A 72,089-nucleotide genomic window follows, 5' to 3' on the forward strand; every position below is an offset into this window, starting at 1 on the left:
ACTTTCCTGTTTATGATGATCTCATTTTTAGCAAGGCCGTCTTTCCTGCTGGTTTTTCGAATACAGAAAAAGGGAATAGTGAAAATGTGTGTTTGACCTGTCCAGAGCAAACCCCTGGATTCCGTAGTTTTTGTTGTACTTATTTATATACATGAATTCTCATCTGTACTAGGCTGTAAGATCCCTAAGGACAGCATTCAGTTTTGATAATAGGTGAATAGACTACAGTACCTAAAAAATAAGTGAAATTATCTAAAAAGTAGCAGCATGGTGTATCTCGGCCTTCCATAAATACATGCTCAGTGAATGGCAACAGAGATAAAGAACATGTTGAAGTAGGGCTGGGCACAGTGACTCACACCTGTAGTCTCAGCACTTTGAGAGGCTGAGGCAGGTGGATCACATGAGGTCTGGTATTCAAGACCAGCCTGGCCAACATGGAGAAACCCTGTTTCTACTAAAAATGCAAAAATTAACTGGGCATGGTGGTGGGAGCCTGTAATCCCAGCTACTTGGGAGGCTGAGGTGGGAGAATCTCTTGAACCCGGGAGGCAGAGGTTTCAGTGACTACACTGAGCTGAGATCATGCAACTGCATTACAGCCTGTGCAACAAGAGGGGGACTCCATCTAAAAAACAAACAAACAAAAAACAAAACAAAACGAAATGTTGAAAATAAAAAAGTATACTAAAATAATACACAACTGTACCTAGTTAAATTAAAATAATTTTTAAAAGTTGAACAGAAGGTAGGGAATTTCTAGTCATTGACTCATTACTTACCCTGTACACACCCCAAGGTGAATATGTAGCCAGGATTTAAACTGTGCTTTTTGTGCAGAATGTTCTAATGAGTGTCATGAAGGAATTTCAAAGAACAAAACTAGCATGGCTGCCTTGCCTTCATGAATCATATTACACAGAGATAGTGGGAAATGTCACAAATGGGCTTTCCCCATCAGTGAATCACTTCTGTCTCACAAAGCCAACTGGGTGGTCTCCCCACGGTGTTATGGGGCCAATCCCTCTCATTATAGTGCTGGCACAGCAGCTTGACCTGGAAGACACTGAGGTGGGGAACAAGGGAATCCTTTGGATGGGTTCCTTGGTATTCTGCTACTGAGCCATGCTGGGAGGTGACACATCAGCATAGGGAGAGAAGCACTTCTCAGCATTCCAACCAGCCTCCAAATCAGTCATGAAAAGGACTCTGTCCACTTTATACAACGATAAAAGCAGAATCAAGTGTCACATTTTCTCCATGTTAAACTTTTTCCACGCCTTGCATTACATTTGAGAGCTGCTCTTCCATATTGTTAGTGATATGAGAAATAAAGCCATGGATAGAAGAGCCCTTCGTCTGGGACGTGGGGAAGCAGAGCAGTCTACGAGCTATACTATACAGGTGGCCTCTCAGGCATTGAGAGCATGGGCTCTCCAGAGGGGCCTGAGGGATTTCGTGGAGCCATCAGTCCCATTAAAGTGGGGAGCAGGAGGCTGTGTCCGTTGAGCCAACCAATGGTGCTGGAGAGTCAGACGCCATGTTCCTTTGCTGGGGCTGCCATAACAAAGGACCACAGACTGGGTGGCCTAAACAAAAGCAGGTTATGTCAGCACAGTTCTGGATGGTGGAAGTCCAAGATCAAGGTGTCAGCAAGGTTGGTTTCTTCTGAGGCCCCTCTCCTTGGCCTGAAGATGTCCACCCTCCCTCTGTCTCTTTACAAGATCTTTTCTCTGTGCAAGGACATTTCTGGTGTACAAATTTCTTCTTCTTATAAAGACACCAGTCAGATTGGATTAAAGCCCATCCTAAAAACTTGAATTAAACTTTATTGCACAATTTAAGGCTGTATCTCCAAAAAAGGTTATATTCTGGAGTACTAGGGGTTAGAACTTCAACATCTGAACTTTGGGGGGAAAGTGAGCCCATCACAGATGCCACACAGCCAGTAAATGGGAAGAGTGGAATGCCACCCTGAGTCTTTCTCGCAGACGCCACACAGCCAGTAATGGGAAGAGTGGAATATGCTACCCTGAGTCTTTCTCACAGATGCCACACAGCCGGTAAATGGGAAGAGTGGAATATGCCACCCTGAGTCTTTGCTGTGTGACAGGTTGATCAACTGCACGTGCTGGGAAACATTCATTCAAACAAACAAGAATCTACTCCAAGTTTGGAGCCCAATTTTCATGCCACAGACAATGCATATACCCTCATTTATCTGTAGGAATTCCGTGAGAGACTATGAAGTGACTTGCTAAGATAAAGTTTTACTCTCTAGAGAGAACATAGTTCTTTGGGATTGTTGTATAATTTTGCAAATACTAAAAAGTAATCTTAATGAGCCACTACATACAGAGGTTTAATATTAAATCTGCACAAACTTCTAATTTTAGCATCAAACAACAGCGTTTTATGCTCCAGGTAAGAATTTTGGTGAAAAAGCATAGCTGGATTTACACGACAGATATTTATTGAGTACTGCTTTACATGCAGTACCCTAAAAGGTGCAATATAAGCTGAGAAACTTTAAAATTTAATGTGGCTCCAATAGAAACTTTTCACCACTGAAAGATAAAATTAAACATGGGACAACTTCACAAAATGAATTTGAAACCCTTATAAATTTGGAAAAATTCACTCTGAGATAAACGATTTAAAATGAGAGGATTTTAGGAATATATTTTATGTGGAAGATAACATTTTGTTCTATATTTTCAATGAGTTACTTTTTATAAATTGGCAAGTCTTTATGATTTAATTTTAATTTAATATAATTTTGTAGTTTTGGTCATTTTCTGAATAACATAAAACACTTATCTAACTCTAAAGAAATATAAAAAGTTAAGCTCAGTCATGAAAAAGTTTTGTCTACATGAATGAATATACTTTTCCTCAGGGTCTAAGAAATATTGAAAGCCTACCTTTGGATGACACAAGGAAGATTTGTTTCTAGATCTAGTCATGAACCATTTCAAAAACCAAAGTCACATAATTCAGTTCTTTATACAGAAGAGAAAAAAAATTACAAGAAATAATGTCACAAATAATTATTATTAACTCCAGTAAAATGAAGTATGCTCTCTCTCTATATATATACATGTATATATAGAGAGATTTTTTTTTTGAGACAGAATCTCACTCTGTTGCCCAGGCTGGAGTGCAGTGGCACGATCTCGGCTCACTGCAAACTCTGCCTCCCAGGTTCAAGCAATTCTGCCTCAGTCTCCCGAGTAGCTGGGACTACAGACATGCACCAGTATGCTCAACTAATTTTTGTATTTTTAGTAGAGGGTTTCACTGTGTTGGCCAGGCTGGTCTTGAAGTCCTGACCTCATGATCCACCCGCCTCGGCCTCCCAAAGTGCTGGGATTACAAGCGTGAGCCACTGCATCTGGGCGATCTATGTATTTTTACTAAATATGTACTACAACCCCAACCAAAACAAGCTACTATGGAAACAGTAATACATAAGGTGAAATCTATAGTTCTCAAAGAGGCTACAATTTTGCCTACAAGTTGACAAATTTCATACATTAGTATAAAACACCAGTAAAAGAAAACACAGGTGAAGTAGTGATGTAAAACTTATAATCAAATTTAAGAGAGATAGAGAACTCATTCTTGTTTGCTCATGTTGGAGAAGTCATATGAAAAAAGAATTATGTATCTAGAATTCAAGGAGATGCTTAAAAATTAAAATTAATTTCATGTGAACAAAAATAGAAATAGGAGATGAAAGAGTAAATTCTAGGTAGAGGAAACAATATAATCCTGGGTAATAAATAGTTAAATTATGAAATAATGAGTCAATCAGTTTGACTGAATGACTCTAAGTTATGCCTCAGGGAGTGCAGAGGAATGAGTTGGCTTTTGGAAATATGATCTGGGTTATCTAAGAGAGTCTTGAATGACGCAGTATGGCAATGGGGAACCTTTGTAAGTTTTTGAGTAGGTTAGTAGAATCAAAAAGAGTTGAGCTTGATATAAGATGCATTCCGAAATCATCTTCAAAGAGCTGTGAGTTAAAGCAATGGGCGTATTTAGGATGCCTAAAACAAGGACTGAAGGTGGCATGACCTTACAACCTGATCTGCCCAGGACACTGCAGGTCTATTATGTATTGCTGCAATGTCTCCTTTGATTAGTGCCCCTGTCTGTTTCAGAAATGTCACAGTCTGGATCATAATTTATATGGTCACCCAAAACAGAGAAAGCACAAATGGCCGGGTGCGGTGGCTCACAACTGTAATCTCAGCACTGTGGGAGGCCAAGGCAGGCGAATCACGAGGTCAGTAGATTGAGATTGAAAGGAGCTGGGCACATTCCTCAGCCCCGGGCTCAAGACTCCCTGAGCCTAGTACAAACACATCCCATCCTCCCATCCCACCACATATCGCCATATATCTCTCAAACTCCCTGAGCCCAGTATAAACACCACCTGGAAAGCCTCCGATAAGGAGACAGCCGTTCAAGGTTTTACTGAAAGCACGGGAGCCAAAAGAATTTCTTTGTTCCCCTGTAACTTTCCGGCTATAGAAAGCAAACGCTCGCATTGTTCGGGGCCCTCTTGTATGCTGTAGAATGGAGGGACCAGGTTCGAACTTGTAGTAAAGATCCTTGCCACTTGGCTTTGACACTGGACTCTGGTGGTCTTCTTTGAGGAACAAACGGTCTGGGCATAACAAGATCATCCTGGCCAACATGGTGAAACCCCGTGTCTACTAAAAATACAAAAATTAGCCGGGCGTGGTGGTGGGCGCCTGTAATCCCAGCTACTCATGAGGCTGAGGCACGAGAATTGCTTGAACCAGGGAGTTGGAGGTTGCAGTGAGCAGAGATCACGCCACTGCACTCCAGCCTGGCAACAGAGCAAAACCCTGTCAAAAAAGGAAGGAAGGAAGGAAGGAAGGAAGGAAGGAAGGAAGGAAGGAAGGAAGGAAGGGAGGAAGGGAGGGAGGGAGGGAGGGAGGGAGGGAGGGAGGAAGGACTCACTTAATGATTATATTTAATAAATGGAAAACAAGTCCAGAAGGTGGAAGGAAGGAAGGAAGGAAGGAGGGAGGGAGGGAAGGAAGGAAGGAAGGAAAGAAGGAAGGAAGGAAGGAAGGCAGGCAGGAAGGAAGGACTCACTTAATGATTATATTTAATAAATGGAAAACAAGTCCAGAAGGTGGAAGGAAGGAAGGAAGGAAGGAAGGAGGGAGGGAGGGAGGGAGGGAGGGAGGGAGGGAAGGAAGGAAGGAAGGAAGGAAGGAAGGAAGGAAGGAAGGAAGGAAGGAACTCACTTAATGATTATCTTTAATAAATGGAAAACAAGTCCAGAAGGTAGAAGGAAGGAAGGAAGGAAGGAAGGAAGGAAGGAAGGAAGGAAGGAAGGAAGGAAGGAGGGAGGGAGGGAGGGAGGGAGGGAGGGAGGGAGGGAGGGAGGGAGGGAAGGAAGGAAGGAAGGAAGGAAGGAACTCACTTAATGATTATCTTTAATAAATGGAAAACAAGTCCAGAAGGTAGAAGGAAGGAAGGAAGGAAGGAAGGAAGGAAGGAGGGAGGGAGGGAGGGAGGGAGGGAGGGAAGGAAGGAAGGAAGGAAGGAAGGAAGGAAGGAAGGAAGGAACTCACTTAATGATTATATTTAATAAATGGAAAACAAGTCCAGAAGGTAGAAGGAAGGAAGGAAGGAAGGAAGGAAGGAAGGAAGGAAGGAAGGAAGGAAGGAAGGAAGGAGGGAGGGAGGGAGGGAGGGAGGGAGGGAGGGAGGGAAGGAAGGAAGGAAGGAAGGAAGGAAGGAAGGAAGGAACTCACTTAATGATTATATTTAATAAATGGAAAACAAGTCCAGAAGGTGGAAGGAAGGAAGGAAGGAAGGAAGGAAGGAAGGAAGGAAGGAAGGAACTCACTTAATGATTATCTTTAATAAATGGAAAACAAGTCCAGAAGGTAGAAGGAAGGAAGGAAGGAAGGAAGGAAGGAAGAAAGGAAGGAAGGAAGGAAGGAAGGAGGGAGGGAGGGAGGGAGGGAGGGAGGGAGGGAGGGAAGGAAGGAAGGAAGGAAGGAAGGAAGGAACTCACTTAATGATTATATTTAATAAATGGAAAACAAGTCCAGAAGGTGGAAGGAAGGAAGGAAGGAAGGAAGGAAGGAAGGAAGGAAGGAAGGAAGGAAGAAGGGAGGGAGGGAGGGAGGGAGGGAGGGAAGGAAGGAAGGGAGGGAGGGAGGGAAGGAAGGAAGGAAGGAAGGAAGGAAGGAAGGAAGGAAGGAAGGAAGGAACTCACTTAATGATTATATTTAATAAATGGAAAACAAGTCCAGAAGGTGGAAGGAAGGAAGGAAGGAAGGAAGGAAGGAAGGAAGGAAGGAAGGAAGGAAGGAGGGAGGGAGGGAGGGAGGGAGGGAGGGAGGGAGGGAGGGAGGGAGGGAGGGAGGGAAGGAAGGAAGGAAGGAAGGAAGGAAGGAAGGAAGGAAGGAACTCACTTAATGATTATATTTAATAAATGGAAAACAAGTCCAGAAGGTGGAAGGAAGGAAGGAAGGAAGGAAGGAAGGAAGGAAGGAAGGAAGGAAGGAAGGAAGGAAGGAAGAAGGGAGGGAGGGAGGGAGGGAGGGAGGGAGGGAAGGGAGGGAGGGAGGGAGGGAGGGAAGGAAGGAAGGAAGGAAGGAAGGAAGGAAGGAAGGAAGGAAGGAAGGAACTCACTTAATGATTATATTTAATAAATGGAAAACAAGTCCAGAAGGTGGAAGGAAGGAAGGAAGGAAGGAAGGAAGGAAGGAAGGAAGGAAGGAAGGAAGGAAGGAAGGAGGGAGGGAGGGAGGGAGGGAGGGAGGGAGGGAGGGAGGGAAGGAAGGAAGGAAGGAAGGAAGGAAGGAAGGAAGGAAGGAAGGAACTCACTTAATGATTATATTTAATAAATGGAAAACAAGTCCAGAAGGTGGAAGGAAGGAAGGAAGGAAGGAAGGAAGGAAGGAAGAAGGGAGGGAGGGAGGGAAGGAAGGAAGGAAGGAAGGAAGGAAGGAAGGAAGGAAGGAAGGAAGGACTCACTTAATGATTATATTTAATAAATGGAAAACAAGTCCAGAAGGTGGTAATGGAAAAACGAGAGAGGAGAGCTCGGAAATCTCAACTGCATGCATTTGCCTCTAGCTCTAGCTGGGCCACGCATCACTCCAGCATTCTTCATGCCTGGCATATGGTTAGCTCAGTTCACAGTCAGAGGGAGGAACTGCCCATGATCGTCACATTAGTTGTATTTCACTTTGGAATTACATTTCATTCTTTAAACATGGTAACTTACTTTTCAAATTATTAATCTACCTTTAAAACAGTTCTTACTCGTTAAACTCCTACCAGATTAAACGAAACCAAGAGAGCCTGGTCATGGCGGTGATGAACACCACGGAATTGTGGCTGAAAGCATCTGTCAAGTGGATTGTTAATGTGTGTCTAAAAGAAAGTTCACTTGTGAGAAGATGACTTTGTACATGTTGCTTTCAATATAATTCAATCTATTTGCCTCCAATTCCTCCATTCAATTTCAAACTTCCTGCAGGCAGTAAGAGCCTCTTTTCTATTTTAGTAAAATGCCTGCAAACATCAGATAAAAAGCGAGGTTGGTTGATCGCTGACCAAGCAGCGCTCCATTAGGGAAGAATGCTGTCATGGTGTCCATATAGCATCCATTTAGAAGTTTCGCTGGCTTTGGTGTGGGCACATGAGCTTTAATAGCTTGACTTCTCTGATGCTAACCTAGCACTGAATTTCCTCCATCAACATTAGCTTCATGCCTCACACTTTTATTCTAGCATATTTTCTCTACAGAAGTCTAATCTCAATGGAGAACATTTAAAGAGGATAGCAAATGTTTTTTATAATAGCACTATATTTCTCTATTTAAATAGGAGTAGTCAGTTTTCAGCTATCCTAATGCCTATTTGCTTTTACTAAAACTTCCTCTTCATTGGAGAGCTGTGATAAAGACTTATCTGGCAGAGTATACATTAAGGAACATCAGTGTGTTAAAATCATCAATATTATCACAAACTGCCTACAAAAATATTGAATTTGCCCATTTCTTCCTGTTTCATTGCCTGCTCTATCTAAGAAGGTGGTGTATAGCACACGTATGTCCTTTTAACTAATGCAGATTGTGCAGTTTCTGTTGTTAGGAATTCGAGTTTTTAAGGCCTATCACAACAGTAGTCTTATGTTCGAAGTACTTTATTTTACCCTGGTCATTGTCACTTAGTAATGATTCACAAAGCTTTGGTGTGGCCTTCCAGAAAGAGTGGCTTCACCTTTAGTTTGTCGTGGAAATTAAAGAAACTCAGAGTAGTTTTACATTCATCATTTTTATTTTCTCAAATAAAAATTTTGAGAAAATAAAAATGATTTTAGCTTTTCAAATATTTTTGACTACACAATAAAACATACAGATAAAGGATAGAGTCCAGAGAATTTTAGACAAAAAGCACTCTATGAATTCCGTACTATGGTAAAATTTAAGTCTGAATTCCAGGTTTGACTTTTGCTTCTCAGTTTCTTTTCATCACTTTAGGTCTTCCTAAATAAGAGTAATTAATTTACTCTCATTGATAAATGGTTAGAATATAAAACACAGTATTAGTACCTTTTCCTTTGAAGATCTGTACTTGCAAAATAATGTACCCATTGCGAGTATACAGTTCAATGAGTTTTGATAAAATATATCCTTATGTAACTCCCAGTCAAGATAAAAGACATTTCAATCACCCCACTGAGTTTTATTTTGCCCCCAGGCAACTACCTGTTTCCTGTCACTATCATTCTACCTGTTCCAGTATTTCATATCCATGCAATCCTATGATAAGACTTTGTGTGTGTCTTAGTTGCATCAGTTAGAAATATGTCTTGAGATTCTTTCCTGTGGTTTTATATATCAGTTGTCAGTTCTATTCATTGGAAAGCAGTACAGTATTTCACTGTCTGAATGAACTTTTTTAAAAAATTCACCTATCTATGGATTGACAATTGAGTTTTGCAGTGCTCGGATATTACTCTGACAGAATAAAGCTCTGTCAATCCTTAAACATACACCTTTTTTGTGCATGTGTTTTCATATCTCTTGGGTAAATGCCTAGAAGTGGAACTGCTATGTCAAAGAATAGGTGCATGTTTAATTTTGTAAGGAATTGCCGGTTTTTCTGAGTGGTTGTGCATTGTACACTGCCATCAGCAGTGAATGGGAGTACCATCTGCTCCATATTCTTGACAACTTACTGGTATTTTTTACTACATGCAGATTCATCTTCGAGAGAAATGAGGTTTTGCAAACCAATGTACAATATCCTGTCTTCTGGAACCATTCTCTGGTCATCATCTGCTTTTTTTTTTTTAGCATAAACTATACCATCACCAGCTTTGGCTTTTTTAACAATCACCTTCAGCCATTTTATGAAGATTGCCTCTGCATGATTCAGCAACCTGACATTTTTAAGGATGCATTCCAGTTTTCCATTAAACACAACGTAAGTTAAAGAAAATTACGCCATCCAACAAAATGTTGTAAAACAGTTTCATCACGTTGACCTTAACTTCTTATATTAACAAATATATTTATGCTCATGCTTAAAGCATTTCACACGAATGACTGAATTTGAATTTTGCTATGATCTCATAAACAAATAACTAGTAAATATAAACCTCTTATTTCAATATAGACAAATGTTCTATATTAATTCTCAAATAATGAAATATCACTCAGTAATAATCCACAAACTTAAGTAACTTCTCTGACTCTGTTTTTCTGTAAGTTAAACGAGAATAACAACAACAATAATAATATATATTCCAGAGAACTCTTAAGATGGTGAAATTAGTTAATATTATTAAGAATTTAGCAAGCCTGCTTGCTTCTTAGGAAATGCTCTACACATTTAAACATGAATAGATACAGGTAACCCAAACCATATATAATGCTGCAACATTATCAGGCATGTGTCACCACATGGAAAAAGTTAATTTCTTGGATATCTTGTAAGCCACACTTTTCAAAATGTGCCATTTAATAAACTGCAAATATTCGGAGTTTTGTTGTCCTTTATTTTACCATCTTCCCCTTGAACTGCTGTATTTACTATGCTGTATCTGGTTAAGTGGCTCTAAAGAAAAATAGAACCTAGCAAAGGAAAAATGTTATTTTATTCCCATATAAGCTAGTGCTTTTGCTCAATTCTTCAGATCTGGTAGTGTTGCTAAACAGACAAAGAAGAACAGAGTTTGTCTCCGCTGTATTTGCTGGTCACCTTTGTTTGCTTGTTTTCTTAGTTCCCCTCCCAGTTCCCATAGAAGGCAATGACCCTGAAGATGTACATGCTTCTCATTACAGAAGATGGAGTCCACACTACCTCCTCTGATTTCCGTATCAGGTTCATTTTAGAATCTCCTGCAGTAAATGACCTCCTAAAGGCTGCAAAGGCATGACTATCCACATGGAAACCCACACAGTGGGCTCCTCCCCAGCTGAATTCGGCCATTCTCATGGCGCTTGCTTTGATTCATAGCAGAGGCATTCCAGGCAATGAATAACAACAAGCCCAACCCTGTTAAAACAAAGAATTTGAACACAGGGCATTCATTAGAAAAAAAATTTTACAGTGATTGCCTGTCTTTTAGACTCCGCTAAGTAGACATGTTACTTACAAAAGCACTTTTGGAAATGTGCTTTAACCATCAAGGTTAATCAGGCAGCATGTCCTCCCCAAAATTATTATGGTAAAAATGGAAAAAAAAAAAAAACTTCCTAACAGTTTGAGTTATTGAGATGACCTCATTGTGTTTCTGAATCCTATGCCCTTGGATGTTGTCATACAAGTTATTCACATTTAAACTTCAGATTCTCATTTTTAGCATAAAGAATTTAGTTCCAACTTTCCTAAAGTCATTTGTGGAAGCCCCAGCTTTTAGCAAAAACAGAATGAAACCCAACAAAATAAAAACCTTCAAAAATAATAATCAACACTATTCAGAGTTCTGCATTTCTCAGACCATTCCAGCAACTCCATTAATGTGCCATTGTCTAAATTTTCATATTTTTCCAGTTCACCACCTTTCCCACTTCATTGAATTTGTCAATGTAAATGAAAGAAAAATTGTTTTGTTTAACTCAAATCCAGTTAATGAGAAATACCATGTAAGAATGAAGGATATAAAATGTAGCTATAATATTAAAAATCCCAGAATCACATATCATCCTGCTTTGGCTCTTGTAAAATGTATTCTCAAAAATCACATTTTTAAAATTACTTTTAACTCAATTTAAAAACTAAAGTGTACCTCAGACAGACAGTTGGTGCTCAGAGCCTCTGCAGAATGGAATTTTGAGAGAATGGTTTACCATTTATCTTTCATTTTAAAGAGTTCATCTGTAAAATGAACTGGGTTTGGCTTTAGTGGGAAATTAGTCCATTTTGGAACTTTTAATAAAAAACAAAGAAAGAAAGCAAACGTCTAAACTGTGTCACCCATCTTTGCATAACCATGTTATTTCCTTAGTTGTGCTTTCTTATACGTTTGCATTTCAATTTGTGTAGCTTCCTATACTACAAATCCTACAATATTTTATGAGCATTTGTGTTTGAGAACCTTGAAATGAAGTGCTACTGACGTCTGTTCAGTATATGCTTTATCATATTGTAATTTTTCTACAGTGCAGATAATTGCCTGATTGTTGAGTGACTTACAAATTCACTAGAAATAATGTAAATGGCTTTCCACACTGATTTTTTGAAAATACATTTTACGAGAGCCAAGGCAGGATGATATGTGATTCGTAGATTTTTAATATTATAGCTAAATTTTATATCCTTCATTCTTACATGGTATTTCTCATTAACTGGATTTGAGTTAAACAAAACAATTTTTCTTTCATTTACATTGACAAATTCAAAGAAGTGGGAAAGGTGGTGAACTGGAAAAATATGAAAATTGAACACAAAAGGTTGTTTAATAAAGAATGGGGGTTTTATAGGTAAATGTCAATTTTATCTCCTAAAATAGGGGTATTGTCTATTTGGCCTATTCAGAACTCTTCCTTCTTTACCTTTCTGTTTTCAGTGTCAGGAGAAATTCATAACAATGGAGCGATGCTTTTAAAGACCAAGTTTGTGCAAGTACCACAGAAAATTTTCATTAGAGATCATGATTATCAAGAAACTACTAAGGCTTAGGAAGGTTAAGTATTTGTCACAAAGTCACACTCCTAGCCAGGGGTGGAGTCAGGCAGCTTCATTTGGATGATATCCTAGCTCTTGAAACTACTCATTATTCTTGTTTTTTCTGAAACAGGACCTTCCCTTTTCTTTCACAAGCTTCACCATTCTTGACTTTCCTGATATCTGATTCATCTATCACATATGCTGTTAAGCATGCTAGATTTTTTAAAAAGTTTATTATCCCTTTTCATCTTTCAGTAGTTCTTTATTTCTTTTAATATCGTCTTTTCCCACATACATATTTATAATCCCTCTATTTACTGCAAATCCCTATAGTTTAAAATAATATAAATATCTGCCTACAACAAAAGCCATTTCATTTCCTCCATAGGTACAGAGTCTGTGCAAAATTAAACAATAATCAAATCAATATAGAGACTAGATTTTATTACTCAATAATATCTTTTTTCTTTCAAATCTAATGATTATATGATATAAAGTTTCTCATAATAGTATTTACCCATAATTTGGAAACTAAAAGTGAAGTTACACACTTTTAAGACTCACTCTCTGATTCCGTCACTGAGAAAACTGAAGCCCACAGATCCCGGGTTCAAGTCACACACTTGAAGGTTCGGGAAAAGAAGTAACTCATTTGCCTTCCTCGTTTCAGAATTTGTTCTGCAATAGAGTATCTCAGTTTTCATTGGACTATGGGTAAAATGTTATATTTATTATCACTATATAGACATACCACCAAAACTTCTTATTAAAATAAATAAATAAGCTTAGCTCATTCAGACTAAAAGCTTTTTTACATCTAATAAGATTTTTAGTTTGTTTAGAATATTTGATAAGCACACAAAAATTGATATGTATCCGATTTATTAGTGAATAGATAAAAACAAACCATTTTCCCTCTATGTAAAAGCCAACTTTAGCGATATTAACACTTTTATGCCCAAAAGGCTAATTCCATGTTTCTAATACCTTAATACTCTAATACTTGTTTAATATCAGTTAGAATTTGAGTGGTCTATATATAAAAGAAAATCCATATACTGGCTTAAATACACAAAGTTATCCTCTCACGTAAAAGAATTCAGGCAGAATACAGCTCAAAGGTGACACAGAGGTTTCATGAATTCCAACAAAACAAGACCCTTCATTCCTACTTTTCCCCTCAACCCTCAGCATATGACTCTCATTCACGAGATTGTGCCATGGCCCAAGACAGCTGCCAGAAACACTGCTATCATTCTGCTTTCCAGGCAGCGAAAAGGAAGGACAGGAAAAGCACAGAACAGCTGCCCTCTTCCTGAGCCAGCACTGCCGCAGCCTTCAGAGATGGTTCACGCACTGCTTCTGCACATCGATCATTTGCCAGAACTCAGACACAGGGGTCACCCCTACCCACAAGAGTTTAGAATATGATTATGAAACGTTCTGTTTATATCAGATGCATAAAAAAGAAAAAGACAATGATATTGGGTTGACAAATAACAATCTATCTATCTAAAATCTAATTTGGAGAATAAGGCCAAGTGAAACTTTAATTTGCAGTCTTAAAAAATAAATCCACCACACCAGGAAACATAGTTTAAAAAAAAAGTTTAAAATTGTACTTCAGAAACTGTGGTATAATTTTAGAACACCTTCTAAAAAAGTCAATCAAAGTAAATCCTTGAAAATCTATGTGCCTTAATTGGCTTACTTGTAAAATACAGAAATTAAATCTGCCTTTGAGATCATATAAGATAATGCCAATGACAGACATACCAGATGTGAAAGGGCTTTGCAAAATTATATTTTTAATTGTGCATGGAGGAGTTTTAAAAGAAATCCCTGATGTTTACTCATTATTATTTTCCCAAGGATGTTTTAAAAACTGAATAAGCATCAGTACAATTTTCCCTGAATTAACATCTGTGGAAAGTCAGCAGATCTAAGGGGTAGGATGCTGTGGAGGTGGGGCCCTCATGCCCACGTTCCCTATTCAGCCACACTCTATGACCATCAGAAACCTCTTACAATGTTGTCTGTTTTTTCCAGTTTTGAGTCTAGATTTTCTTAGCAAATTACTTTCTTCTATCCAAAATCCTGTTCTACTGAAATCACATAAATGTGACACAAATAGATTGTGTTATCACCAAGCTAATCATAGACTGTTGCTTAATCAGTCTTTTTGAGCTAGAGTCAAATTAAATGGGAACACTTAGTCATGAAGTGAAATGAAAGGATTAATTGTGTCATGATGAGACTTTGGGTGTTTCCCTATAAAAACTGCACTGCCATATCGCGGCTCTGTGAATGTCAGCAGAAGATATCTGGCAACTGTGATTTAATCATTCAAGCAGTTCTATAGGATAAATTGGAAAACAATAAGGTTTTGGTACTGAATAACCATGGCCATCAATTGGTTAACACCTCCTTTCTTCACGTTATTCTATTTTAAAATATCCTGTTGTCTTCATTAATGACATATCCTGAGAATACTTCAGTTATGAAATATATAAATGTAAAACAAAATGTCTTAACATCTTCATTCAAATGAAGAACAAACAACCTACATAAGATAAAGGCAAACAGATTTTTGTTAACTATTAAATCTAAAACGTCTCAAATGAAAACTAAAGAAATGTAAATATCAAGGAAAAAAAAAATGGCTCCAGGATTGAACTATCCAGGACAGTTTCAAGAGAGTCAATCATGAATCCTAAATGTTCACTATGTAACTTATAACAATGAATTGTTATAAGTGTGATAATTGTGTTATAAGTTACTTAGTGAACATTTAGGATTCATGATATATAAGTTACTTAGTGAAGCTCTAAGATTAAAAAGCTCTAGATTATCAAACATTACAAATTAACTACTTCCATTAGCCACAAAATTGTCTTCAAAAATGAATCTTAGTCATTTCTATTTCTGTAAACATTCTATGAAAGTACATTAGAAAGTATTAGAATACCTGCCACTCACTGTGAGTGGGTGTTTATTCTGCTTTTAATTTCTCACATATCAGTTTAGGTAGACTTCCTTCATTTTCATTAACTCCAGTAGTTAATATAACCAGAATTGTGTGTGCCATGTTCAAATTTAGAACACAATTGAATAACAAATATTATTTTTATGTAATAAGTGCTTCAGTAAACATGGCAGCTCTGCACTTTCAGGTGCTCCATATTTACCGTGCTTCAGTTGTGAATCTGTAGGCTAGATGTAGAGTTGATGATCATTTGAAAGATTACAGAACTGCACATCACAGAAAATGAACAGCTTGGCCATTATCCGTCTAGAAAAGGGGGTTCTAATAAAATTCCCCTCCTGCTCTTAAGGGGTACACATGCGAAAAAAAAATCAGCTAATTTCTACACTTTGCTAACTGTTTGACACTGGTTCAGAGTAAGGTTCACTGTTGTGTTCTCCTTTCCCCTCAGAACATTGACTTTTCCCCAGTGTAAATGCATAGATCTACTTTGATTCCTGTCATTTTTTTTGTTCCATTCTTGTCTCTCCCACATTATCCTTTGTGACTGACCTTCTTAGCCCTTGACGCACCCAGTAGAATGAACAGCAGGGCCTTTGTCATTTTCCCACTGCTCTGTCTCAACCCCCGAGCCATACCTGAAACGTCAGGAGTCCTTGATACCTATTGGTAGACGGTAGGATCAATCAAAACATCGTCTTGAGCCCTGTGTCTTACCTGGAGTTGCTTCCAACCTGTTGTCTTCCAAGCAATAGGAACCACATGGCCGCCTGATGGCCATTTCCAAAGGCACTCGTGCTACTCTTCTGCATGAAATCTCTCAGACAGGTCATTGCAGATAAAAGAAAGGGCCAAGTTCACAGCATGGCCTCCGATGTCCCTCAGGATCAAGCGTTTGCTCTGCCTGCCTTGTCTCTGTCCTCTCTCTCTCCACTCACCTCAGCTCACATTCACCATCTTCCATCTTCCCCAGGGCTTCACATGGTCCCAACCCCCATCCTGGAAAAAGCTCTTCCCTTGGTTCAGATCGTCATTCCTAGTCCCTGAACTTGAGATTTCAATTCAAACGCCACGTTCTCAAAGACACGCTTCAGCATTTTCCAGAGTGTACCAGGATTCCCCAGTGTAGACGCTCTACAGTTAACGCTTCTTCTTCTTTGCACTTATCACTTACATTATATCTTGGTAGCATTATTTGATTGAAGTCAGTTTTCTTTCCACCAAGTTTTAAAGCTCAGTGGAAATAGAAATGATCTCTATTACATCTCCACTACCTGGTATGGGAAAAGTGCATAACAAGTATTCAAGAAGTAATTTTTAAAATTTTTAAAATGTAGAAAATGCCATGCACTCAGTCATTTGGGCTGTACTGATACCTTGCAGAAGCCTCATTGCCATCGCTTTGTGTAGTATTTACATCGGCTGAGGAAAATACACACAATGTCAACTTACAAAAATCTTATTTTACCCCAGTGAACCCTGTCAATGTGCTAAATTTGTTACCTCATTTTTTAGCACTGAAGAATGTGCTTAATGCCAATGAAATAGAATTCACTCAAGAACCCTGACCACATTAATGATATATATAATTGCTATGCTTCTGCAAGATAATCTTGCATAAATGGTGAGGAACATGGATCAGTTCGGGTAAACAGCATTATTTTTATAGAATCACAACAAAAATTTACTTTTTAAAAATTATTATTTGTGTAGGTAACTCATCAGTTTCTATTATCAACAATAATGTTGAAAATTTACCCTAGTTATTGATATGTAATTGATTGCTATTACATCCCATCACACACGCTAACAAAGTTTCTAGATCTCCTCCTCCAAAGTGTGCCTTCCATGAATCCTCCACTCCCCAGCTGCCTTACCCAAAGCCCAGGGTTGATCATGGCTCCCAGAAGGGGTCTCACACTGAAAGCCTGGGAGTGTATTCCACAGGGCCACCGTAGCCTTTCTTTTTAAAATGAATTTTTTCAAGCATAAGGAAGGAACTTTCTGTAACGTAATGGTGAATATACAACTGAGTTTTTATGTCAAAACTTATCAAATTTTATGCTTATAATTGATGATATTTGTGGTGTATAAAGTACACATTAATGAAACATTAAGTAAGAAATTTGGGTTCAAATGGTCTCAGCATTTTTCCAAACAGTGGCCCCGTATAGGCACTGACAGCCGGAAATGGTTAGTGAGGAGACTCCTGGAGGACCAGGAACAAGAGGCATCTGCGGAGTGCTGTGTCGCGTGGATAGGTCAGGAGCTGCGCGGTGGTGCAGCTCTGTGGTGCATGCTATACAACCCCACCACTGCAGGAAGTGCCAGGTGCACCCTCAGCTGTGAAGACTGGTATGCTGGCAACAAGCAATGATAGACTCTTCTAACAAAAGAAAACAAAACCCAGTATCCAAATAAAATTTCACATAAAAATCTGATCCTGACACTTCTTTTGATACCTTGTCTGTATCCTCTGAAATATTAAATGGCAAACCTGAGCAGGAATTTTAAAACTGCTTCTATTTAGAGGGGGCCTGAGCTCTTCTGCTGGTTCAGCCTGCACTGTGCTCATCACGCAGTTGCATCGCCAGCCTGCTCCCCGTACACTGAATCCACATGCCCTGTCTACACAGCCTGCTCCCCGTACACTGAATCCACATGCCCTGTCTACACAGCCTGCTCCCCGTACACTGAATTCACATGCCCTGTCTACACAGCCTGCTCCCCGTAGACTGAATCCACATACCCTGTCTACACAGCCTGCTCCCCATACACTGAATCCACATGCCCTGTCTACACAGCCTGCTCCCCGTACACTGAATCCACATGCCCTGTCTACACAGCCTGCTCCCCGTACACTGAATCCACATGCCCTGTATACACAGCCTGCTCCCCGTAGACTGAATCCACATGCCCTGTCTACACAGCCGAATTATGCCCTCAAAGGCGTCTCTCCCTCTTTACCTAGTTGTGTACTATTTCAGTTGCCTGAGGCACTCTTTCCATTTCTACATGACAAAATGCTTTCTGCTCTTTAAGACCAAACTCAAATGCTCCTGCATGCCTCTTACTGAAGTCACAGACTTACAGCCTCATTTCGTGTATTTAACATTGGTACAAGACTTGGTTCATATTCTGTCTTTTTTATTTATTTTGGATTCTAATACCACTTTATTTTTTTATGAGCTCCTCCCTGTCTTTTTCTACATATAAGTAACCGATTTTTATCTCAATGGAAAGACTGAAGACAAGTTGGTGGAGGAAAGAATCATGTATGTTCTTGAGGGACATCATTCACCATCCCTGTTATTAATTGTTGTAATGTATCCAACTCACCCGATCCACTTTAGAATGGCTTCATGGCATTGACTTCTCCTGCTCCCCAAGCAAGAACAAACCCGCAGGTTTGAGTGTTTTCTTTGGCCATATAGCTGTTAGCAAGCATGTGTACTGCCTTTCATTGAGCCAAAAAAGAACAAGAAAGGTTTTCTTTCCTGATTGCTTTGTTATCCATGCAATGGGTGATCATTCATTATGTTCAATAAAGAAGGAGAGTGGATGTGGCGAACTTTCCCCAACTTGTATTTATTGCAGCAGGAAACACCATTACTGGCTAAACTTCCGAGAACATGGCACTGCTGTAAAGGATGAGCATTCGGAGAGCTAGAAATTTAATTCCAGATATACAAGCAATAATTCTCAAGCTGTCCAGCTTCTGCTAATACAAAATGACATGTCTGGGAAGGAAACAGTCATTCCTCTCCTGGAGCATTGCCAGTGTGTTTGAGCTGTTGAAATGTTCTATTCCACGCAATGATGCTTTTCCCAGGATGCTTTTCCGTGGCTGTCTTCAGTGCACACAATCCCTTAGGCTGGAAGGCAGTCATCTCTCCCGTGCCGTCCTCACAACAGGGACCCCCTGGTTGTATAAACATGAAAATTTAAAAAGGAGGCCACAAAAGAAACACGAAAAAAATTGATTTAACAAGTTAACCACAAGGGATTATAAGATGTTTAACAAGCCACAAGTATAAAGGTTTGAGGGAATAATGGCTGGCAAGCTGCACACAATTCGTGCATATTTTCCCAGGATCAACTGCACTGTTATTAACCATGTCATAAAGAATTATACGTACTGTGGTATCTATAGATGATTATGCCATTCTTACTCTTTCTGGTAAAATAATTTATCAACTGCGTCAAAAATCATTCAGTAGAATATTTTTTCATACACATTACATTATCTCTTTTCAAGTATTTAAGTGCATGGAGATTGATATCCTCATTGTAGTAATACGTTTTAATGTGACTTTTCATCTTTATTATTATATCTTAGGATTTGTTGGACGAATAGTGTGATTTTCCTGGTAGCAAGACGTGGTCAACATGGGAGAAGTTTTAAGTCTGGTTTTTGGTCAGCAGGAGGGCATTGATGGTGGGTGATGCAATGGCTTGTTAACTGAGCCCACAACTTTTTTCTTGTATCTCTCTTATATGCCAGGCACTGTCTAGGCATTGGGTTTGGTTATAATAGGGATGCCTGTGTGAAAACAATGGTACAAATGACATCAGGCCAATAGAAACACATTATCTGCTAAATCTAGATGATGTTAAAATTCCATACTTCAACTGTTGTTGACATCTAGAAGGTCTGCCTATAAATCCTGGCTCCTTCTGTGCTAAGCCAAGATTCAGGTAAACATAAAGTAGGGTGTTAGAGCAATTTCTGGACTAGAAAGCTGTCTAGAAAAAAATACTTTTTAAAATGGGCATAAGCCATTTGTGTAGTCAAATACGTGGTCTAATGCACATAGGCACCTGGCTGAGGAGTGAGTGGGGCCGAGATTCAACACTTCTCTGCCTTTCAAGTCATGTAGCCTGGGATGGGGCTGGATCTTTCCAGAGAAAAAGGCGCCTTTAAGAAAACTGCATAATACAGATACATACATGAAGGCATTCTCTAAGTGCACAAGACACTGCCCTCTGCCCTCCCAGAGCTTTTTTCGGATTTGCAGAAAGATTCCTGACAGGTTAGCGGTCTTGGCTTTATTAGTTTGCTGAAGTTTGCAGTATGCTGAAGATAGCTGGCGTTGGAGGTTAAGAATTAGAATGGGACCGCTGAGTCAAGAAGACCAGAAAGTGGCTCCCACTTGCGGAAGCACATTGAATTCTAGCAGCTTCCTCTGGGACCACCGGGTCCAGGTAAGTTTTGAAATACGCCATTTAAGCCACCACAAAAACACCCAATAGCAGGAGCTGGGGCATTGTTGAGAGACAGGACCAGCTGGATTTCCTGGGCCAACTAAGAATCTCTAAGCTTAGCTGGGAAGGTGACTGCATCCACCTTTAAACACGGGGCTTACAACAGCCCACACCCAACCAATCAGGGAGTAAAGAGAGCGCACTACAATGCTAATCAGGCAAAAAACAGAAGGTAAAGAAATAGCCAGTCACCTATCGCCTGTGAGCACAGGGGAGCGACAATGGTCGGATATAAACCCAGGCACTGGAGCCGGCCAGTCACTTATCGCCTGTGAGTACAGGGGAAGGGACAATGGTCAGATATAAACCCAGGCACTGGAGCCGGCAAGGCGGCAACCCCCTTTGGGTCCCCTCCCATTCTACGGAGCTCTGTTTTCACTCTGTTAAAACTTGCAACTGCACACGCTTCTGGTCCACATTTGTTACGTCTCAAAATGAGCTTTTGCTCACCATCCACCACTGCTGTTCACCGCCATCCCAGACCTGCCGTTGATGTTCCCGCTCCAGATCCGGCAGGGTGTCCACTGCATTTCTGATCCAGGGAGGCGCCGGTTGCCACTTTGGATCCGGCTAAAGGTTCGCTATTGTTCCTGCATGGGTAAGTGCGGGGTTCCTCCTAATCGAGCTGAACACTAGTCACTGGGTTCCATGGTTCTCTTCCGTGACCCATGGCTTCTAATACAGCTATAACACTCACAGTATGGCCCAAGGTTCCATTCCTTGGAATCCATGAGGCCAAGAACCCCAGGTCAGAGAACATGAGGCTTGCTGCCATCTTGGAAGTGGCTTGTCGTCATCTTGGGAGCTTCAAGAACAAGAACGCGGCAGTAACACTGTGGCATGGCAAGGAAACAGAGTAAGGAATGTCCTCAATAGGAATCTGCTTAAGGGCTTGCTGCTGCCACTTAGCATTGGTCTATGATCCCGGACAAGGCAAAATCTTGTGCAGGGCAAGCTGACACATCTCGTCGAGGAAAGCTCTAGAAGGGCTGGGGGCCTGAGAAGGGTACTGAAAGCCCGGGTCTCTCTCCAGGGTGCCTCAGACTTTCTTCAAAGCTGTGCGGCAGCTCAGACCCAGTCCATACTTCAGTATCGTTCTACGTTCTGCATCTCAGAGCTCCAGCAACTCTGTGGAAAAGGGTAAAGCAAATGTCATGAGAATATATTCAGTTCCAATTTATCAGTACACAGTCTGGCTGCAAGCGCTTCTATAAATTGGTGTAGAAAACAATTCCACGTTCTAGCCCTGCAACATGTACAAAATCTTTTTTTCTTCATTTATTTTTGGATACACATGCCGTAACTTCCTTTCTCACATAAAACAGCTTTAAGAAGTAATCAGAAGTTTTAAATATTTCTTTCACGTTTGCCTGATATGGTGCTAAGTCGCCAGTCATGGGTTCACACCATCGCTGGTTTGCTTTGCTGACTATCACAGACAGTGGCTGGATTCTACCCTGCCTACTCCCAATCCACGAGGACACTAGGTAAGATAAAGCATCAGCAGCAAGAAGAGCACATCAGCAGCCCTGGGAAGACAGACTCGGCATGCATGCCTGGTAAGTGAGTATGCTGCTGCATAAGGGACAGTGCTATTCATTTTGTTCATTTCATTCAACAAACATGTTGAACTCCTCCTGTGTACTAAGCATAATCTCCGTCCCCACCAAAACTATGCAATTTCACCTTCTAAGAAAACCGCCATTTCCATGAATCACATAGTTATTTCAGACAAAACCTTTCAGGTCTCTTCCTCACAGAACAACAGGATATGCAACCCACTGTCAGAATGTCTTGTTTTCTACCAGCTAAAATCACCCTCTTGTAAAATGCCATATGTGAATCAAAATCACTCTTCAACAAGTTTTAAAATGCAACTACCCACATTACCTCAAGGTAGTCATTTAATCCCTGCATGCCTTAAATACTCTGCAAAACAGGCAAGTAATGCCGTTGTGAAGTCGACTGAGCTGAAATAAGAATGCTTCAAGGTAGGCGACTCTACTGTTGTTATTCTAAGTTGGAAATTCTATAGTAGCCTCACAGCTTCCCTCTATGTCTCCAGCACAGCTATAAAAAATTCTTTATAGATGGAAATGATTGCTGAGTAGAGTCTCTGGGGGAAGAGCTGTGGTTTGCTCTTCTGCCAAGCAATAGCAATATCAAGATGTCCCCACAAGGCATTAGCTCTTGAAGTGAGCAAGTTATGGTTCCCAGGGGCCTCCTGTACTTGATGGATGCTCTCAGTGTGAAGTTGTCTCCAGAGACCTCCCAGAGGTCTGAGAACATGGCAGGGTCAGTGTCGAACCTATTATGGACAGAATCTTTACTAGAAAGGCCCAAAAGCTATGTGCTTGGGCGTGAGACACTCAGCTCATGCCAAATGAGCTGAATCATTCAAGGATTGATGTATCTCTTTGAGGAAAGCTAGCTTTCCTGCATTTCCTGCACCTCCGGTTTTAATTCAGGTCAATTGCTTCCCCGCTCATAGCTCTGAGACCTTTGGGAGCAAACCTCATGAGTTCCATCTGCCAAGTGCAGCCCACAATTCACCCCGTCCTTGATAACCTGAACGTCGGAATTACACTCCAGATTAAACTCTGTTAATAACCCCAAATTCAGAGCACAGCAAGGGCTAACATCAACTTTGATAATTATTTACCATTAAGTCAAGAAGTTTCATTACTGGTATCACATGTTACACACAGGCCTGACCCTTTATTTTAGCTCTCTGAACATCTGCAGTGAAAAATTTCATGTCATTGACACCTAAAATAAGAAAAAAAATTTTTAAATTCACTATACCGGGAATAATCTCTCAAACAAGCAATGAATGCATTTTATAGAAAATGAACCATATAAATACATATGTATAAAATTAGAAATTTAATTTGCTTCTAGTTACTCTGTATTGTTATATTCTATTCCTTAAAACACGGTTCAGAGACTCCTGGAACTGATTTCATAACTCACTCAAAAGTTGAGACCAACAGTTTGATAAGAACTATTATAGATAGTGTGAAATTTGCGGAATGCTGCAGGATGCTGAAAAGTCCCTCTGGCAAACAGTTATCATCATTGAAGACAATTATGAGGCCATAAGCAAAAGACAATGCTCTAGAAACTACTGTTAAAAAAGCACACCTGTAAGCTGGAGTGACTGCTAGTACAGGCTCTCCAATTGTGTGTCATTCAACAACACATTATAAAGATCATTCATTATGATCAAGTGGGATTCATCGCAAGGATGCAATGATGTTTCAACATACCCAAATCAATAAATGTGACAGATCACATTAACAGAACCAAGAATAAAAAATGTATAATCATCTCAATCAATGCTGAAAAACCCTTCAATACAATTCAGTACTTCTTTATGATAAAAACCTTCAACACACTGAGTTTAGAAGAAACATACCTCGAAATAATAAAGGCCATATATGATAAACCCACAGTTACCATAATATTGGATAGGGAAAAATTGAAAGGCTTTCCTCTAATATCTGGAACAAAACAGAGATGCCCACTTTCACTACTTTTATTAACATAATACTAGGTCCTGGACAGAGTAATTCAGCAAGAGAAAGAAGTAAGTATCACTCAAATTGGAAAGGAAAAGTCAAATTAGCCTTGTTCACAGTCAACATGATTTTATACTTAGAAAGAACTAGACTCCACCCAAGGACTGTTAGAACTAATAAATTCTGTAAAGTTACAGGACACAAAGTCAACATATAAAAATCAGTAGCATTTATATTTGCAAACAGGGAACAATCTAAAAAAGAAATCAAGAAAGCAATTCCACTTACAATGGCTACAAATAATATCAAATACTCAGGAATTTTTTTAACCAAAAATGTGAAAACTTTAAAACGTTGATGAAAAAAACTGACAAGGGCACAAAAACATGGAAAGATATTCTATGGTCATGGATTAATATTTTTAAAGTGTCAATACTACCCAAAGCAATTTACAGATTCAATGCAATCTCTATCAAAATACTAATAATTTTCTTCTCAGAAAAGAAATAATGATCCTAAACTGTATATAGAACCATGAAAGACCCTGAATAACAAAAGCAATCCTGAGCAAAAACAACAAAGCTAGAGGCTTTACCTGACTTCAAATTATACTACAGAGTTATAGTCACCACCTGACTTCAAACTATACTACAGAGCTATAGTAACCAAAAAAGCACAGCACTGTCATAAAAACAAACACATAGACTAATGGACTAGAATAGAGAACCAAGAAATAAACTGCCACATAACAATCAACTCATTTTTTATGAAGGCACCAAAAACATACAACAGGAAAGGACAGTCTCTTCACTAAATGGTATTGAACAAACTGGGTCAAACATATGCAGGAGAATGAAGGTAGACCCTTATCTCTCACCATATACAAAAATTAAATCAAAATAGATTAAAGATGTAAATCTAAGACCTCAAACTGTGAAACTAATGGAAAAAAACACTGGGGAAACACTCCAGGACATTGGCGTAGGAAATAAGTTTTGTGTAAGACCTTAGATGCACAGGCAACCAAAGCAAACATAGACAAATGGGATCATGTGAAGGTAAAAAGCTTTTGCACAGCAAAGGAAACAATTGACAAAATGAAGAGACAATCCATAGAATGGGAGAAATATTTGCAAGCTATCCGTCTGTCAATGGATGAATAACCAGAATATATAAGGAGCTCTAACAAATCAATGGCAATAAAGATCTGAATAGACATTTCTCAAAAGAAGATATACAAAAAGCCAAAAGTATACAAAAAAAATTGCTCAATATCATTAGTCATCAGAGAAATGCAAATCAAAACCGCAGTGACATATAATCTCATCCCAGTTAAAATGACATATCTAAAAGGGAATAATAATTATGGGTGAGGATGTGAAGAAGGGGAACGCTTGTACGCTGCTGGTAGGAATGTAAGTACATTCTATGTACAACAACTATGGAAAACTGGAAGTTCCTCAGAAAGTAAACATAGGATCCAGCAATCTCACTACTGGGTACATTTCCAATAGAAAGGACATCAATAAATCAAAGCGGTATCTGAACCCCATGCTTATTGCAGCACTATTCACAATAGACAAAATATGGAATCAACCTAAGTGCCCAGCAACAGTAGAATAAAGAAAATGTCATGCATACACACAATGGAATGTTATTCAGCCGTAAAGAAGAATGGAATCTGTCATTTGCAGCAACACGGAAGGAACTGGAGGTCATTATGTTAAGTGAAATAAGCCAAGCATCGAAAAACAAGTATCACATGCTCTCATCCATTTGTGGCAGCTAAGAAAGTATATCTCATAAAGATAGAGGGTAGATTGGTAGGTACCAGGGGTTGGGAAGGGTGGTGGGAAAGGGGAGATAAAAGGCTGTAACAAGTACAAACATGCAGTTTGACCAGAGAAATAAAACCTGGAGTTTGATCAGTAGGGTGGCAATAGTTATCAATGGTGTACTGCGCTTTCCAAAATAGCTAGAAGAAAAAAATTTGAACATTCCTCGCATAAAGAAAAGACAAATATTTAAGATGATGGATACCCCAATTTCCCTGGTTTGATCTTCATACATACATCAATTTATCACATGTATCCTGAAAATATGTCTATCTATTAGGTATCAATTAAAAAATTTAAAAACTGCACAGTATTGCCCCCAACAGTTCCACCCTGTATTCTGAGATTCCTGCTCCCCAAACTCTAATAATATATGATCATTGTTTTGTGAAAGTCAAGCTTGACAAATGAGCTGCCAGAGATGCTAATGCACACTCCATAAGGATGCCAGATGTTTCTTCATTATCTAGTTCATTCCAAGCCCGCTTTCCTTCTTGATATCACTCTGATTTTGACTCTTCTACCCATAAATGTTTTTCTTCAGGCTATCCCTTTATTTAAAACAACCCTCCCTACTTTAAAGATACTCTTTCCTCATCTTGGGTAACTCTCAGGGCATGACTTTTGTGGGTAGACATTGCTATACATTTTATTTCAAGATTCCAAGGTTTAAAAACTTGTTAATTACCTTATGAATACTCACCAGCTTCATATTAACCACTCATATCTGTATACAATTCTATGGAGGGTTAAGTTTCAGGGGTGTACAACCTGCTGAAATACCTATAAACACTGCCTACTTATGTTTTTATGGTTTTATTTTGGCTCTTGCCTTGGAGGCAGGTTTTATATAATCTTTTGGTAAAATTTATATATGGTAAAATGTAAAGGACCAAAATATTCAATTCAATAAATGTTGATAATTTACACAATCAAATAACAAATACTCTAAAAATATACAAGATATTTCTGTTTTCTCAGAAAATTACTTTATGTCTCCCTTTTGCCCTTCCAAAAGCAGACACTGATTTAGTTTGTCTTATAGATGAGTTCTGCATTTTTTTTAACTTGACGTAAAAACCATAAAATTCAATGCATTAATTTTTATCTAGCTTCATTTACTTAGTACTTTTAAAATTTACTCATGTTGTTGTACAGAACAGGGTTGTACTCTCTTACTATTGAAAAATATTGCTATCCACTCTCCTACTGAGAGATACTTGGGTTGTTTCCGTTTCTGGCTATTGTAAATCAAACTTCTAGCAAAATATTTGTGCAAGTTTTTGTGTATGTCTGTGTTGACATGTTTTTATTTCTCTTGAATAAATACATAGCAGTGAAATTGTGACACAAGCTAGATCTATGTGTAACATTATAAGTAATGGCTGAACAGTTTTCTAAAGTATAGCATTTTACACTCTCACCAGCAACACAGTAGAGTTTTAGTGCCATACATTTTGCTAAAATTGAGTGTTGTCCATCGTCTGACCTTTACCTACTCTGGTTGTATTAACATCTATTGGTATTACTCTTTCAGGGCATTAGTTAGCATAGGGAGTGTTGCATGGGACTCTAGCCTACTATGTTGAAAGACAATAATCAGAGCTTAACACATTCATACATATTAATAAGAAAGGCAGAAGTGGTAGCAGAAATGTTGAAATAAGTTTTTACATCCATAAGTGAAAATGCCTCTATTTCATGCCTTTATACCTCCCAAAATACTTGGTTATAGGGTAAAGCAGCCTCTACTATTTCCCTCTCTTCTAACTGGGTAGAAGGTTAAGAGAGAAAATGTTATTTAGAATAATATACAGTGTTTCCAGATGGATTTTACAAAGACAGAAGAACCTAATTCATGACTCGCATCTAAGATCTTGGAGATCTTGTATTCTCTGATATGAATTTGCTGATCTTTTCCTCATCAAGTTCAGAGTAAATAACTGCTCTGAATTAAAAAAATAAAATAAAATTAGGTAAATTCTTTATGTCTTTTCTACAATTAGATTTAACTTCACTTAACTCACAAATGTTGCACCTGCTTACATGCAACTTTTATCCCCACAGCTTTCATGTTAGACAGCAGTTTTCATACACAACGGGCTTTGGGGCGCCAGCTCTGATAGCTGCTTCCCACCTGCACCCCGTCCTTCTTATCAGCCTTGAGATTAGTCAGGACTCCTGCTTTCTTGTTCAACTTTCTCACGTGTAGGCTTAGGAGGGATTAAGGCAGAAGCCAAGGTATCATCAGAGTCCTCCTCCCTGGGGCTCTTCTCTCAAATCGTCTTGAGTTGTCTGTCTTGACAGTGGGGTTTCCTTCCGTTCTCTCAACAGAGACGTTCTTGACTCCCAACCTTTACCATTTTCTAGTCTCTTTTTATCAAAAATATTCACCAAATATATATTTCTTAATATTTCTTCATAGTATCCAGCATTTTCTTACTGTTTATATGTTAGAAATGTCTTAGACAAGCATCAGAAAGTTGTGCATTACCACCTCGCCCCAACTTCTTCATTTTTTCCCATCGTTTGTGTGGGTAGAGTTCAGCCACACCAAATTATTCTCCTGTCACCAAATAGAACCCACCCTTTCAGACCCTGGTGCATTTCCAGGAGCGATTCTTTCTACTGCGGTGCCTTCGGTGCCTTCCTTCTCTCACCCTTCCTACAGGCCTTGCCTATGCCTCCGCGCTCTTTTCCCAGGCTAGCTGTGCTGCGATGCCTCTCCCCTCCAGTGGGCCAGCTTAGCTCATTGCTCCCTTTGCTCCCAAGCCCTCTCACGTCACTTTCTCATTCACATACGACTTCCTACTATGCAATGTGGTTTAAATTCCAGCATCCTACACTACCATCTCATTCAGTGGTTAGGCTCCAAACTGAATTGCATAAAGTGAAACATAAAGTGAAAATAATAGAAACACAAAACTAATGATGAGAATCCACTGGGAAACTTGCCCACTCGACTCTGCCACACTAACCCTGTTATTCAATACAGCAGATCTTCCTGCAATGCTGGCGCGAATTACTATTTTGTGAATTGAGTACCATTTCATGTCGTTAGTTATACTTAGTACTTAATGAAAAGCTGCATAAACTTTGTGTGTGCTTGTAAATCCAGTACTGACCTCATTTTGAGTCACTGAATCCCCACTTAGACACAAGGAATAAGGTTTTAGGAACCCGACTAACTTGCTGTAACTCACTCAGTTATTTATTGAGTCATAGAAATAGATTGTGAAACCAAGTGTTTATATCTCAAGTCTTTTGTGCCAAACCATTTTTTGGTTCAAAACAATTAGAGGACTTGGACTTACAACAATGAAAATATTTACATACAAATAAGGCAAAAGTAAAAATGCTAAAACATTATGAAAACCCTCAAAGACCTTCAGTGTTGCTAATTTTTATTCAAATGTTGTAGGGAATTTGCGAAGGTACATATTTTCTACCATTGAATTACAAGAAACATATATAATTAATACCTTTATGGTAAAATAACTAAATACATGTTTGAAGAGAGAGATCTGGAAGAAGCCTTCTTACATGGATACACCAAGATAGTTCTGGCTTGGTTCTACTAATAAAGGGGACATGAAAATCAGCAAAAGGAGAGAGACATTTCCTAATTCAACCACAATTTCAACTTAGTATTTTAAAATTTTCAAGTACTGAGTTTCTTGTTCATATTTCTATTTGCCTTGTATATCTGGCTTAAGCCACTGATTCTCCTTGAGAAGTAAGAACACATTTCTTTCAGAAAGAAAGAACATATTTCTTTCAGAAGCTATGGGAAAGCAAATGACTGCTTGACCCCAAACACAAATATGAACTGTGTATTCCAAAGTTTAAATCTTCCAAGTAAAAGAATCATTGTGATTTAGTCAATAGCATCTTTTGAAAAGAGCTAAACGCTTCAGAATTTTCTCCAGAAGACACAGTCAGTATAACTTTAAATAGTTACCCAGTAGGAAAAGAACAGCATTTAATAACCACACAGAAGACACAGATACAGGATAAAAGAAAGATGGAATTGAATCTGATCAGCACCCAGGTGTGACAGCAGTGCCATGAAATTATCAACTACAGGCAAGTGCAGTGTGACTGCAATACTAAGCGCTGACGCTGGAGAACACAGCGGGGCAATACTGAGATTGAAGAAAAGAAGGTAATTTACACTCTGTACAGAGATAAAACTCAGCAAAAGCAAGCCATAGAGTTCCAGGAGTATTTACTGAGAAGATTCATCACAAGCTAAGGAAGAAATCAGAACGGAAAAGAAAAGGATGCTGAGAAAAGGGAACCACTTTCAAGGACAAAAGCTAAAGAAAATGTCAAAGAGAATTTTAAAGTATTTTGACTTGTTTTTGTTGTTATTTTACACAATGTCCAAGTGAAAAATATTCCTCTTACAAACTATTAGGATGGAGTATTAAAATTTTTTATATTGGAAATCTGTTAAAAAGGCATTTTGGCAAATAAGGGGATCGTTGTTAAGGATTAGAATTTCTATTATTATCTAACTTGATTTGTTTAAAGGAAACATCATTTGGAAGCTGTGAGTCATGATGCCGCAAAAAAACCACCCTCACTGGTGCTCTTCAGACAGAACGCCTGGCTACTTTTGTATTTTTAGTAGAGATGAGGTTTCACCACATTGGCCAGGCTGCTCTTGAACTCCTGACTTCAGGTGATCTGCGCACCTTGGCCTCTCAAGGTGCCAAGATTACAGGTCTGAGCCATTGTGTCAGGCCAATAACTTATATTTCTATCATTTCTAATTGATTTTAAATTATGCAATAAGACTTTCTGGTTTCTTGAGTCCAGGCTTACTTCTCTCCATGATCCTTGATATGTCTTTGGTATTTTGGGTGTGTCTATTTCCTGTTGTGTAACACCCTGGATGTTTCCTATGGGCTTTTTCAGTTCTTCTTTTTTAGATTTTATCTTCACCAAATTATTTAAAAGTGTATTGTTACATTTCAGATTTTCTGCATTTCATAAGCTTTTCCTTAATGAGTAAATGAGGCAAAGCATAATACACACTTAGCAGAATTCTTGGTACATAATATGTGCTTAATAAATGTTCTTTGATTATTGGTAATAATCTTCATATCATTCTTAATTGGTAGGTTTAATTATGTTCTCATTCTGAACCTACATTACCCAGTTGCAGCATTCCATACACAGAGCACGTTGGTTTTGAAACTGTCTTCCATTCCTTGCTGCCCTTTCACACAGCGCTACTCTGTTCATTCTGAGCACTCGCTTTCACCTTGCACACTGGCAGCCGCGCACATTGGGAGGGCCCTTATTCATGTATCTGTGTTTATAGGCTCTCTTTGAGACTCACATGATATTGTTTAGATGCCATATTTCTTTACATAATCATACTTACATAATTATATATTTTATTAATTACATGTCTATAAATTTTATGAAACTTGGGGAAAACTAGACTGCCCACAGCCTCCTCCCAGTCTCTGCATTGCAGCTGCCCTTCTAAATTGGCTCTAAGTAATCCCATTTCTTGGAAGATCTTCCATGCTGACTGGATGTATTTACTTCCTGCCTGTAATTCCTGTAGTATTTGTTGGAATTTCTCACCTGATACTTCCCTTGCCATCTTTGTGCATCATATCATACTTATACCAAGCTGCTGGAAAGAAGGAAAGGTATTGTCTTTGTCTAATCACAATCACTTGGTCTAAAAGGTATTCAGGCCTTTTGTTTTGTGAGAAACTGGATACCTGTAGAAAAATTCGAATCATTCTTGCTTATGGATATGGTATAGGTCAGGGTATTATTTTTATTTATTTATTTATTTTTTTGAGATAGAAGCTCACTCTGTTGCCCAGACTGGAGTACAGTGGCATGATCTCAGCTCACTGCAACCTCTGCCTCCCAGGTTCAAGCTAGTCTCCTGCCTCAGCCTCCCTATAGCTGGGTCTACAGGCATGTGCCACCACACCTGGGTAATTTTTGTATTTTGAGTAGAGATGGGGTTTCACCATGTTGGCCAGGCTGGTCTCGAACTCTTGAGTAGGTCAGGTTTTTAAAGCCAACTTCTAGAGCTAAAGCAAGTCTGCATGCTCCTACAGAGTCCACAAACAAGTCAGGTAGTTGAGAACCAGGTAACAAAGCCAAATAATGGGTACGAATGAGATAAACCAGCATTCACGTTGTCACATGAAATGAACCTGAAAGTCCTGAGATTCCATAGAAGATGAAAGTTCTCAAAATTAAGTTCAAACAAACCCAGATGTGTAGATCTCAGAGTTGAAGAAGAGAAACACTGAAGTTGGCCAGAAGAAAATCCAAAACAGAGAAGAGCCATGAGTCCTGCTGTGTCCCAAAATATGATAAGTTTATATAGAAGCCATTTGTCTCTGCCATTTTTTTTTCTCTGGAATTCAAAGGTAGCGTTTTCCTGACCTGATGTGGCTGGAATGCAAGGTGTCACACTACCCAGATTTTACTCTCTGTTCATAGAGACACAGGTGTATTGAACGGATTAGACAGTATTACGACATTCATTATAAACCAAGGGGCTCTCTGTGAGGCTCTTCAGATACAGCCGTTCCTCCACGGAGCCCCGCTGCCTTACACAGGCACACACACACTTGCGTGGGCACAGATGATGAACTTTATGGATACGGCCTCTCCCTACGCTGCAGGAGAGGACAGAACGAGTGGAAAGAAGGATTCAAGCCCTGTATTCCACTTCACGTAGAGACCATTAGCCTGAAAACCAAGGGCTGTTCAGTGCTCCCGTCACTCATCTCCCATCATTCCTGTGACCTCCATAAAATCACACTTACATTTCAAGATCAGTTTTTTCCAACTTTGTGGTTGGATATGAAGTCAAGAGTTGATACACCCATCAACTTGTACACTTTACAAGTCTTAAGAACAGCTGTGGATTCCATTTCTTTCTATTCCTAGTACTGATAAATCATCAGTTTCATCTTCATACCTGACTGAGAGAACTTTTTTTCATGGCTAGTTTCCCAAGCTGAGCTCACAGAACATTAGCAAACGTCCTCCTCTGCTCTGGGTTTATCACTACTGACACCAATTCCTTTTGCTAAACTTTTCAGTTCACCACTTCCCCACCCCATCCTCACAAAAACCTTCCACTAGTAGAAACTGCACTTATTTTGCTATATTTTTCAATATCTTGTCCTTTTCATTTCCATATCCTATACTTATTTGGATATACATATTTGGAGGGATATATTTGTTTAGTTCAACATCTGCTAAAACGTTTTTCATGATTAGCCCATAACATGGCTCATATTTTGGCAATGTTGAAGAGTTATTCTAATAGTGTAGTATCTTTCCTTGCATTCTTGTACTTTATCTTGGCTCTTAGTCATGCCTAACATATCGTGTATTTTCTCACCCTAACACAAAGCTTCTATGTAACCCATAACCATTACCTGGTGTAACAATTCTGCCCCAGATCTCCTACTGTACTTCTCCTTAGTGATGATTTGAAAGCCTTACATCTATAAATCTCTTTAGTTTGTTTGATAATTTCTGTAAACTGTACACACTTTATTTTGATGAAAAGACGCAAATGATTAGAAAGACAAGGAGTTGGGTAGGCCCACAAGTAAGCCATGGCCACGTTGGTGGAATGTATTTGAGGAGTGTGTTTATGAATGGCAGCATGCATGTGTGCGTTTCAGGAAGGAGGCTGGTGCAGCAGGGAGGATGCAGAGCTGTATATTGTGTCTACAGTTGATACATTTCTCCTTACATTTGCCAGTTGTGCTGTGATCCCTGCTGGAACTCCAGGTAACTATTCTTCAGACAAATTTCCAAGGTTCAAGGTTGCAGAGTTTATAAACTATATCACCCAATCAGCTAATTTGTGAGTAGTCTAGTTTTCGTCAAGTTTTACAACATTTGTAAATATAAAATTACTTTTTTTTTTTTTTTTTTTTTTTTTGAGATGGAGTCTGGCTCTGTCACCCAGGCTAGAGTGAAGTGGCATGATCTCGGCTCACTGCAAGCTCCACCTCCCGGGTACACGCCATTCTCCTGCCTCAGCCTCCCAAGTAGCTGGGACTACAGGTGCCCACCACCACGCCCGGCTAATTTTTTGTAATTTTAGTAGAGACAGAGTTTCACCGTGTTAGCCAGGATGGTCTCAATCTCCTGACCTCAGGCAATCCACCAGCCTCGGCCTCCCAAAGTGTTCGGATTACAGGCGTGAGCCACCACACCCAGCCAACTACAGTTTTTTAAAAAAGATATATTTTTAAGCCTGGCATTTATTAATTCATAAATTGTGCCTCTTGTTTAAGATTCTGATATCAGGGTTTTGAATGTTAACAAGCCATCATTGCCTGGCAGAAATATAAAATAATTTACTATAATTCAATTTTATTTTTACAAACATCTCTTGTTGATAGTTGATTATGCTTCTGTGAAGAGATTTTAGAATCTGATTCTGTAAACCTGAAGCATCGTGTTTTATTACTGGCTCACATTATCTTTAAAGAAGACAGCTTATAAGTAGCTTATTCAATTAAAATAAACTTTCACTTTGTTCCCTACCTCAGTGAGCACATAGAGTCTTTTGTACAATATAATGGCAAGGATCATATTTTTCATCATATCTGGCTTTTTTCAATGGTCTTTTTGTTCAGTCATTTATCTTTCCAAAGACCTGGACACTCATAAGTATCCTAATTATTGAAAAAAAAACTATTAATAGTTTTCTTTATTAAGGGTACATCAGGTCAATTACAGAGCAAATCACTTTTATCTAAAAAAAAACAAGTTTTCTGAAAGTAATAAATCAGATAACTTTTAGAGAGACGAGTTGATACAAAAAAATGACTTCTGAAATTTAAAATAACTAATTTGAAATACATTGCTAAATTACTCCTCCCAAAATGAAGACTCTTGAAATTTAAATAATTGCTTTAATGGAGATGAGTAGTAAATGCCAAAATGAAATGAGGGGTATATTTTTAGAGACACTAACCTGTCAGAGATTACATACTAGAAGCACATATTTTGCCTTTGATTGCTGCAGACACAGGCATCCTTTTGAGACTTTTAACAATTCACATTGACTTTCACTTTTCCAGAGAAACATATGCAAAACATTTGCTGCAGCAAACCTTGAGATCACGCTAAAACATATAAATCAAACTATTAACGCATACCAAGTCATATTTTCCCCTTTTAAAAATTAGTCGCAGTAGCCTTTTAGCTGTAAACTGTGTTATCCTGAAGTTTCACATGGAAAGTAATCAAAAGACTAAGTTTTCATAAGATTTCATATGATCCTATAGCAGAACTGTATACATTCAAGAGAGTGACCGTTATTATTAAAAATAACACATCTTTAGTTAGAGTTAACATGACTGCCTAACAAATCATCCAAAGTGTAATGGCTTAAAATAATGACAACATTCATTTTTCTCACAACTCCTCAGTTTGGGAGGGGTTCAGGGAGATTTTTTGGCTCTGCTCCGCATGGCGTTGGGTGGAGCTTCTCAGAGTCTGGGGCGGCCATCATTTACAGGCACTTGGCTCTTGGTGTGGTGCTGTTGGTTAGCACACCCACACATGACATCTCCGTGTGATCTGGACATTCCTGCAATATAGTGCCTGGCCTTCAAGAGCAAGTGAGAGAAAGAAAGAGCAGAGTTGGCAAAAGTGGCGTTAGTTTTATGACTTAGCTACAGAAATCACAAAGCATGAGATCTGCCATAACAGTCATAATTCCCACCCAGATTCAAGGAGAAGAAAACAGACTTCAGTTCTTCACAGGACAGGTGTTGATCATATTAGAAGAACATGTGGGGTAGGTTATCAATGTGGATGTAGGTGTTTGTGTTTGTGTGTGTGTGTCCATGCACACGTAGTACACACATACACATATGTGAAAACATTTCAGGGATGCAATTTGTCACTTTTGGCCTCATTTCAATTCCAGTGGAAACATAAGATTTTAATACCTTGTGGAAACTGCTGGAACTCTCTTCAAGAAGCTGATCTTACTCCAAGAGCAACTGAACAAGTTGGGTAGGCAATTATCAGCCAGGACTCCTCCATAAACCCTTAGATTCTGTCAGTACTGAAGAAGAAAATCCCACTTAAGAGTGGGAGAGTACCATACCATGAAAGCAGAATAGTAAAAAGCTGTTGTTCCTGCCAGCCCAGCATCCTTTTTTTTTTTTTTTTAATAGATTATCTATTTGCTTTTGAGGAAGCCGTGGCTTCCACAGGCATTTATGATATCTCTTGGTTCTTGTGATTTTTACTGATACATGCCTAACCAAAAAGATTATTTCATCCCCCATGGCCATAGTGATGGACTTAGCAAAAAGTTACGGCCAATGTTTATTACTATTGGGAGTTTTGCTCAAATTTGGGAAAAATATAAACATTTATATTGTAGCAATCAAGTAGGATATAAGCCTGCGTTGCTACTGAAATAAATGCATACAGAAAATAGCAAAGATGAACAGAAATAGGCACCTTATGCATCATTTGAGCCTTTACAAATAGTGAAGGTAACCTTCTAGTAATGTGGGCAAATTTATCCCTTTTTGCTTACTTGTCTGTTTATCAACTCATTCGGGTTTCTGTCAGTAACAATCAAGGACCCCGAATAAATACTATGTGGGTGTTAAGAAGTTTAAAGAAAACAGATGTTTTCACAGTGGAAATAGAATTAACTGCATTCCACAAATAGCAAAAAGGCAGATGTTAAGTCCAGCCATCTCAATGACTACATTAGATGTAAACAGAATCACTTCAATCAAAAGGCAGATATTGTCAGATATCATCTGACAATAACATCCTTTATTGGCATATAACAGATAACATCTACAGTTGAGAATCTTTCTATTTATTTTAGCTAGGCAACCTATAGAATGGGAGAAAATTTTTTCAATCCATCCGACAAAGGGCTAATACCCAGAATCTACAAGGATCTTATACAAATTTACAAGAAAAAAAACAAACAACCCCATCAAAAAATAGGCAAAGGATACGAACAGACACTTTTCATAAGAAGACATGTATGTGGCCAACAAACATATGAAAAAAAGCTCATTATCACTGGTGATGAGAGAAATGCAAATCAAAACCACAATGAGATACCATCTCATGCCAGTTAGAATGGTAATCATTAAAAAGTCAGGAAGCAACATTTGCTAAAGAACATATAGGGAAATAGGACCGCTTTTACACTGTTGGTGGGAGTGTAAATTAGTTCAACCATTATGGAAGACAGTGTGGAAATTCCTCAAGGATCTAAAACTAGAAATATCATTTGACCCAACAATCCCATTACTGGGTATATAGCCAAAGGATTATAAGTCATTCTACTATAAAGACACATGCATACATGTGTTTATTGCAGCACTATTCACAACAGCAAAGACTTGGAACCAACCCAAATGCCCATCCATGATAGACTGGATAAAGAAAATGTGGCACATATATACCATGGAATACTATACAGCCAGAAAAAAAGGATGAGTTCATGTCCTTTGCAGGGACATGGATGAAGCTAGAAACCATCATTCTCAGCAAACTAAAACAGAAACAGAAAACCAAACACCGCATATTCTCACTCATAAGTAGGAGGTGAACAGTGAGAACACATGGACACAGGGAGGGGAACATCACACACTGGGGTCTGTCGGGGTGTAGGGGGCAAGGGGAGGGAGAGCATTAGGAGAAATACCTAATGTAGATGACGGGTTGATGGTGCAGCAACCCACCATGGCACATGTATACATATGTATCAAACCTGAACATTCTGCACATGTATCCCAGAACTGAAATGAAAGACCGGATGCTACTGCTGATGTCACAGAAATTAAAAGAACTTTAAAGGAATAATATGAAAAACTGTATCCACACAAATTAGACAACTTAAATGAAATGAACAAATTCTTAGAAAGACACAAGTTGCTAGGACTAACTCAGGAAGAAATAGAAAATATGAATAGAACCAGAACTATAAAACATAAAGAAATTCAGTTAAGATTTAAAATTTTTCCCAAAAGGAAAACTCCAGGCCTGTCACAGAGGAATTCAACCAAACATGTAAGACACAATACCAATCTTTCACACTCCTCCAGAAAACACAAATAGAGGAAACATTTTCAACTTATTCTATGAGTCTCATATTTAATCACAAAAATCAATGGCATAACAAGGAAAGAAAACTACATGCAAAGATCTCTCATAAAGGTCAATGCAAAAATTCATGACAAAATACTAGCAAGCCAAATTTAGTAAAATATTAAAGAATTATACATCAAGAGTGGTTTATATTAGAATGCGATTTTTATTTGAATTAAAATTTAGAAATTCAATTAACTTGAGACACTACATTAATAAAACTAAGGGCATAATCCAAATGATCATCTTGATAGATGCAAAGTCATTTTACAAAGTCTAACACGTATTCCATATAAATCCAACACTCATTCATTGTCAAATCTCTCAACAAGCTAGAAGTAGAAGGGAAATATTTCAATATGAAAAAGGACAGTCAAAAAACGTACAACTGACATCATACTTTATGGTAAAAGAATTAATGTGTCAGCCCTAAAATTAGAAAGAATGCCATGACACTGACTTGCCACTTTTATTGAACATGGTAACAGAAGTTCAATGGATACAAAAAGGCAATTGAAGGAAGTAAGGGCCATTCAGACCGTGAGGAAAATCATCAAAGTGTTTTTATTCCCAGAAAACATGATCTTCTAGGTAGAAAAACCTAAGCAATTCACAAAAATGCTACAAGAAATAATAAATAGGTTTAGCAAGTTAGGTGGATTCAAGCAGTATACCAATGTCAACAAACGTCTATATATTACCAATACATAACATAAAAACAAAATTAATGTACCAATCCAATCCAAATGGCATAAAAATGTAATATAAGTAGTACAAGATTTGTATCTGAAAAATACAAATCATTGCTAGGAGAAATGAAAGAACATTTTTAAAAAGAGAAACACCTTACCACAGCCAGAATGTCCATTATTCAAAAGTCAAAACAAACCAAAACAGCATATTGGGTTGGCTGTGGTGAGAAGGGAACGATTATACTCTACCAATGGGGATGGAAGTTAGTACAATCCCTATGGGAAATAGTAAGGAGATTTCTCAAGAAACTGAAAGTAGATTCACCACTGAATCCACCAATCCCATTGGTGGGTATCTAGCCAAAGAAAATGTTTTTATATCATGATATAAAAACAAAAACAAAAACCACACACACCGACCTGTGTAGATGTATTGCAGGATAATTCACAATTGCCAAAATACGGAGCCAATCTAACTGTCCATGGACTGATTGAGTGAATAAAGAAAATGTGGTAGAAGTACACCATGAAATACTACTCAGCCATTTAAAAAAAGAACAAAATAATGTCTTCTGTAGCAACTTGGATGGAGCTGGAGGCCATTATTGTAAGTGAAGTAACTCAGGAAGGGAAAACCAAATACCGCACGTTCTCACTTGTAAGTGGGAGCTCTGCTCTGCGTGCATAAAGGCATACCGAGTGTTCTAATGGACACTGGAGACTCAGAAGGGAAAGTGCGAGGGGGTGAGGGATTTTTTTTTAAACCTACACATTGGGCACAATGTACGCTACTCAGGTGATAAGTGCACTAAAATCTCAGACTTCACCACTATACAATTTATCCATTTAACCAAAAACCACTTGCACCCTGTTCATAGTTTGGAAAACTCAATATTGTGAAGGTGACACTTTATTCCAAAATTGATCTATAGATTCAACACAATCCCTTATTAAAGTCCCTGCAGAGTTTTTGTTTTTGCTTCTGCTTTTGTTTTTGCAGAAATTGACAAGCAGAGTCTAAAATGTATACGGGAAGGCCATCACTTTTCTAAAAGACTATCCTTTCCCTCTTACATCTTAGGCGTGTACCTATAGATCAACGTCTAGAAACAAATCTTTCCATTTATATTTAATTAATGACAAAGATGCCAAAGCAATTTAAGTTGGAAAGGACAGTCTTTTAGAAAATTGATGCTGAGACAACTTAATATTCACAGACAAAAATAAGAGTTTATACCCTTACTTCACATTAACTCAAAGTGGATCATAGACCTAAATGTAAGTATTAAACTATAGAACTTTTAGAAAAACACATAGGTGGAAATCTTTGTAACTCTGGGTGAGGTCAAGAATTCTAAGATATGACGCCAGGTGCAGTGGCTCATGCCTCTAATCCCAGCACTTTGGGAGGCCGAGGTGAGTGGATCACTTGAGCTCAGGATTTCGAGACCAGCCTGAGCAATATGGCAAGACCGTGTCCCTTAAAAAAAAAAATTCTCTTTTTGACACCAAAATCATAACCTATAAATGGGAAAAAAAAAAACTGGATGTTACCAAAACTTAAAATGGTTATACGTCAAAGGACACTATTAAAAGACACTATCAGGAAAACAAAAGGAAAAGTCACAGATTAAGATGTATTATTTGCAAATTATATTTCAGATAAAATACATTTTCTCTGGAATTTATTATAACTTCTACAGTTCAACAATAAGAACACAAAAGTCCCAATGGGAAAATGGGCCAAAAATGTGAACAGACACTTTACCAAAAATGGTGTATGAATTACTAATAAATAAAAATATTCTCAATATAATTTGTTATTTGGGACATGAAAATTAAAACCACACTGACATCCTGATTAACAAGAATGAAAGTAGCTATAAGAAAAGTGATAAACGATGACAGATGTTATAGTGAGGGTATGTAGAAACAGTCATCTTCATGCACTGCAGGTGGGAATGTAAAAATGGTACTGCCACTTTGTAAACAGTTTGACAGTTTTATAAAAAGTTAAATATAGGCTAGCTGTGTTGGCTCACACCTGTAATCCTAGCACGTTGGGAGGTCGAGGCGGGTGGACTGTCTGAGCTCAGGAGTTCAAGACCAGCCTGGGCAACATGGTGAAACCCGGTCTCTACTAAAATACAAAAAATTAGCCAGGCGTGGTGGTGGGCACCTGTAATCCCAGCTACTTGGGAGGCTGAGACAGGAGAATAGCTTGAACCTGGTAGGCGGAGGTTGCAGTGAGCTGAGATTGTGCCATTGTACTCCAGCCTGGGGGTTCAGAGTGAAACTCCATCTCGAAAAAAAAAAGTTTAAATATAAATTTATCACAGGACCAAGCAATTCCATTCCTAGTAATTGACCCGAGACAAATGAAAACAAATGCCCACACAAAGGTTGTATTCAAATATTATGGCATTATTCTTAATAACCAGAACTCGAAAACAATTTATATGCTCATCAACTAATGAATGGATAAACAAAACATGTATATTAATGCCACAAAAATTTTGCAATAGAAAAGAAGCACCGATACATGCTATCACATAGATGAATCTCAAAAACATTATGCTAAATTAGAGAAGCCAGATGCAAAAGCCCACATATTGCATGATTCAATTTAATGGAAGTCCAGAGGGGTCCATCCCTGGAGTCAGCAAGTAGCTAGTGGGATGTGGGTGGGACTAGGGATTGTACACACAGTCAAGAAGAATTTGGGGGGAGTAATAATGGAGATGTAGTAAAATTTGATTTTGGTAATGGTTGCACAACTCTTTAATTTTATTAAAAATAAGTGCCTTAGAAAATTAAAATGTTGAATTGTATAATATATATGTTAAAACATATATATAGTACCTCAATAAGTGCTTCAAAAATTTTTGTAACAAGTTAACCTAAGTATGTTTAAGTACCAAAAAATAAATAAAATGATAGGACATACACTATATTTTGTCCATTGAGAAGAAAACACCAAGCAAAAGCCTTAAGAAAACACAGTGCATGTGTGAGATGCATGATTTACTTTGTCTTCCGTGTAAAAATTAATTAGAAATATACTCTAGCAGACCTATTTGACTACTTATAATGATGTTATTAAAATGGCAAACTAGTTTTTCTCTATTTATTAGAAGAGAGATTGTTTTATAATATTGTGCTTAAAATAAGTCATTCCAAATATTTCAAATCTGTTGTGGTTTTGACGTTATTTCCCTCAAGTGTTTAATTTCTTCTGAGAGTTTAATTGTTAATATAATAATTTTAAATATAGTGAGATACTTTATATAGCATATAATTAAAGTATATAAATTGTGAACTGAATTTCACATAGCCAGAATTACCATAACACTACATATTCTTTTATATTTTGTGAATTTACAACTTACAAAACACTTATACAATTTACTGATCACTTACTTTGCATCAGAAAAAATTCTAGTCTTTGAAAATTCATTAAAAATAAAATGAACAATAATGTATGAATTTGTGAAGCCTACATTCTAGATTTATTTCATGTTCTTTTCAAAAGCTACCCATTAGAATTTGTTGTCTTAAATGGTCAACTGATGAAATGATGTAGTTTTTTAAAAAATTTATTTGCCTCATTTCTTTATTCAGAACCACATGCAAATCTGTTTCTATTGTATGATTATTATTTTTTAAAGCATTAAATTCAATGCCATGTAGGTCACTATGAAGACATTTGTGGAAAAATCACATGTGCATTTTTGTCAGTCTCATAACAAGGTTTATTAGTCTGTTTTCACACTGCTAATAAAGACTATCCAAGACTGGGTAATTTATAAAGGAGAGAGGTTTAATGGACTCACAGTTTCACATGGCTGGGGAGGTGTCACAATCATGGCAGAAGGCAAAAGAGGAGCAAAGGCACATCTTACATGGCAGCAGGCAAGAGAGTGTGTGCAGGGCAACTGCCCTTTATAAAACCGTCAGATCTTGTGAGACTTACTCACAAGCAAGAGAACAGCATAGAAAAAACCCACCCCCATGATTCAATTACCTCCCCCAGGACCCCTGCCATGACACATGGGGATTATGGGAGATGCAACTCAAGATGAGATTTGGATGAGGACACAGCCAAATCACATCACAAAGGTTCACAGGATATTACTATCTAATTTCTGGTGAGTTGAGGACATGTTTTTTCAATCTCTGTGAGGGATCTTTACACGAACTCCATGAGTTTATTTGATGTTTGCCATATATGTGAATTTAAGTCTCTGTAGCCTAGAGTCTTTCAAACAGAAGCATGACTATGTCACTTCAAGTGTGTCACTTCAATGCTGTGTCCTAAGACACAAAAGCTGTCCTTTAAAGTTATAGGATACAGTATAATGGGACTAAGGATTTCTATGAAGATGGAGAAGTGAGCACTTCTGGAAAAACCTGGAGTCACTAGTGAGGTTGAGGGATGGCAGGCAAGGGGAGAATATCTAGAATTCCTTAAAAGAAATCCTTGAGTCATCAAGAAAGGACAATTAGCCAACAACAGTGGAGATATATGTTAGCAGATGGGGCAGCAGAAATATACACATAGGCAGAAAGTGAGGAGTAGTCCATGAGAAATAGATCATTAACTTGAGAAATAGATCAAGTCTCTAACTGCAAGAGTTTAACAAAAAATTGGTAAAAAAAAAATTAGCAACAAAGTAGTGTATGTATGAATATGATAGATGTTTATGATTGTCTAGCTCTATAACAATTTTTATTTGCTACTAAAGAATGTGGCCTTTGTAAACTTAAAATAAAAATTCATATTTTGTTTCCAAATAGCTGAAAATAATATTTAATACCAAAAAGTAATTTTTAACTAGACCATTTAATTATTATCTTTACTCAATTGCTTACTTTACCATTAAAAAGAATAGCAAAAATCAAGCCAATCTCCAGAATTTTGAAGAAGCAGGCTTTTTTTCTGGAAAAGAAATTGTAAAGTCCTGTTTCTCAGAGCTGTTAGAGTAACTATTACACTATATCCTCATAACACAGAGCACATACTTTAAAACGTTACTGCTATTTTAGTAGATGGAAATATTACCACTGTGTTGTTTTAGTATTATCTCCTCGATGATCACAAATGAAAGCTTTTTCATATGGTATTAGCCATATGACTTCCCTCCATGTTTGACATCTCTGTTCATATTCTCTACCAGTTATTCACTTGGAGTCTTAATGGTTTTTATTCCATTTGTGAGATGTTGTTTACACCCATGTTTTGGAAAGGGGTGTAAAGTTTGAATGAACACTTCATGTTTTCAGTTTATTAATCATTCCCCCAAATTTATGCCAGTTTATTTGACTTTGAATTTTATTATTTTGCAAACTACCCGAAGTTGATTTTAACTGTATAGTAGATATGGAGGGACAATAGAGCATGATGGTTAAGAAAGTGTATTCTACATGGGGCAGTAAAATCCTCTCCACCCTTTACCTTTGACCCAGGCCTTCTATTTCTAATTAGGCGCAAGAAAAACAGCTAGAAAATCAGGGAGAAGACAAACTATTCCCCAAGCCACTACAAATACCATTTCTGACATCTTTTCAGCTGCACGATTGTATTAGTCTGTTTTCAAACTGCTGATAAAGACATACCAGAGACTGGGTAATTTATAAAGAAAAAGAGGTTTAATGGACTCAGTTCCATGTGTCTGGGGAGGCCTCAGAATCATGGCAGGTGAAAGGCACGTCTTACACGGTGGCAGGCAAAAAGGGAGTGAGAACCAAGGGAAAGGGGCTTCCCCTTATAAAACCAACAGATCTCGTGAGACTTATTCACTACCATGAGAACAGTATGGGGGAAACCACCATGTGATTCAATTATCTCCCATCAGGTCCCTCACACAACACGTGGGAATTATGGGAGCTACAATTCAAGATGAGATTTGGGTGGGGACACAGCCAAACCATAGAAAAGATTTTGCCCTAGAACTAGATGTGAATAGAAATTTTAATTCACAATCATGTTTGCAGCGTGATTATTACACAGCATTGAACTGCATAATTACTGAACTAAAACTGTGTTTGCAATGCACAGATCACTATGCCATGGGGTACTATTCAGCACTGAAAATCGATGAGCCTGCAGTGGTATGGATGATTCTCACATGAAAGAAGCTGTGGAGTCCCAATTAGGGAAGAGGACTCAGGCTGGAGGGACCAGGAGAAAGCAAAAAGAGAAAGCAGGTAACCTAGAAGTCTGCCTTTCTTCCTGGTCCAGGACACATAGCCCTCCTGTGCAAATAACTCACAAACTTTCTGTGCTCAGCCATCACCAGACCCTTGGCTGGCGGAAAATGACAAGTTAGCTTACTACAACCTTGGTGTAATCAGTACTACACAAAGCCCTCTTCAGCACACAGCAGAAGTACCATCCTATAAAACCTCACAGCAAACCTTTGTCTCTTTGCACTTAGATCCTCTCTTGCCAACTTCCCCATTGCTCCCTTGCAACGTTTTTCCCTATGTTCTCTAACAATCTGCCTTTCTTTAGTTACAACTATCTTGGTAAATTCTACTTACTCCCAAACCACTGGCCCCAAGTAGTTTCTGATGGCCTGCAGCAGAAGCCAGATTCCAAAAGCTATACACTGTATGAATATAGCTACAGAATATATCTTGGCCAAGGCCAAATTATGGAGCTGAGAAACCAAACAGTGATTATCATGGGCTGGGAGTGGAGGAAGAAGTGGACTGCAAAGATGTAAGATGAAAATTTGGGGTGGTGACGAAACTGTCCTGTATTTTGGTCTTGGTAGTGGTTACGTGACTCCACACATTTTTTAAGGTTAACAGAATTGTATACTACAAAGCATGAATTTCACCACAGGTAAATCATACCTCAATTAAAAAAATAAAAAGAAGTTTGGTAGAGTTACGCAAGATAAAAATTGATATGACCAGTGAGGAAAAGAAAAAACAACAGTCTCTGACATTCAGAAGCTGGCTTGGCCCACAAAGCCATTCTTCTATTAAACATAAAAAGTGTCACAGAATAATAAGTTCAGACATGGCTACTCTAAGACTCTAATAATATTAGACAAAGTAAAACTGCTACATTAATTTTAAGAACAAGATCACTGTGCTACCCACAATACTAACCATTCCTCTCTACAGCTCATTTAAGTGACTGCTACTACTTTACCAGTTACGTTTAGCCTCACTCTATTCTGCCTTCTTATAGATAAGGTTTATAATTGAGATAACCAATCAAAAGCATTGAGAGCCACAGACAACCATCCCTAGATGCTGCCATGGGGCCGGAGCTCACAAGTGCTCCCTGGGACCTCTGCACCTGCCGGTCTGCATGCTTCCCCTAGGGGTTTGAGCAGCAAGGCGACCGAAAGAGTGAGCCACACCCCTGTCACATGTCCTGTGATGGCGATGAGGAAACCTTCCTGTTTCAATAGTAAGCAGCTATGTTGTGGTAAAATACCATTTCACAATTCTACCTAAAGCTGAGATTAACAATAATAGAAAAGAATATTCAAAAGCAATTAAACAGCCTTAAAGCAAGCTCTATTTAGGTGTGAAATAGAAACATAAAACATAACAACTGGCCACAATATTCTTTTAACCTCTTACAATTTTTAGGTCTCTTATGATTTAAGTTAACTGTATAATGGAAGAAAAAATTATTTTTCCTGTCCCTTCTAGGTTCTCCCACTGAATCCCTGCAAATCAGATTAACATAGCACAGATTAGCAGGAGAAAAGCATACTAATTTTATTAGCACGTGCATCCCCAAAACACATGGAAGAAACTTAGTAGTCAGTAACTCAAAGGGTGGTTATCGGTGTCTCCAAATCTAACTTAGTAGGGGAAAGGAAAAGGGAGAAACAATACTTGTGGAAAAGGGGATGAATTTCTGGAAAGATAAATGAGTCCTTAGAGTAGACAGTAGATATGAGAGTGCATGAAAATCTCTATGTGAGTATGGTGATGACTTCTCTTCTTCTAAAAAAGAAAATGATAGTTGTTCCTAGGAAGAGAACCATTAATAAAATACTTAAGATTTCCTTAATATGAGTAATAAGATAAGGGATTTCATGAACTCAAATGCCTTCAGCTTAAAATAATTCTTGTGCCAAAGTTGCATGTTTTTGGGTGGTATATCCTAATCTCTTTCAACTGCCTGTCATTCGCTACCTTAAACTGGTAAAGGTTTCTCAGATAGCAGTGTTATTCTGTGACCTGTAGCTCTCTTTGCTGTATGAATCACATCCCTCTGGACAGCTAAGAGAGCTACGGGCCATTTACTCCACCAGTCATGTATTCCTTTCTTTTTCTATGATTTCTTATTGTCATTCAAAAGCATGTATTCAGTAGTAAGGTTTAGAAATAAGTAAACCACAAACACCTTCTATATTATTTAGGCCCATGTCTACATTGTTCAAAATAAGTAACAGCCAGGTGTGGTGGTGCATGTCTGTAGCCCCAGCTACTCAGCCGGCTGAGGTGACAGGATTGCTTGAGCCCAGGAGTTTGAGGCTGCAGTGAGCCGCTATCGCACACCACACTCCAGCCTGGGTGACAGAGCAAGACTTTATCTCTTAAAAACTGACAACAGGGCCGGGTGCGGTGGCTCACGCCTGTAATCCCAGCACTTTGGGAGATCGAGGCAGGCAGATCACGAGGTCAGGAGATCAAGACCATCCTGGCCAATATGGTGAAACCCCGTCTCTACTAAAAATACAAAAAAAACTTCCAGGCGTGGTAGCGGGTGCCTGTAACCCCAGTTACCAGGGAGGCTGAGGCAGGAGAACCACTTGAACCCAAGAGGTGGAGGCTGCAGTGAGCCGAGATCACAGCACTGCACTCCAGCCTGGCATCAGAGCGACACTGTCTCAAAAAACCACCACCACCACCAATCCCAGTTTCTTGGTGGAAGTTACCAGATGTATTATATAGTCAGGGAAACTTGTAAATCACAAAAGATTAAATACATTTAACATAAGTGAAATTATTTTGAGATGTCAAATTAAGAGTTATGATTACCAAAAATTTTAATATTGATTTGAAAATACTGCAAACCCTTAGTCTAGTTAACACTAAATGCTCCCGCATGACGGGCTGCTGCTGACGTTGCCACAGCCTGCTTTCTCCTCAGTGTTTGCGAAGTTACACGTGACAGCACAGCAGCTTTCTGTCAGGACCTTGGATTTTGTTCTGGGAGCGTTTCAGCATGTGGCATTGGCATCTCCTCTGTCCCTTTTCAATCCTCATCCCCTATCCCTCCTTCCATAATGAATAAGATGCCACCCAACCAGAACTACTGCAGGAAGTCATAGCAGCAACTCTTCCTCCAGGCACTGCAGGGTCTGTAAAACTTTTATGAGTTCATGAAAGTTTTATTGCTTTCTCTCTTTTTGACCCATGTGAGAAATAACCACTACCACAAATATTTTTAAATTAAAAATGTAAAAAAAATGCAGAACAAAACAATAGAAATGTCCACAAATACAAAACATTCTCCAGTTCCTTAACTCGTTATGCTAGCAAAACAGGAACTCTTTATTCTTCCTGGGAATGATAACTGATAAGACACACACACACCTCCCTAAGAAAACAAAATGATTAGCACACTGCTGTGTGTACTGTCAGCCCATAACAAATAAGAAGCAATGATTCTTCTCATTTTCTTGGCTGCATGTCTTAAGAAGCAAGGAAAGGAATATTTAATGATTGTTTTTAGTGTTCTTTTTGGAATCTCCATTATAAGTGGTTTGTGTAAAAAAAAAAAAAAAAGAAAGAAACATGATCATGCTGTTCAGAAGTTCAAATTCAACACTTAGGAATACACTATCCATAATTTCGGAAAGAACACATTAATCCATCCCATATATATTTACTCCCTCTCCATGTATAGAGTATAATATATATGGCATATATAATATGTACCTATTATATATTATATTATGAATACATATTATATATAGTATATATAGTAAATAAATATATAGTAAATATGTATTTACTATAATGTATATATTTAATAATGTGACAATATAACATAAAAATCTTTGTATGTCTTCTTTTAATTCAATCTTCCTTAATTTCTTTATATTAATTCACAATTTTTCTTGAATTATTAAGTGTATCCCTTAACCCAGAATTTTTTTTAAAATCTTATTAAAAACATAGCTATTCAAAACAGGAGATGGTACTCTGTTGTTCCTAGTTCTACAGTTTAAAGGTGACCCCATTCTGACTGATAGCTGTTGAGATACTTCCTAACCTCAGGTGTCCTTCGCACAGTGTTCAATCTGTGTGGCATGTTTGGAAGAAGAGCAGACTCGCAGTACGATGCCAAAACTTCTGCCTCAGAATCATCGAGCTCCAAGGCCTTTGTTTGCCTATACGGTGGAGAAAGCTCAACACAGCTCAACTGATTTTCCATGTTCTTAATAGGTGTAAGGTGGATATCATTATATGACAAATAATAGCATACGATATGCTTCTAATAGGACCCTGAGGGTGAGTTAAAATGACAGGGCACTCATTACTGCCTTTAATGGGACATAAAGCCTGGATACCCTGAACACAATTTTATCAGGGAACAGGCAGCAAATTCATCTAGAATTCTCAAATCTGCCACATCCTGAAATGTAGTTCCATGAGAGTGCACCTTTACACCGAATCAGTCTCATTGTATTTCCTTTTATGATCACAGGAACACATTTGATATTTCTAAATCATATTGTGCTAAAAATGAGATTTCCATACTAAAAACGATAAAATAAATGAATTATCAGGTAGACACGTAGGAGAAAAAGAAAAGTAATTAAGTTTTGCTATTGTATTTTCATTACCCTGCTTGAAGTCCCAATTTGGATACTAAACAAATCCTATCAAGTAAATATATATATTTACTCTTGCTGTTGCTATTAAAAATTGTTTTAACGCCCTAATGTTTATAGATACAGTATCAAATACGAGAAATAAGTCTGCGTATTGCCTTCTGACAATTCATACTTATAATTCATCTATCAATAGAAATTGATTATAGGGCCATAAAACCCTGAAAAATACAATATTATACTTCTGTACAACAGCAATCATAATATTTGCTTCTGTCACAGGTTTTGATATTTCAGGCCCCGTTAGGCACAGTGAAATGTTTAGGAATAACTTTGTTCTTAGACATTTTACTGTGTCTCATAAACCATGTCAACCGAGCCATGGTTGAAGACTGAATGGAATATTTCAATTAATAATTGACAGATTGTTACACTGACTCAGGAAAACTAGTCAAACAACAGTGACAATATATTTTCTCCTCTTAACTACCCCAACACCTAAAATATTCATTTTTAGGAAAACATACATACTAACACAGCAGCATAACTAAAAATATTTTATAGTAAAGCTTATTTTCCCATTAGAGTTACTTTGTTTTTTGAACTAACTGTGAAAAATTGCAAGGACAAGATTAACTTAGAGGATCTTTTTGACACCATTATATGTAATCTTTTTTTTTTTTTTTAATTTAACTTTAAGTTCCGGGATACACGTGCAGAACGTGCGGGTTTGTTACATAGGTATACATGTGCCATGGTGGTTTGCTGCATCTAACTTAGAGGATTTTTAAATTAAAATCACATAGCTAAAATCTAGGTACAAAGACATGTAAATAACTTAATTTTCATTTTCCTGAGCATCAAGTATCAATTCTTTCTCAAATCAACTGTGGCATTTGTCAAGAAAGTCTCATAGCAAGGAAGAATGAATTTTGGCACATTGTCAACATTAAAAGAAAAAAAAGCAGTGGGAAAAATAGCCGTATTTTCTTATTTCCAAATGACCACTTAAAATAACCTCAAATCTTTATTACATAAATTTTCTGATTCTCCTAGTCTCTTTGGCTTCATCTTTCTATTTTAGGCCTTGTCAGTACCAACAGTTTACCTCTGGGTAAGAGCTGTTCATCTGGGATGGTGTCTGGGTTATTGGATCCAGCACACACAGAGCCAACACAGTTGCAGTGGCTCTCCCAGGTAGCATGCACCAACACCAACAGCACAGAGAAGTCTGCCACGGCGTTGGTCTCCACGTGTGTCATCCCACACACTGTCGGCAGTCATAAACTCCACACAGCTCATCTATTCTCCAAAAGGTTGTTGGAACTACATTTTTCTTGCACAATCTAGCAGCATTCGAGTTTCTAGTACTTAGTATAATTCTAAAAACATAAATGAACAGTCAGAGTCTTTTTGAAGGCTGGGAAGAAAAAGAATCTATTAGAGATGAATGCTCACATAGATAAAATAATATTAAGAAAGTGTCTAGTGTGAAATTCCGCTGTTAAAAATGGTGTTGGGGCCAGGTAGGGTGGCTCACGCCTTTAACCCCTGTGGGGGATTACTTTGAAGCAATAATTAATGAAACTTGAGGGTTGAATTTCTACTATATAAATAGCATAGTAGTTTTTCTTGAAGTGTAATGATCTGGATCCAGGTTACTGCTGCACAAATGGAGAGGAACTGCAATATACTAGAAATAGGTGTGGCTAGATACAGATATAGACACATATGTGTATGCACATTCTCTCCCAACATATACAGTTGATAGAGGTGAGAGAAAATGTTCACTAATATGTCTATGAATTTATTTTTTGGTTAAAAATGAATTTGGATACTATATTTTCATCTGATTTCTATTTTATAAGGCCCATAATGTAAGTATTTTTATCTCACTACTGTTGGATATTCCCTGAGAGACACGTGACATGTGAGAAATAGCACATTTGCAAATGGATGTTTTTTGAAAAATATCAATGTTCTAATCTCTCCAGAATTAGAACATTGTTAAAAAAATACATTTTGGCAATAGTGAAGTGATTAGTCATCTTTGGGGTACAAGATCACAATCACAAGAAAGCAACCTCATGGAAAAGGCGGTGGATGGTGTGTGATTGCTCTACCTGCACCACTTCAGTCAATACCAGAACAGCTCTGGAGGCAGGTACAACTGTCATTATCTAAATTTTAGAAAAGAAATCTAAATAGACAAAAGTTTTTTCCCAAGGATACATTGCTAGTAAATTAAATGGTGGAAGCAAGAATCAAAACCAGTTTTAATTTCAGAGCAAGCCATTGTTGGTCTCTGACTTTAAATTCCAGATAAATGGAAATAAGCACATGTTATGGATATTCTAGCAATTTTGCAGAGTAACTCTAATGATGCCTGTATCTTCTGTGTTATTATAGTGAAATAGTCTATAGATGCTCAGTATAAAGATATTGCAATAAAGAGTTGTGTGGATTTTTAAAATTTTTATACAAGATTTCTGGAGACAACATTTTAAAAATCATTGAAAATATTGGGTCATTTTGTTTTCGTAGTCATGCTTCCCCTAAAGAAATCCTTTTGTTAGAAGATAAATTAGGAGGCATATTGTTTAGAAGTAAACATAGAAAGACAGATTTAACAATCTGCCTAATTATCTTATTTCTTCTTTTTTGTCTCTGTGTTTGTGCATGTGCATTTTTTTATGTGACTAAGGATACCCAGAGAGTGGAACGGTAATGAGAGGTAGAACAAATAGGTAGAATCATTATGTCTGCATTATAACCCATACATGACTGATGTAGTATGGGAAAATACACTTCCAATTGTGGTCCCTGGTCCTAGGACCAAACTCAAAATCAAAACCACTTAGATAAAAGGTATCCGCTCAGAGTAAGATGGTAGTTTAAGAGAAAATGGGATTTGGGGGATGCTGGAAGTCGGAGAGCAAAGACAATGTTGAAAACCACGTGGTCTCTGACTTCCCTTTCTCTCCAAGAACCGAAAGGGGGCTGCTGATGCTGCAGTTAGTTTACCAAGCAGGGAAGGCCAGTGTTGGTGAGCACGCACTTCAACTGAGTGTGAGTGTCGCCTCCCTGCATGGAGAGTAGCTGCATCCCACATGCACTAGGAAATGCAAATGCCAAAACCAACACCAAAACAACAGCCCTCTCAAAAATGCTTTATTCGCTTCTACTCTGATCCTTTTGAGGGAAGAGAATAGGGCCTGGGGGCAGGAAACCTAAGGAGTTCACAGAACTAAATCAAGCTCTATGACCAAGTAAATAACTTTTAACTCTACTTCAGCCATGTCAGGAAACATCTTCATTTGCATAGGGTGTACACCAAACAAATAACTTCATAACCTCGCTTCACCTCTGCATTTACATACAGCCTACACCAAGTCTCCCATGGGAAATCTCTAGAGGGTATTTAAATGCCAGGAAATTCTGAACATGCCCTTGAGCGGCTTGCTCGGGCCCCTCCCACCCTGCGTCATGTACTTTCATTTTCAATAAATCTCTGCTTTTGTTACTTCATTCTTTCCTTGATTAGTTTGTGCATTTTGTCCAACTCTGTTCAAAACGTCAAGAACCTGGACACCTTCTACCAGTAACAGTTTCACTTAAGGAAAGTTTCTGTACTCTTGGCTCCGTAAGTCAGAAACTTATTTTAATCTTAGAATGAGTATAGGTGGTATCTTCCTACCCATTCCTAACCTACTTATGAACTGTGCTTTGGAAGGTGACAAAAAGCCTCACCAAACCTCGGAAAGAGGCCTGCTTAGCAGCATTACAATCAATCATATTTATAAAAAGCTATCATGAGGTCGAGTGTGGTGGCTCACACCTGTAATCCCAGCACTTTGGGAGGCCAAGGTAGGCGGATCGCAAGGTCGAGATGGAGACCATTCTGGTCAACATGGTGGAACCCATCTCTACTAAAAATACAAAAATTCGCTGGGCATGGTGGTGCTTGCCTGTAGTTCCAGCTACTCAGGAGGCTGAGGCAGGAGAATTGCTTGAACCCGGGGGGCAAAGGTTGCGGTGAGCCGAAATCACGCCACTGCACTCCAGTCTGGGTGACAGAGCAAGACTCTATCTCAAAAAAAAAAAAAAAAAAAAAAAAAAAGGCGACCATGAAAACAATCGTGATGGAAAGGAGAGGCAACGCCATTAAATGAGACCAGGGGAAGCATTATCTGTGGTTCTAGACGGACTGTGACATAAGTTGTTTGCTCGGACAAAGTCCATCAGGGTAAAATACTTTCAGATTAATACCTTCACATAAGTTATTACAGCATGGGTGGCATGCGATGTTTAGGCTCACCTAATCAATCATAAAAAGTGTCTATGCATACCAACTAATTAAAACTGTAACTTAAAGAAATATTTTTATATTAAATCTATTAATCTACTGATAATTCTATTTGTATTTAATGGTCAAAAATCATAATATTATTCGTTATTTTATGCACAGAAACGTGGGGATAGAGTCTAAATAGTGGTAGAATGGATGACAAATATATTAATAAAACACATGAATCAATATGTTCTCAGGGACCTCCTAGTGCCTATATTCACAAAACTCCAAAGAGAAAGACAAAAAGCAAAATTTACTTAGACAATGCTGAGCATTTAAAGCCCCAAATTTGTATAGGTCCCATCTAATAAAGTTGTACTAGCATTCCAAAAGCATGGTAGCTGAGTAGAGGAAAATATTAATACCACAGCAATGCAGTCAGCCATAACCATGATGTGGAAAACTCTAAAACAAATGGCTCAAATTCCTACGTTTCTGAAAAAGGATACATTGTTAAGAGAAAAGTAATTAGTCTGTGTTGAAGTGAATAGTTAATGTATTTTGTTAACAATTATTTTAAAAATGGAATACTCAAAATCTTACAGGCTTCTTGAGAGGCTGAACTATACAATACATAAATTAAAAAATAAAATAAGCAGATTTCTCTGCTTCATATATTTTGACCTCTTCTGTGTGTACTTTTAAATTTTCTGAACCTAAGCATGCTTTTAAAATCAATTAAACATTTTATATAAACTGATAAGTAAACACATCCAACAGTGGAAGTTGGAAGACAATGAAAATATTTACCTTGGATATGAGGAGGCCATCAGGGAGAAATGTACTATGAAAATATTTTTAAAACTCAGGAACAAATTGTGTCTCTCACATCAGAAATACTAAGTCACATGGTCTGAATACTTTAAATAATTGATTTGAAAAATTACCCACCAATACCTTATAATATCAGAATGTTGAGTAAGAAACATTCATATCAACCCCTATCTGAATTCTGAGAAAACGACTGTCACATAATTGACAGTGGTGAGGACTCAAAGCAAAGGAACATCCTGAATTTCACCAGTACCAAGCCTAGACACAAGAAAAAAGTGACGCCACCCTGGAACCATTAAAATAATCTCTACATATAAGGACAAGTTAGTGTCTTATAAATTCAAAGGGAAAATGTTTAATTGTAAGAGATTTGCTGAACTAAAAAGGAAAATGTCTTCATAAACAACTGCTCTGTGGCTGCAAAATAAAATAAAACATGGACCCTTCAAAAAGTATGCATAGTCCCCTCAAGCCCTCAAGGTGAGCTGAGGAGAGGATACAAAGATCTTCTAGCAGCCAGATGAGTAATCCAGCCCCAGAGCAAAGACCACCAAATGTTAGCAGTTCGTGTCTCCCTTTTTTTTTTTTTTTTTTTTTGTCTTTCTCCAATCAACCAAAACACAGGCAATTAGTTTATAAGCTTCATATGCTTTCCCAGGGCTGGCAAAAAATACGAGTCAACAAACAAAAATAATTGAAGCAAAACACAAAAACTATCGGATCAAATGAGGAAAAGCTCATTTGGGGAATAGAAGAGAACATCACCAAATCTGAAATGGTACTTGCAGAATAAAGTCAAATGAATACTCATTCATAAAGTGAAGACAGAATGACGTAATTCGGAATAATGAGAAAATAAGAATAACCTGTTGGGATCATCCAAGTGAAAATTCGATGGAAGAACCAGAAGGTGAAGTCCAGGAATTGTCTCGGAAATTAGAAAAAAAAAAAAAATGTAAGTGGATAATTTTTTTAAAATATCCCAATCTTGAGTTTAAAAGAGGTTTGGGCAGGAAAAAAATGCCCTTGTGAATCATGCACATTGGGTGTTAATTGAAGCCAGGACCACAGAAGAGATTGACTAGAGGGAGAGGGAATAATTTCAGAAAAAAGGGCCCAAACCCAAGCTTTATAGGACTCCAAACGTTAGTGGCCTAGAGGAAGAAAATTAACCCACAAAGCAGGCAGAGAAGGATGAGCTGGAAAGGTCAGGGTTACAGAGAGGCTGACGCGTCTCCCAGGTCACCGAAGGAGAATGGCCAACAGCAGAAAATGATGAAGACGGGTTACATAGGAGCAAACTGAAAAAATACTGCAGGCTGGAGATAATTACTGAATTCAACGAAAACTGGTTTTGGCGACGTGTTGGATTAAAAGTTAGATTTTAGTGGGTATAGACTGAGTAAACAGAAATAATGAGAAGAGGCAATACCAGGAGGAGAGAGGCAGAATACTTCCTTAACCTGATAACAAACAAACAAAAAAATCTTTTATTTAAAACCCGAGCCTACAATGTTCTTAAAGTGAAATACGAAGTATGCCTAGTATATCTAAAGAAGATATGTAACATATATCACTGTTTCATTGGGGAATATGTATTGTTTCAGTATAAAGATAAAACTATTTTATTTTTCCCAGTAAATACTAGAAAGAGTGTTCTGTTTTCCAAGCACTGTCCCTGCTGTGTGATTTCCTGAGTACACAGTGATCTACCATGGGGCTTCCAGCTCTGGACCAGCCCAATGTCTCAAGCTCCAGGGCCTTCCGTGGCCTCCACTGGCCGGCTGGACACTCAGGCTGCACCAGGGCGAGTCTTCTGTCTCCTCCCCTGCACGTTTGGGTCGCACTGCGCACTCCACCCTCTAACAGGGAGCGACGTTCCCCTGAGCGAGCATCACCACCCTCTAATCAGGGGAGATGGCGGACGGTGCAGGCACCCCACGTCCTTCCCGTGGCTCTTTTTCGTTTTTTTTTTAAATTATTATTTTATAGATAGACAGATAGATAGATATCGATAGATATTATTTATAGATAGATAGACAGATAGATAGATTTTTTTTTTGAGACGGAGTCTCGCTCTGCCTACCAGGTCTGGAGTGAGTGGCGCGATCCCTGCTCACTGCAAGCTCCGCCTCCCGGGTTCCCGCCATTCTCCTGCCTCAGCCTCCCGAATAGCTGGGACCACAGGCGCCGCCACCTCGCCCGGCTAGTTTTTTTTTGTATTTTTAGAAGAGACGGGGTTTCACCGTGTTAGCCAGGATGGTCTCCATCTCCTGACCTCGTGATCCGCTGCCTCGGCCTCCCAAGTGCTGGGATTCCAGACGAGAGCCACCGCGCCCGGTGGTTCCTTTTCATTCGACTCGCGGTGAGCTGAGGAGACCGAGCAGCCTCCCGCCCTGTTACTTCCCCAGAACGGAAACACGTTCTTACCCGTCTCTGTATTGAGAAGGAGTCCGGATGGTGCGGAGTGAGCACTTCCGCCGTCGCTGGCGGACGCACCTCAGCCGCTGCGCCCGGAAGAGACTGGCCTCGCTCCCGGAAGAGACTGGCCTCGCTCCCGGTTCTGCGCTCAGTTCCAGCGGTGGCCTGAGTGGCGCGCTAGCTCTAGGCCCCCGATGACTCTTGCCCCACGTGTGTTCCCTGTCGTCATTTAACACCGTTGCTTGAGTTGCGTCCAGTGGAATCAACCGCAGAGAAAGTTAGCATATGTGTATTTAAAGAAAAAAGACCCTTTCGTAGATGAGGGTTCAGTTTTGGAAATAGCACGCTCCAAATTTAAAACTTCTAAAACGAATACCAGAGTTCAGTAAACTGGCTATGCAAAGAACATACAGAAACAAAACCCACCATTGGTCAAGGTGTACTGAGTTGGATATCATCAGATGTAGCTGTTAACAGTGCAAATTAATCTTAATATTTTGAAAATTGTACAGAGCAAGCATATCAAGAGCCTTAAAATGTTCACATCCCTTGATCCACTGATTTTATATCAAGGAATTCATTCTAAAACATATTTCTAAAAACTAGGTAAGAATTTACATTTTAAAATTATTCTTGGCTGGGCGCGGTGCCTCACGCCTGTGAGGCACTTTGGGAGACCGAGGTGGGCAGATCACAAAGTCAGGAGATGGAGACCACCCTGGCTAACACGATGAAATCCCGTCTCTACTAAAAAAAAAAAAAAAAAAAAAAAAATTAGCCCGGCGCGGTGGCGGCTCCTGTGGTCCCAGCTACTCGGGAGGCTGAGGCAGGAGAATGGCGGGAACCCGGGAGGCGGAGCTTGCAGTGAGCCGAGATCGCGCCACTCACTCCAGCCTGAAAGACATAGCGAGACTCCGTCTCAAAAAGCAAACAAACAAACAAAACAATTATTCTTAAAGATATATTTAACATTTATAAAAAATGAAAATGACAGTATCTCAATTGTTAAAGAAAATGTGGCATTTTCTAACAATGCACTATTACACAGTCACCAGATACTGTTTATAGGTTCCTCTCACAATATAGAAAAATGCTTCTGTTTATGTTAGATGAAAAAGCAGGAATTTATTTATTTGTATGTAAGCCTGACCACATGTAACATGTAAAATGAGGTCCTGTCCATCTTAAGATAGCTGAGGTCAAATACATTTCAAATACCCAACATATCCCAAAGTTCTAGCCCTAATGTTGCAAAGAACATGCTCAGAGATGTTAAAACTAGTCCACAAGGTAGAAGTGACAGAAACCCTGAAGTTTAGAGTTATCATCTTACGTTGGACATGTTTTACATAGGAGTTACCAGAAAGAATAAGTAAAGTCTCTGAGATTTCATCAGAGGGAGAGGAGTTAAGTATTTAAGACAGCAAATTTAACAAGAAATGTTGAAATGTAAATTATTCATTTTATAACTGCATTCTATCAGGTTCTAGTTGTTAAATCTACCACTTATGTGTGTATAAAATAGCAAATGGAATGAAATATAGAAAAATATTAATAGAGGTTGTCATTAAGTAATAGATTGATGAATAACTTTCCTTCCTTACACTTTTTTGTATATTGAGTTTTTGTGGAAAACAGTATTAATTCTATAATTGAAAAACTTTTACTGAAAAATAAATTAAGCCAAAGAGGGGTTGGGTGTGGTAGGTCACACCTGTAATCCCAGCACTTTGGGAGGCCGAGGCAGCTGGATCATTTGAGTATAGGAGTTGGAGAGCAGCCAACATGGTAAACATCCTCTCTACTAACAATACAAAAATTAGCTGGGTGTGGAGGTGCCCACATATAGTCCCAGCTACTTGGGAGGCTGAATCGCTTCAGCTGGGAGGGAAGGTGAAGGTTGCAGTGAGCTGAGATGGCGCCACTGCACTCCAGCCTGGGCAACAGAGTGAGACTCAAATAAATAAATAAATAAAATAACCCCAAAAGGTAGAAAAGTAATTCCAAGTTCATAATTCCCAGATTAACCTCTACTCCCAATGTTGGAACCGAGATTCCCGAATCAAATACCAGTCCTGGGACACAGTTATAAGCTTTGTTTAGCCTCTGAATCATTCAACAATCCAATCTGTTCATGCACCTCGCTGATTTTTGCTAGGGAGATATTGCCATGTTTTTTGTCAAATGAATGGAATAAATTATGTAAACACAAAATGCAAGAACAATATGGTGCATGCATTCAATAAATGATGTATTCAATAAATGATGCCTGAAACCAGATACAAAACTCATTATTTTTTGAGGACCTGTTGCTTATCCATAGAATAAAGACGAAGTGGTGTTTCTAAAATAAATAAGGTATGCTACGTAACTACCCATCATCTCACTAATTAGAGCTGAATGAGTCATGAATGTTGAATATTCATTCCATAAACACAGAAACCTGTGACAGACCCACAGTTCTTCAGAGTGCACCATTAGAAAAAGGCTCATTCAATTGAAATTTTTAATTGGAAGAAGAGATGGATTCCCACTTTATTGTTTATCCTTGTCTACACATATTTCTGCTTCAAACGGACTCTGTCAATTACGTTCTTCTATTATTCACTGCATACAGGCTGGGTGCCCCCAATTGCTGTAAACGTTGGCCTCAGGCTTGCTTATTGCGCTATAAATTTGGCAGGAGAGCTAATGGGAAAGGTGCAGTCATTTGCTGTTTGAATTCAATTTTCATGCACCAGGCTTTTTTTCCCAACTCCGAAAGTGCTCTGCTTGTGTCAGCAGTGCAAGTAATTAAAAGGTTCGTTGGTTAAATATTGCTACAAGTAGTTCAAAACTAAATCATCATTTTTAGAGACAGAAAGACAAATACAGATGAATGATAAATGCATGATTCATGGACTGATCTAGAACTACAAAAAAAAAAAAAATGCTGACAGCCTTCTTCACTCCAGGAAGACAGGCGACTCCATTTAAGGGTGGTGGAAGCTCTTAAAAGACTAAGTGGTAATAGTGAGGTGCATTAGGGCATTCAAAGGCAGGTGCTCTATCAGAGGAAAAATCAATGTGAGCATTGCCTTTGCAAACCAAAGTCAGGGTTATTGTTTCATTTGTCAAGGTTTTAGGCCACAGAGTAGAAACATTTAAATGAGTGATTTAAATCAAGCTAATCTTTTTAAGATTGTCCATTTATTCAAAACATTAAGCTTAATTGATGCTTCAAGACAGAGTACGTTTCCCTTTCCATCTTAGCTGTCCTAGCTCTCACCACTGCCTTCCTGCTGATTTCTTTTATTAGACTCCTCAAGTCCCATAACTGAAGCTAATGCATATTTCTACTATCACCATTAGGCTTATTAATTTGCGATAGCTCTAAACCACCACTGCAGTTCCAAAAGGAGGTAGGAAAACACATGGCAAAAATGTAGGCAAGGCTTCATGGCTCCCATCTGTAATCTGGGCACTTTAGGAGGCCAAAGTGAGAGGATCACTTGAGGTGAGGAGTTTGAGATAAAACTGGACAACATAGTGAGATCCCATCTCCACAAAATATACATAATATCACATATATACTACATTAATATGTGGTACATTATATTTTATGTTTTATTATATAAAACATTTGTATATTTTATATATTATTTTATATTTATGTATATTATATATAAAACATTTTTAATATTTAAAGAGAAGTTTATACCAAAATATTAATTCTCCTCTTTAGAAAAATAATCCCAGACACTTGTGATAATCCTGTTCCAAGCATCATTGCACTGTTTTAAGCTTTTTTAAAAAGCTACTGTGATTTAAAAAGCAAGTAAACAGAAAATGATTATTTGTATCCGTAGCTGCTGGACTTTCTTCCTGGTTGTTCCTCAGTGATGTACGGCACAGGCGACAGAGGCTGAGCCTTCATCAGGCAGAAAGGACCGTAACAACTGCACTCACTCCAGCTTTCTCCAGCACCTAGGGGATTTGACATTCCCTAAAAACACTTTTCTTTTTTAATTCAATTACCTTTCCCAAGTGGAACTTGCCCTGCTCTAAGTGCTTTTTCTAATGAATCCTGACAGTGATTTTCTTGTCCCTCCTATTTTGCAGATGAGAACACTGATTTTGGAAGCTTGGAATTAGTTTTTTTCACAGCTAGCAGGTAACACAATTGGAGTCAACATCAGTCTCTCATCCATAGGGTGATCGTGACAGTACCCATCTTCCCAGCTGTGAGATTAAACAAGTGAACACATGCCAAGCACTCAGAACGATGCCTGGCAGATTTAGCACTTTATAAATGACAATTATAACACGTAGGTGGTTCTGCTAAGTTCCAAGAGAGAAAATTTAACAATGTATTGGAATGTCTTAAAACAGTATTTCCTACAGCCCTGGTAATGAACCACCCACAGCAGAATAATCTGCATGCTTAATAAAAAGAAAATTTTCTGGACCCTATCCTAAACATCTTAATTAAAAACTCAATAAATGGAGCCTAGAAGTCTCCATTTTCAATAACCACCTTACTGGATTTTTGAGCACACCAAGTTCTGAGAGATGTTTTACATCCTACTCAGGTCTATTTGCATAATTTATAATAGGACCGTGCAAGATAAGGTGTAAATAATTCAAATGGTAAGAATCGTAGAAATGAAGAAAATGAAAATTTAAGTTTGTTTCCTAGTCCATTATTTGGATTTTTATGACATTGTTAAGTCAAACACTGAGGCAATGAGAAATATGGCCAAGATTCCTACTTCTTATTTTACTATGGTTAGCAGTTTCGTGTTTAAATACATGCTGTAACAGCGGAGCATGGAGAAAACATTACTGTAGCCACAGCTTTCCTACATTCACCAGTAGGCAAGAACTCCCAGACTCCCAATCACCGTTTCTCCTAACCTCTTCTAACTGGGCAAACTTGGCTAACAGGAAAGGACCAGGATATAGTGCAGCAACTGGCTTGTAAAAAGCAGTAAGGGTGCAAGCACCAAGACAGAATTAAGGGGAGGAACAAGCATATCCTCAGCAGCCATCAGCATCTTCCTTAATCTTTGGTGCAAGGGGACACAAGTAATAGGTCATACGTGTCTTCTCCCTCAGTCACTCCCTTCTCTTCACAGTTTCATCTGTTTCTCTACCTTACATGCACCATAGCCAGTTGAAAATATTATTTAATAAAAAGACTGCAAATCAAAATGTCTAATTGTTTTATTTAAATAAGAAAATATGCATTAATAAATTTATTAGTTTTGTATCTGTTATCCTGTTATTTTAGATATCTATTCATCAGTCACTTGTCAGCTAAAATAGTCTCCTTTAATCAAGTTTTAATATTCAAAACGCATGTGCCGCTCTTTAAAAAGCCTGACAGGCACATCATTTACTGTGGGTTCAAAGTCATAGATTAATTGTCACCTAATCATGCAAAATCTCCCACAAGTTGTCAAACTGAAGTTTTCTGGTGTAAATGCAAAAATGTCAAAAACATAGCCAATAAAAATACTTTGTTTCAACGTGGCCTTGTGCTTTAGATTATAACATTTATTTTAGAAATAATAACTTCTGCTTCATGTGCATAAAATCTGTGAAAAAAACAAATGACATAACACTCATATTCAATTGCATCGATGTTGAGAAGACACTTAGTTTGCATACAAATGTGTTTTAGATGTTGGGAGAAGGTTATGTCAGAGTTCTCCATGCTTTGTGTCACAGATATTCCTGGCATGCCTCACCCCTCACTGTATTCATTAATGCCATCAGCGGAGGCTGTCTCTACTCATGGACATGGGTCGTGAAGTTTGAAACCATGACATGTGCCAAGTGACTTTCAGCTATTGGGCCAAACCCAGTAACTCAATGTGTAACTATTTCATTTAACAGCCTAATCTCAAGACACTCTGCAAGTACCACAGATGTTTGAACAAAATGCAAAAGGAAAGTACAAGGATTACGATTTTACACATGAGAAAACTAAGTCCCCAAATACTTGATACTTCCCCGAGTAATGAAGAATATGCTGGACCCAGATCCATCAAAGGATAAGATCCATCAACATCCTACTCTTATTTCCATGATTTGAGGAGGCTGAAAATTCCATTCACTTCTATTGGGCACACTGATGAGTGCAGCTGTGAAGCGGAGTCAGTGGCACTTCCCGTTGTGGACGTTAGCTGTGAATTCCTCTGAATTGTGTGGGCTGTTCCTGATCTAACTCAGCCACTGCATGGGGGTAAGCACGGGGGCACCTGCTGGAGCTCTGGTCATTCCTGAGGCCGCGTGTCTGTCATCCCTCCTTGGCTCTCTTCCCACAGATGGCATCTCAGTAAAGAAAGAATTTAGTGAGCAATTCATAACTGAAGTTTGAAATTCCTTAGAGAAAAATCTATTAACCAAAGAAATTATTATAATTAATGAGAGGAGCAGGGACCCTTCTTGGAAATATGGATGGAAATAAAGTATGGAAATAAAATAAAATCTTGAGTTCCTTCGAAGGAAAGTCCAGGCACCTAGGTAGCCCTAGAAGTAAATGAGCAACTTGGTCGGCAAGGTTATTTTATTTAACAGTAAAATTATTTGTTTTATGATTTAACAGTTTGTTTAACAATACTTAACATTAACAGTTAACAATATTCAACAATAAAATTGGCTTAAAGCAATAGCCAGGAAGGTAAAGTCAAAGGATATCTGGTTCACTATAGGAGCTAAACAGAACATCTGAACATATATTTGAGTTATTTTTAAGAAACCCAAATCCCCACCAAATGGATCTGCTGGCACAGACACGCCACATAAGGGGGAGCTGAGGAGTGAACTCTGACCACTGTTCTTCGTTCTAAATTTCTTCCTGAGTGGCCTGCATGAAGTCACACCCATGAGCCAGCGATAACATTCTTTTCTATGGATCACAAATATTTAGACAAAGCTTTGCCTTCTTAACCAACTGCAAATCAGAAAAGATTTGAATCTGCCAATGACCTGTGGGCCTCCACTTTGAGATGTCCGGCCTGTTTAGGTGACATCAATGTATATCCTTCATGTACTGAGTGATGACGTTGCTTGTAACCTCTGCCTCCCTGCCTTTAAAGCTCTTAGCTGCAAGCAACTGGGGAGTTGGAGTCAGGAATGAGCGGCCCAAATCTCCTTGCCTGGCGCCCTGTAATAAACGCCTCACTTTCTCTCGCTGCAATCTCCATGTCAGTGTTTGCTTTCACTGGGTCTAGTGGGCAGACTCACAATCGGTTCAGTAACATTAACAGTAGATATTTTTATGTACTTTATTTTTGGAAATGAGTCTCAAAGTTGGCCACCAATATCAAAGTCCTCAACATCAAGACTAAATGTCAGGGTTGATTGTACATTTATGCTTACCTTAATATGCAGTCTTTTAGGCGTGTAAACTTCCAAAATGCAAAGAAAATGCGTAATGACTATGACAATCCTAACATCACGACCTAACTACTGTGCTCCACACATTTCATGTGTATAACATAATTCACAAATTACTTTTGTAAATTAATCCTGTGAATAGTCTTATGAGGGAGATACTATTTATTCCTTTTTTACAAATGAGGAACTAAGGCACGGAGAGATTAAATAACAGAAATTATCTCTTCAATCTCCATAATTTTTAAAAAATTAACTTTTTTCTCTGTCCACATAGAGCATCTTTTCTCAACGATTTACAGGACTGATATTTAGGTTCTCAAAAGATGGCTGCATCTGGAATTCTTGAACACATGTGAAATATTTTAATATCAACCTGGACTGCATTCTCGTATATATTATCAGGGTTTCTTTCCCTAATTGTAAGACATGTGGAAGCCATCCCTATTATGGGAGATGTCAGTATCACATAAATAAATCTGATGTCTACTTTCCTGACCAGGTTGTGACTTTCAAAACATAGGGATTGATTTGTACATTTTTTTATTCTCAGTGACTACCAAGGTACTTTTTATACAGTCGGTGCTTAATAGATATTAAGTAAATACAAAAAATCAGTGGTACTGAGAAGGATATTAGTCTCTCTGATTCAATTTCTTGATATACAAAGAGGGAAGAAGGATAATATGACATCAGAAAATACACAAAAAATAGCATTGAAGAACAAACAGATTAAAAAGACAAAATATGCTCAGGCAACTATCTCTCTATATATATGTATATAATTCTACATTTGCATATAGATGAATATAGAATTCTACATAAATTTGATTTCTACAAATACTGCAATAAGTACTTATTTCTTTACCTAATATGGCCACGCAGTATAAGTCCTATTAATTCCAGGTGTGACTGAACCACACCACACCCAATAGATACCTTGGTTTTAACACATAAAGTCAAATATGACTTTTTCCATGCTAGTCAGGGGTAAGTCGACTTTATCAACAACGTAGACATGTGATGAATCAATTTGCCCTATTCACTGGCTTCGACTGCAAAACCAGTATGAGGGTGTGGATTATCTCAAGCTGAACAAGCCCACCAAATGTGGGCCATTCCAACAGTCTGATACACTAATGAGTGCTGTGCTACAACTTCCTGGCTAGTGATTTTAGTAACTATACAAATACACAGAAGCAGCCAATCTTCCTATGTGAAAGTAGTTCTTAAAATAGCAATGGCCACAACAAAGGCTCCAACCTAAACAGGTGAAATTCAGTTGCTCCAAACAGACACAACTCAGGTCTGTCAAACCATTTTCCAGTCACTGTTTTTCTTGCATTATACTCACTTTAAATTAGCACAAGTGAGTTTCTCTTCTCCCAGAGCTTCATTTCATAAAGGAACGCCTCTTCCTCCTTATAAATAACCTCTAACCATCTGAACTGTCATGGGCCGTTTGACTCTTAGTCTCTGGACTCATAAACCACCTGAAAGTGTCTGCTCTACTGTGAACCCTGAGAGGCACATTGGCCCTGATTATAAGGTAGACACGTCAATGGTGTCTTAGACCTGTACACACTCTGCTCTGCCTTTGGCATCAGTTTCCCAGTCACTCGGATTCCTGACATTGAAACTGTGATCCCTTTATTTTCCATCCATAGCACCAATCTCTTCAAAGCAAAGCATCGCGATATCCAAAAGAACCTGATCCTCCCCAGACACTCTGCTAAACTTCTGAACCTTATGTCTACCCTTCCACTCCTCTGTTGCAACTGGAGTCTTGCTGGTCTCTTTATGCAGCTGCTTCTGTTTAACAGATTCTGGAAATTAACCTCAATGTGAATACTAATTAAATGTCCACTAATTTACCTGTCTGTCCTTCCATGAAAAGGTTACTTTGTTTCAGCCATACCTGACGATATGTGTTTACATGTTGCCAATACTAGAACATTTGTTTCTTGACCTGATTTTTAAACTCAAATATTTAAGGTTCTTGTAAAAATTAAATGAGATAACTTGTAGATTAATGCAAGCTTGGGAGATAGCTGCTATTCATTATATTCATTTTTCTTCTTTCTTTTTTTTTTTTTTTTTTTCTGGATGCTAGGTGTCTTCTTAGAATACTGAGACTGGATATTCTGTCTGCTTGAAATAATCAGAATGGTGAAGTCCCTATCATTACACGTTTTAAAAACATATATTGAATAGCAATTTTTGGGGTAGGACTGTAGGAATATAAACAGATTTATGATATGTGTTTTTCTCCTTGCATGATGAGAAGTCATTAAAGGAGGAACAGAACCACAATACAAAGTCGTATCTTCTCAGTGCTCTGTGGATTCCTCTGAGTTCCTACAACATGCTAGCTACACTTCACTTGCTGCCTATAAAGCTTTTCTCCCAGAGAGTCATATGAATAATTTTGTCATCTCCTTCCTATACTTGCTCAGATGTTGCATCCTTAGACATTTTCTGACCATGTCTTGGCATCCCACATCCTGACACCCTATGCCCTAGTCTCCCACTCTAGCAGTTCCCATTGCTCCCTTCCCCTCCACTTTTCTCCACTGCACTTATTACCTTCCAATATACAGCATTCCTCCAGTGTACTAACTTATTGTTTGTTTCTCCCTACCACAGTGGAAGGGTCTTGAAGGCAGAATTTTTATTTATTTGTTTATTTTTTGCCATATTTCCAGGGTCTAAAACAGCCCTGGCACTAAGAGATACTCAGCAAAGATTTACTGAATGAATGAAAGAATGAAGTGCCAGAAACTAGAAACAATAAGAGATCATGACGAAGACCTCATTTCCAGTTGAGGAGATCAGAAAGTTCTCAGCTGTCAATTGCATTTGAGTTGATCATTTTTAAACATGAATAATTATAATAGTAGAAAATTTCTGAGGGAGTCTCAGACACCTATTTAAATGCAGATGACATTATCACACACTCAACCTCTTGCCATCAGAATAGACTCCCGCCCTATGCAGGTCAAGAGAATGGTGAGTAAGACCCAGGCCTGTGGTTTGCATAGGGAGAAAGTTATCAAAAACTCTGAGCTTCTTGTGGAAGACCTAAAACCCTTCCAATAGGCATATAGACTGGACCCTAAAGGCTATGAAGAGTCACACCCTTGAGATTGTGAAAAAAATACTGTGCAAAAATTTAGGTCTTGTAAAACGACTAAGCACACCCTTAAAAAATGTTAAAGGGTCACTGAAAACTTAGAGCTCAGTTGCAGACTCGGTCGTAGATGCTGTTAAAGCAAAAGCTAAATATGGCCTAAGAAGGACTCCGTATTATTATTATTATTATTATTTTTTGAGATGGAGTCTCGCTCTGTCACCCAGACTGTAGTGCAGTGGCCGGATCTTGGCTCACTGCAAGCTCCTCCTCCCAGGTTTACGCCATTCTCAGAAGGACTCCGTATTTCTATATTGAGTCCTTGTGGATGAACGGTAACCTAGCTTAAACGTCAGACAAGATTGAAAGCTAACTTAGGAATATGTGCCTGTAACAGCTGAGTGTTGGCCAATCCCAGAGGCCATATTTCAACCACTCATGGACAGCTAAGTGTTCAAACTGTGTTCAAATAAGACCAACCTGTAACCAATCCAGCTGTTTCTGTACCTCACTGCCAATTTCTATACATCATTTCCCGTTTTTGTCTATAAATCTTCTTTTATCACATGGCTGTGCTTGAGTCTCTCTCAATCTTCTATGATTCTGGGGGCTCCCCAATTCATGAATTACTCATTGCTCAATTAAACACCTTTAAATTTAATTCTGCTGAATTTTTTCTTTTATCAGATGGTGTCAGAAGCGGGATCCGAAGTAGAGCTTCTAGCCACCCTCAGAGCACTGAGTGAACATGCAAGGTCCCTGCAGAGCCCACTTGTGTCCATTGATCTCTAGGAGTAGCTGGGGATCGTGGGTAACTTCCCTGTCAGATATCAGAGCTCCACTGATTGGTGTTTTGAGCTCTCTGAGTTTCTTTGAGCAAACTTTTGATCCAAACTAAGTTCGGAGGTCATGACAGAAACTGGACTGGGTCCAGGATGGGATTTAATCTGTGAATTAACTGGCTTGGATCCACTTAGAGGCCTCTTACATCTGACTGGGTCAGAAAAGAACTGGTAGTAAGCAACAATATTGCAGGAGTTATAAAATTTGGCTTTCGAAACTTCACAGGGATTTTTGTGTTTTACCCCTTTGTTTCATTTTTCTTGTGCACCTAGATAGGAAAACAACATTGTCTAAGTTAATCAAGAGTATGGCCTGAGAGTAAAGGCCATATTTCAGGTAAAAATGGGATTCTTAATTTCTGGAAAACTGAGTTCCTTCCAGCTTATACATTAGGCCCAGGAGGCAGCAAAGTCTTACAGAAATGGCAAAGTCTTACTAAAAATAACTTACAGTGGAATGTTCCAAATGAACAACAACACACTGAAGGGCATTAAAAAATATATGTATATATTTTCCTCTGTGTCGTGGCTTGGCCTCCAGGGTTGTGGAACAGTGAGCTGGGTCACTAGGGCCACTCAGGGAAGGGGAAGCCAGAAGCCTGGCATGCTGGCAAAAGGGTAGGAATTTCTTACCAGTCAGACCTCTGGCCCCTTTCTCCCTCTCTATCTGTGCAAACCAGTTCAATGAATGGTAAAAATCATTATTTATCTCCTCTGTACAGTTTTGCTTAATGCAAAAAAAAAATTCTGAGACTACTCTTAAGCTGTAGTGAATCTGGTATATTTTGTGCTACGAATTCATTTTTCTGTGTCAAGGGGTACTTTGAGATAAAACATGGGCTTAGGACCCCATAAATTCCTGCTCAAGACAGCCCAGGAAGCTGTTCAGTAATACACTTTGCTGCAGGTCCCTGAAATATACAAATAACTGGATGAGGTCTCCATCTTGTTTTATGTCCTCGGGAGCTTGACCTTGTAGCCAAGTGGCAGTACTTTCTCTTGGTCTCCACCTTCCAGGGAAAAGGAATTTTAGAGTTCATGTCACAGCTAGCTCAAAAAATTATCCTGAATAGTTAAAAGCCTTTATAAGGTCAAAATTAACTACTCTAGACTCCTTCTGGCAAGGGGAGTGGAGACTGCCCCTTCTGTGTCTCAGTAACTCTTTCATTTTGGCAGTCTGGGTTAGATTCCCAACTTAGAAAATGAATGCTTTCTGGTTTGACATCTATGTGACTTGTCAATTTTCTTCTCCTCCATGGACTGTCTTAAATTTTCCTTTCTCTAAGCCTTTGGGAGGTTACCTTTGGTAAAGTTCAAAAGCCAGAAATATCAGACATTAGGCCTGACTAAAGTCAGGTAATAAAAAATGTTTAAAGGACTTTATTACAAGTGCTATGGTTAAAAGTCAGTTTAATTAAAAGAGAATATTCAAGCTCTAACAGCCTGGACTCTTTGGGATAAACAGGAGGCACCAGAGACCCATTCCTGGGCCTGTTCTTCCAAGGACTCCACCCTAAAGCCAATAACCAATTAAGAAACGTAACTGGCAAATAAAAATATCATATAACAGCTGTAGTAGTCTTCTTCTGTCTGTCTGTGTAGTTATATATATATGTTGTGTAATGTTTATATAAAAGAGCTCAAATTAATTGGCTTAAACAAAAAGAAGTGCTTAAATAAAATATTTTCAAAGAAAAATAAAAACTGTAATGCCTTTTAGTTCACATAACTTTAGTAATCTTTGGGAAATAAAAACAGCTTTAAAAATTATTGGCAAAATAAAAACATTTGGTCTAAATTATGCATATGAGATATTAGGTTTGCTAAATGCTTTAAGCTCATAAACTGCTTTGACTTTTGAAAATTGTTCAATTTATTTTGGAGACATTAAATTCCAAATAAGGCCTGGGGATATGTGGAATTAGCCATGCTTCCTAGCTATGCAAAGAAGGCATTAAAGAAAAGAGATTTTATATAAGAAAGGATCTTGCATGATAAATTCTTCTCCTAATGTAAAATGACTGGTTGTTTTAAAAGAAGGATGTTTAGGGCAAGTCAAAAAGTCCAAGCATGTTGTAAGTGGTATGTGTAAGTCATAAAAGGATTCATAAAAACGGAATTTGTGCAAAAAATTTAGAACAATTCAAAGATTGTTATGCCTCCTAAATTCTTCATAAAATATCACTAGGACTCTTAACTGCACAACTTGTCTACTTTACAGTTAGGTAGGCTTCGAACAGTGGAGTGAGATGCTGGAAAGAGTCAGGCCTTATTTGTATTTCTGTCTGGGTCCTAGACTCCACATCTAGTACATAATTAAAATCCTGGTTTTTCACCAAAAGTAAAAGTTGCTAAGGGTTAACAGCACAACATGTATTTAAAACTACTGAAAAAACAGTTTTCCCTGCAAGGTGTGTAAAGAGGTAAAACGTGTTTTTGGTAAAACATTATTAAAAGTCATAGGAATGTAATTTTTTTTTTTTTTGCCTAAGTTTAGATGGTTAAATAATTGTTTTAAGTAAGATACAAAAAAAATCTAAAGGTTTAAACGAGTTGTGGAAGGTTTGTAAAAGTTAACCTTGTTAAAAATTGTATGTGTAAAACTACTGACTAAGTTTAAAGGGGAATTATTCAGTTTTTCCATGAATTGTATATCGAAATAAGAGCACAACATGCCTTTTTGAGAGCACTAATCTTCTCTTTAACAAAAACTGTAAAGGGTTATAAAAGGTTTATAAAATTCTTACCTTTTTATAATTTAATTCTTACAAACTAAATATATTTGTCTATAAGGTTGTATTAAGAATTGGGTTTGACATCAATAATACACTAATGCAACTGTGACATTTGGGTTCTTTGGTATAAAAATCATGGGAAGCATTGTCAAAAATAATGCTTAATCTTCAGGTTACATTTTAGTAAATAATATTAATAAATGTTCCAAAATTATAGGGAATTTCTAAAATACTAATATGTCTGAGTATATGCTATCAATCATAATTAAAGTTGTTAAGTTTTTGTAGACCACTGAGATAACCAAATTTCCTTGTCAATTGTGTTTTTAAGTATCGCTGTCTAAAGTCATTTCTGCAGTTAATTGCTTAATGCTGACGCAGTTTCTGAAAACTTCACAAACAGGCAAAATCCTAGAATACGGTGTCTTTTAAGAGGTTCAAAAAAGGATGGAAAGGACCCTGAAAGGCACTCTTAGACACAGGTTTCTAATAACTTTAAAATCATATCATGAGTAGGAATTCTCCATGAATTTCCCATTTCCTCAAGAATTAGACTGGGTAAAAATTCCTGAAACTTTAATAAAAAGACTGAGTGGGTTTATAAAACTGCTAACCCAAGTAGAACAAAAATTAATTAAACACCAATAAAATACTTTGCCAGATTATCATGCCAAACTAGCCAATACTAATAGTGTTTAGATGTACAATTTGAATGAACTCCTGGTCTAAGTCAAATTACCTATGATAATCCCTTAGTTATCAGTGCTATGCACCTAAATTGGAGAAGCAACTGGTATTCAAAAGGAGCTAAGTTCATTGTTAAGGATAGACTCATGGAGAACCAGGATGGCTGCCTCGTCCTTGCCAAGTCCTTAAAGCTTTTGTTACTAAAGGTTCTGCATTCTATGACTCATCATGGAAAAGGAAAAATTATCCAAATTAAGTATACTGATGTGGTGACTTTTCTATGGTTTAGAATAAAAGAGG

General features: G+C 38.2%; 1 long non-coding RNA gene across 1 annotated transcript; it reads right to left on the reverse strand.

Annotated features, from left to right (window-relative positions):
* Positions 1-15,910: 15,910 nt before the first annotated feature.
* Positions 15,911-57,008, reverse strand: LOC103236661 (uncharacterized). The gene is made up of 4 exons (XR_012093578.1): positions 56,678-57,008; positions 20,887-21,564; positions 18,511-19,093; positions 15,911-16,445 (listed from the first exon to the last, which is right to left on the reverse strand). It is a non-coding gene; the product is annotated as an uncharacterized lncRNA (long non-coding RNA).
* Between the last annotated feature and the right edge of the window lie 15,081 nt (positions 57,009-72,089).

Source organism: Chlorocebus sabaeus, chromosome 7 (genome assembly GCF_047675955.1).
Source record: "Chlorocebus sabaeus isolate Y175 chromosome 7, mChlSab1.0.hap1, whole genome shotgun sequence".
NCBI lineage: Eukaryota > Metazoa > Chordata > Mammalia > Primates > Cercopithecidae > Chlorocebus > Chlorocebus sabaeus.